The 71,171-nt window shown below is 36.2% G+C and overlaps 6 protein-coding genes and 1 pseudogene across 7 annotated transcripts; 4 read left to right on the plus strand and 3 right to left on the minus strand.

Annotated features, from left to right (window-relative positions):
* Positions 1-4,748: 4,748 nt before the first annotated feature.
* EMB2730 (Ribonuclease II/R family protein) lies at positions 4,749-11,602 on the plus strand. The gene is made up of 14 exons (XM_086670983.1): positions 4,749-5,359; positions 6,234-6,393; positions 6,537-6,650; positions 6,729-6,806; positions 6,878-7,009; positions 7,482-7,703; positions 7,909-8,091; positions 8,551-8,613; positions 8,747-8,853; positions 8,980-9,129; positions 9,255-9,414; positions 10,185-10,580; positions 10,711-10,935; positions 11,085-11,602. The coding sequence occupies exons 1-14, from the start codon at positions 5,079-5,081 to the stop codon at positions 11,211-11,213; spliced, it is 2,400 nt and encodes a 799-aa protein (XP_086527109.1). The 5' UTR covers positions 4,749-5,078; the 3' UTR covers positions 11,214-11,602.
* A 19,070-nt stretch (positions 11,603-30,672) lies between these two features.
* LOC147550330 (serine/arginine-rich SC35-like splicing factor SCL30) lies at positions 30,673-33,886 on the plus strand. The gene is made up of 8 exons (XM_086666729.1): positions 30,673-30,743; positions 31,270-31,449; positions 31,582-31,659; positions 32,511-32,675; positions 32,776-32,819; positions 33,077-33,155; positions 33,242-33,412; positions 33,549-33,886. Exons 2-8 carry the CDS (start codon positions 31,277-31,279, stop codon positions 33,667-33,669), a joined length of 831 nt encoding a protein of 276 aa, XP_086522855.1. The 5' UTR covers positions 30,673-30,743; positions 31,270-31,276; the 3' UTR covers positions 33,670-33,886.
* A 113-nt stretch (positions 33,887-33,999) lies between these two features.
* Positions 34,000-37,331, minus strand: LOC147550331 (receptor-like cytoplasmic kinase 176). Its single transcript, XM_086666728.1, has 6 exons — positions 36,751-37,331; positions 35,880-36,238; positions 35,361-35,496; positions 35,125-35,267; positions 34,918-35,041; positions 34,000-34,810 (listed from the first exon to the last, which is right to left on the minus strand). Exons 1-6 carry the CDS (start codon positions 36,800-36,802, stop codon positions 34,344-34,346), a joined length of 1,281 nt encoding a protein of 426 aa, XP_086522854.1. The 5' UTR covers positions 36,803-37,331; the 3' UTR covers positions 34,000-34,343.
* A 2,414-nt stretch (positions 37,332-39,745) lies between these two features.
* On the plus strand, positions 39,746-43,033 carry LOC147550332 (glucan endo-1,3-beta-glucosidase-like). The gene is made up of 3 exons (XM_086670984.1): positions 39,746-41,045; positions 42,081-42,567; positions 42,674-43,033. The coding sequence occupies exons 1-3, from the start codon at positions 40,002-40,004 to the stop codon at positions 42,700-42,702; spliced, it is 1,560 nt and encodes a 519-aa protein (XP_086527110.1). The 5' UTR covers positions 39,746-40,001; the 3' UTR covers positions 42,703-43,033.
* A 753-nt stretch (positions 43,034-43,786) lies between these two features.
* On the minus strand, positions 43,787-45,551 carry LOC147550333 (protein NUCLEAR FUSION DEFECTIVE 4-like; annotated as a pseudogene). The gene has a single exon (XR_015237444.1). The product of XR_015237444.1 is annotated as a protein NUCLEAR FUSION DEFECTIVE 4-like (transcript).
* Positions 45,552-47,110: 1,559 nt separating this feature from the next.
* LOC147550334 (uncharacterized) lies at positions 47,111-48,150 on the plus strand. The gene has a single exon (XM_086669441.1). The coding sequence runs from the start codon at positions 47,305-47,307 to the stop codon at positions 47,998-48,000; it is 696 nt and encodes a 231-aa protein (XP_086525567.1). The 5' UTR covers positions 47,111-47,304; the 3' UTR covers positions 48,001-48,150.
* A 4,002-nt stretch (positions 48,151-52,152) lies between these two features.
* Positions 52,153-54,269, minus strand: LOC147550335 (Tetratricopeptide repeat (TPR)-like superfamily protein). The gene is made up of 2 exons (XM_086665991.1): positions 53,555-54,269; positions 52,153-53,448 (listed from the first exon to the last, which is right to left on the minus strand). The coding sequence occupies exons 1-2, from the start codon at positions 53,897-53,899 to the stop codon at positions 52,198-52,200; spliced, it is 1,596 nt and encodes a 531-aa protein (XP_086522117.1). The 5' UTR covers positions 53,900-54,269; the 3' UTR covers positions 52,153-52,197.
* Positions 54,270-71,171: the final 16,902 nt, after the last annotated feature.

The following is a 71,171-nucleotide window of genomic DNA, read 5'->3' on the forward strand; positions in this document are numbered from 1 at the left end:
GTCAACTATAGGAAGATAGGAAATTCATCATTTAGAACCCTGAGAATAAGGCATGAAGCAAAGTGAATAGAATTTTACCCAAGGAAAGAATAATGTGAAGAAAGTATGTTATGTATCTTGAGTTTTATTACCAGAGTCAGTAGCAAAAAAAAAAAAATGAAAGAAAAAGGTGTTTATGTAGTTTTGTTTGAGTGTTTACCCCTTGAAGTAGTTCTTGAAGATTTGAAGACGTCGAGTTCTCAGGAGTTCTAGTCAGATCCTCATTAGTGTCTATCGACCTTTAGGAAGCATTGTTAGATAGTAGATCAGGTGAGAAGAGTTGGTTAGCTTCCCCATTCCATATTAGTGGTTGTTTCCTTCTTTAAGATCAGTCGTCCACAGAATTTTAGTCCGTCTTTTTCATGTGTTGAGTTTTCTTTCATATTCATACCAACACATAGAGTGAACCATTATTGAGTGACTTTGATTTTTGAGTGTATGACCGTGAGGCAGTAGTCGAGGCGAAATGTATTGAGACGGTAATCGAGGTCTTGTCTTTTCAAAACCGAAATGATACTTATATTGGCTGGTCACGTGCCCTTCGAGTCTTGATTACTAGTGAAAAGATTTTTAGCGTTTGTGTGGTTCGATTGATTTGGATTTCATGTCTATTAACTTTTGAAAATCTACCGGATGAATATTTTTAGTCCACATCATATTTAGACCCTTTTGCATTTTTGATCTTTGAATTTTGTGGGTATATTCACTGCAAACCCTCACGAGACAAAACTCGTCCTCTTGGGTAACCTAGAGGTTTAACGGCTTGTTGCACGTGCTAAGTGCAATCGTGGGTCCCTACGAAAGTGGTGAAATGGGTTTAGTTTTATTTTTCTGTTTTGCTCGAGGACTAGCAAAATCTAAGTTTGGGGATGTTTGATGAGACATGGAAATGTCCCATCTGAGTCTCTTAATTTAGACGAGTTAGTCTCTCTAGAGCAGTTACTCTCACGAATTACTCTCTTTTATGTTCAGGTACCTTTTTACAGAGTTACGCGTGCAAAACGGATAAAGTCAGAAAGAATACAATCTAGGGGCATTTTGGTCATTTGTTGATTCTGACTTCTTGGTCAAGATTAATGCTCGGATGAGAAGAGGGGTTCAATACGAATCTGTCGGCGAAAGCGAAAGTGAAATCGGAGTCCGGATGAGCAAGATAGAGCCGGTCAAAGTTTGGTTAAAATAAAACCCACTTTAGAGCTAGTCAAAGACACGTGGCGGCTAATCTGTTGGCGAGGGCTAATTTTCGGTACGTTGGTGGTACACATGGGATGGTTTCAGGATCCAGTTGAGGGTGCGATTCACTGCTCCGCGAGACACAATACCACGGTACTCCCCTCATGATCCAATGGCCTTTCTCGGACACGCGCGCGAACAGCTCCATCCAACGGCTATTGTTTAAGTTCCACATTAAGTGGAATCGTATTCTCTCTCTCTTATCTCTATTGATAAATCTTAGAGATTTGAGAGAGATTTCTCTCCTATAAAACAGAACAGAGAGACCCGAGAGAGGGGGATAAAAGGAGGAAAGAGAGAGACCCGAGAGAGAGATAGAGCTGGAAATCGAGAAGCCGAGATTGGAGGAAGATGCAACTGAATTGGTAGTCGGTTAGAGGAGATACTCGACTTGTCTTCAAGGCTATAAAAACAAAAGAAGAAACAGAGAGAAGGGGGACGGTTTTAAAGAAGAAAGTTAGAGAGAGAGACGGGAACATCTCGGCTGGGAGATCATCCTCCTCTCGAGCTCAACTACAAACAAAAAAAATCAGAGAGAGAGTGAGAGGAAAATGGACGGATTTTAGAGAGGAGAACAGTAGAGAGAGAAAGAGGGAGAACCGAGATCATCACCATCTTCATATTTCGATTTCTTTGTTTTTGTTTTATCTCTTTAATTGTAATTTCTTTATTTGTGAGAGATAGAGAGATTACAGAGAGATAGAGAGTTTTACAGAGAAAGAAAGAGAAAGAAATTGTAGAGAGAGAGAGAGAGAACAATAATGGAGAGATTCGGATTTCATTCATTTTCATCTTGTTTTTTATTTTACTCTTTGTTTTCTGTTTTCTTGGTGAGAGAGTAATAGAATACTTAAAGATAAAGAGAGAAACAGGAGGTTAGAGTGAGAAACAGAGTTGGAGAAGACGAGAAAATAGGTGAGAAAATTATTTCCCCAGAAGGAATCCATTTCCGGGAAGACGAGAAAATCGTTTTCCCAGAGGGTGCGTTTGGCAGATTTCCGGGAAAAACAGAAGGAAATCAATTCCTTAAGGTTCTGTTTGGCTGCAAAATCAGTAAGAAATTCAAATTTTTTTACTTTTCTCCCATCATTTATTTAGTTAAACTTCCATCTATCATCATGAGAAACTAAATTTTTATATCTAGGGTTTTAGATGAAGTCATAATAATTATTTTAACGATAAATTTATTAAAGTTTTTACCATTTTAACGATAAAATCTTCCGGGTTTTTAGACCGTTCATGGACTAAAACCTGAGTTATATAAAGAACTCTCTAATTAGATCAAAATTAAATTGTCGTTAGAATTATTAGAAAGACGGATTCGAAAACCCTAGGTTCCCTTTTTCTGAATACCGACTTATTTATTTATTTATTTTTGAGTTTTATATTTTATTTCTATTTTACCACCATCAAACCAATTTTAAATTTCAATAGTTTTAAGGTTAGAATTTAGTTTAACTTAGTCTCTGAGGAACGAACCGGTCTTACCGGAACTATTACTTGACGCCCGTATACTTGCGGGTGGAGACCTTTTAGGGTAACCTTTTAGGCCCATCAATTTTCGAAAAAAACGGTTAAAAAAATCATTTTAAAGATGCATTTAAAAAGAGTTGAAATAATTATGGTTTCTAGGATTCTTACTAGTTATCAAACAAACTAAGGAAAAACCATTTGGAATCATGAATACGTGGAATCATGAATCCGAAAGACTCATGAATCCATGGATTCATGATTCCTTCATCCAAACACACCATAATAGTAGGTTTTTCTCTATCTCTATAACTATAATACCTTACCAAAAGGGATTTACCGCACTTAGAGGCGGGAATCGGTCTGGTCGGTAGCACCTGGATATATCATTCACCTAGTGGGGCTTTGAAATTTCCTGTCTATTCGGATCAAAACAATCAGTTGTGGTAGTCTCCTGTGTGGTTGATTTGATTTGATTTGGATTGACAATCATGAATTAAACGGAGTTTCCTTCTCTAAATTGTGACCATGTGCAACTGACCGCAGTTAAGCACACTATCGTTTTTTTCGAAACTGATACATAAATAGAAAATCAAAACCAACATTGAAACAAAACGGAATAAAAATGCTCATTTTGAAGTCAACCTCGCTCTTCTTTTATCAATCTAAGCGAAGGTGATTGATTTATGTTTCGATATATTTTCGCATTTTTAAGTGGTTGTATCATTTTGTGTGGTAAATGAATTGTACGAATAGATATAATCTAAATAAGAATAACTTCTTCATCAAAAAAAAAAAAAAAAAGAATAACTTTTGTATAATATCTATGACTCATCTAATAAATTCGGTTGGTGTTATGGGAAACAAAAAAATTCTAGGTGCAAAGATTTGGGTGGAAACAAAGATAATTGTGAATTTTTGTTTCCTCCAAACACCCAAACGGCCAAACGGTTATATTTTTCAGCTTCTTCCCTCTTCTTCCTTTCTCACTGCCACCATCAACTCCGACGACCGCCACCACAAATTCTGGCGACACCGCCAACAACTAGTAGCCCATTTGGTTAGTGCATTACTCTGCAATGTAGAGATTTCAGGTTCAATCCACCGGAAGTGCAAATCCGGGGAATATTGAACTTGGGTTGTTATTAGTATAAATTATGTAATAGATTTGTCGGGCTTTAGGCATCTTTCATCTTGTTGGGTTTTAGGCATGTTTCATGGTTTAATTAAGGCGCTTATCGTGCTTATCAAATCTTCCTGATGTATCAGTGTCTTGTAACGACTAACTTAGAACGTAGTCGATTTCTTAAAAAAATATATTCGGCGACACCTCCACCATCTCCGTTGACACTTATTCTTCTCTCATCTTCCCTCTTTCGTATCTCCTCTCCTTGTCTCTCTCTCTCTCTCTCCTCTCTCTTCTCTCTTGTCTGTCTCTTCTCTCTATCTTCGGGCGGAGGGGAGGAGCCTCTTCGTCGGAGCTGAGATTTAGTCTCGTCTGGTTTTGAACCATATCTCGTTTTCTTTCAAAACCAGACGAGCTCTGACAAACGGACTCCTCTCCTTCGCCAAAGATAGAGATAGAAAAGACAGAGAGTAGAGAGAGAAGAGAGAGAAGATAAAGGGAAAAAAAGAGAAGATGAGATTCTGGCGAGTTTCTAAGGTCGACGACATAAAATAAAAGGTGTCTTTTGGGGAAGATTTTTAATTTTTTACCCTTTAATATTTTATTCTCCGAAATTTTTTTTATTTCCCAAAACATCGACCATAAAAAAGTTTCCATGTTGAAAATACTATTATTTGGTCTGAAAATGAAGCCAACCAGAGACATGAGAACCGGCTCGTTAGCTTTCCGCTTCTGGTGCCAAATAAGTAACATTTTTTTGTCCACCAGTCTTTAGTGCAGTGGTTAGACACCCCGCTTAAACCCATGAAGTCGTGGGATCGAGTGAAAGCAGTTTGCCATCAAGATTTAATCCAATGTAATTTAGGCTATAAATAATGTAAGGCCTCTTTCATTCTTGGTGTAATTAGGCGGTTATCGTGCTTATTACATTTTCTTGATGGATCACTGTTGTGTAACCACGGCCCTATATCGAATTCCTTTTCTCAAAAAAAAAACTAGTAACGTTTTGGGGTCATTCTTACAGCTTATCTCTGGGCAAACCAAACCAAAGGAAATAGACCTTGTTATCTCAATCCTTCTCACACCATTAGAACTCTGTATATAGGGTTTCTTCTTCTTCAAAAACAAAGCAAAAAGTGAATCTTTTTTCAAATTTCTTGTTATAATTTCTTCTCCATGAAACCTGTAATAATTTATTTGAGTAAATAGAATGAGTATGGCAGTTCGAGCAGTGAATAGCTGCTCAATCTCTCGTTCTACCTCTTCACCTTCTCTCTCTTCATTTCGTTGTCGTCTCTACCATTTATCTCCCTTTCAACTTCTTCAGAACCCTAAATTAGCTTTTCATTCTCGCTATTTGGTTTTCCGGTCTAAAGCACTGTTTATCAATCATGGCGGTTATCGAAACCGTTCTGTTCATAGCCTCATGGAAAGTGTTATGGAAGAGCTTGAAGAAATTCGAGCAAGGAAAAGGATTCGTGCTACCAGCAAGTAGGAAAATTCTTCCTCTCTATTAAAGCTTCATCTTTTCGTTTTCTTTTTCCTCTTTTAAAGTTTGGGTAGTTAGAATTCCACTTTAGTTAGTTCATACTTATACTAATTTAACTTTAGTTTAATATTTGTGATAGGAGTGTTCTATATATAGTTTTGAGCAAGTGAAAATCAAGTTTTTTAGCTTAATTGTGAGATTGAAGGAGGCTGTGAGCCTGAATTGCTTATCAATATTGAATGCTTATCAATCAATGTGAATGAAATAGGAGGGTGATGGAGCAATGTACCTATTGTTTCTAGATTTTGTTTGAGCAGCTTTTGTTTTTCGTCATCTCAATTTGGATTGTGTATATACTTCTCTTTGTCATTTGTATATTCATTTGCTGTTTTAGAGAAACATTATTTCAGTTTCGGGTCAAGTACTTCAATTTCCTCCCTCCTACATGCACGAGCTTAATTTCTTTTTGGTGTATTGGTTGCACGCTAATTTGTATCAGAGTCAACCGAAATGTAGTATTTGAGCCGGGGGGACAATACAAGATTAATATGACTTGGATTTTACGCGTAAAATAATGTCATGGCGTTACTATGGGTCATTAGATGAATGGACATGCATGTAAAGGGCTACCAGTGGGGCTGTCTTGATAGAGGTTTACCCCTGTAGATGAGCGTGGATTGTTTTAGGGTTTTACTCAGTTTCCGCTACTTCATAGCACGGGTTTTTGAGTTTTGAGGTGCATTGGGTTGGGCCTATTTAACAATAACCAACTCTTGAAAATCAATCTTCTTCAATCTGTCTTTTTGCAAGTAAACTTTAGTTAATCTATTGATACTATTACCCTCAACTTAAGCTATTCAGTATGTAACCCTGCAGACTAGGATTAATTAGCAGCGGAGAGCTTCTAGTAGCTAAACCTGAAAAGCGTGTATTGCAAAAAGGTTTACTTGTGGAGTTCCGTAAAGATTCGGATAGAGTATTGCTGGCAGTTGCTCAAAAACCGGATGGAAAAAAGAACTGGATGGTGACAGATCAGGTTCTCAATTTCTAATGTAAACACTTTTGTTGATTTCTGAATAGGTTTCTAGATGTTTAGATTCTTTGGTTGTTTTTGTTCTAAAGTAAGAGCAGTTTGTATACTATCCTAATTTTCTGTTATCTTTGAATGTCTTGGAGCAGAATGGGGTCACATCCTCTATTAAGCCTCAACAGGTTACGTATATTGTCCCTGGTGTTGAAAATTTTAACCACATGGAGATCACACATTTTATTCAAAAAGCTGAGGAAAACTTGGTAGGTTCTGTTCAACAGGTGAGCTATTAGGTTGTTCATTTGCGATTAAGTTGACATTTATGTATTTATTTGAAGTAGGATTTCACATTGCTCGAATATGCTTGGATGGAGCTTCTAGAAAAGAACAAGTCTGTGACACCTGAAGAGTTAGCGGAGGTACAATATTCTTATTACGGCTGTAATTTTGATCACTTGTGGGTTTAATGTTCTTGATGGTCAAATTACAGATTATTTTTGGAAGCAAGGAATCTTTAGAGAGTTATTCTGCGCATGCGCTGCTGTCGAAAGATGAAATTTATTTCAGCATTGTGGAGGCTAAGGGATTCCGATCTGTTTATGGTCCACGCTCTACTGAACAGGTAATTCTTGTAGAGATTAGAGCGGATGCGGTCATTGTGAGATAAGACTAGAAAACAAGAAAGCTCATTTAAGTGATCCATATCGTGATTATCGTCTTAAAGTAATAGTATATCTCTCTTGGATATTGAAGTCGATGTCATTAAAGTAGAACCAGATTCTAACTTCGGTAAAATTTTGAAACATGACGGGAGTTTGGGGATTTATAGCAGGAGATGACGGAACAGAACATACTGTGGATTGGAACTGTATGTTCGGTGTTTTACACATATTTATCACTATCGCAGGGTGCCAATATTACTTACTAGTTGGAATTGAACTATAAAAGATGGATTATGTGTTTATGTTATATATATATATATATATATATTATTTCTTTTTAGAAATTGGCTCGATGCTTTCAATGGTTGATTACTTTATTATGGTGTTTTAGGGGATTTTATGAATAAGTTGCTAATTGGTTTGGTAAAGTAGGTAGAAGAACTTCTACGTAAGAAGGAAGCTAAGGAGGCTGCAGAGAAAGAACTTCATGAGTTTGTGCAGTTACTTTATTCTGCAAAGGCAATGGGCCAGGGTTCTAAACCACCTAAATCATTGTGGACAGATGAAGAGAGAAATCGTCACAAAATTGAGTCTCTTGAGGCATATGCTCTTGATGCGTGCAAAAATGATGATCAGAAACGAACTGCTGGGGCGGTAACTTCAATGCTCTTGTACCTGAAATTAGCTTATTAAGAATAGTTACTTTCAGCAAGCCTAATTTGTGTGCCTATTTGCGAATTCCTTTGGGAAGTCGCTATTTGACAGAGTAAAGGAATTTGTACTGATTCTACTGGGAGACCCTCGTGTGTCTTTTAAGGTTGTAATCAACTGAATTGTTATACATGTTCTCTTTTGCTAGATCCTCAAGGCAATGGGACTGCCCAAGTTGTCATCATCTGCAATAAATCTCCTCATAGATGTCGGATATTTCCCCGTGCATGTCAATCTTGATGTCCTGAAGTTCAAAATTCATACTGACTATTCAGAGGAGATAATATCGTCTGCTGAAGATCTACTCTCAGTTTCTTCTGATCCTGATGAGGTTGGTCCTTCTCCATTTTGGTCATTACTGTTCAGAAGCCCACCTATCTCTGCTCTGTACTTGATAAATATTTATTAATTTCATCAAGAAAGTAGTAAGCTTTTGAAATGTAAGTTTGTACAAATTACAGCTGATAGGTTTTCTCATTAAAATTTGAAGTCACTATTATCAAGGTTTTTTAACCGGAAGATTATAATATTTGATCTTATAGATGAGTTGACCATAGCTTATGGAATAGTCGCACTGTAAAATATTCTGTTTTTAGTAGTTAATTTTCCCCTTCTCCACTTTTGTTTCCCTGAAATCCGTTATGGAGCCCAGAGAGGGGGAAAGTGTAAAATCCCCTTAAACCTTTTCGTTTCTCAATGCAATACAGTTATTCTAAGGTCTTGTTTTCTTGCATTGATTATATAGCTCTTGTTAGTTTTCTAATACATCTCTCTGGTGCTATTGTTACAGATGAACAGGAAAGATCTTACACACTTGAAAGTATATGCAATTGATGTTGATGAAGCTGACGAGGTAAAGATTCATTTTTCATTCTTAAACTATGCAAAGAATGAAACTGGAAGTATCTATGTTATCTTTTATCCTTTTAATCAAGCAAGTTACGAACTCTTACTGTAAAAATCGTAATGGCTGTGAACAAGTGCAGCTTGACGATGCTTTAAGTGTCACAAGGCTTCAAGATGACCGCATCAAAGTTTGGATACATGTTGCGGATGCAACTAGCTTAGTTAAGCCGGGAAGCAAAGTAGACAGGTAGTGCTTTGAATTCCTGTAGAATATTTGGGTAAACTGCCATTATTAAATTCTTTACCTTTTCCCCAAGAAAAAGGGAGTATCATTATTCTGCGTCTTCTTAATAAATATCTTTTTGGGGTGTAGAGAGGCACTGAGAAGAGGAACATCGATTTTCTTGCCCTCTTCCACTATTCCAATGTTCCCTGAGAAACTTGCTATGGAAGGGATGAGCTTGAAACAAGGAAACCTTTGCCGTGCAGTCACAGTATCAGTAATATTGCACCATGATGGAAGGTATAATGTACTCACTTGTCTCTTTTGAGAAAATAGATATTTATTAGGCATAATCTACACCTATCTTTTTGGGGTTTCTAGACGTTATTATCTTGCTAAGAAGACACCCTATGTTGGAATTATAGCATTGCAGAGTACAAGGTGGACAACTCGGTCATCAGGCCTACATATATGTTGACATATGAGAGTGCAACTGAGTTGCTTAACTTGAACCTTGAAGAAGAGGCCGAACTTAGGCTTCTGTCTGAAGCTGCTGCTCTCCGTTTACAATGGAGACGTGGACAGGTTTGGCTTGTCTAATTTTCATGTACTTCAATTTATTGATTTCATTATTTTTCTCAGTTTCCATGGTGTCTGCCTTCGGCAAGAATGTTTACGAAGTTTGATTTATTTATTTTTTTCATCATAAACTTTTTAGACTATTAAAGAAATTTAAAAAGAAAATAAAGAGAACCAATCAAAATGTCTATGTAACATGGGTACCTCCTTTAGTATTTTCGCCTTATTGACTAGAAACCGGATTTCCATGTCATTCAATGGGTATAATGTGAGGTGGTGTATGTACATGTTACATGTACTTGTAACTTGCACACGTATTAGGAGCTAAGACCACAACATACCAGATTATGTCTTTGTGCATAATGTAACAACGATTGATCTGCAAGTTAAAATCGTTAGGAAAAAAACAAGAAAAAGAAAAGGACCTAGTAACTAAGAATATTCACACCAGCAAATCCTTGTGTTGTCTTTTCCACTCGCGACAATGGACACCTTATACTGTTGTCAGATGCCAACCTATTTGTGTTGGTTCATACAGCAAATATACTTTTGATAATGGAAAACCTTCAGAAGATAAGAAACTCTCATATTATTAGAACTGTCCGGTCATAACCTATCAAAACTTGTATCGAGTAGCACAAGAATTTTTCTTTCAAGTATCAGTAGTATGCTTATACGCTTTATTTAGTTAGTGCATGAATTGGTTCCTTGCTTTCAACAGAACTTTATCTAAAATGATGTGTGCATGAGGTTGATTTTATTTGTTGACTTCTCAGGGTGCAATAGATACAAACACAATAGAACCACGAATCAAGGTGTCTAATCCAGATGACCCAGAACCTTCAATCAATCTCTATGTTGAAAATCAAGCAGAATCTGCAATGAGACTTGTCTCTGAGATGATGATACTCTGTGGGGAAGTTATGGCTACTTTTGGTTCCTCAAATAACATTCCTTTACCTTACAGAGGACAGCCTCAATCAAACATCGATACATCAGCATTTGATCATCTTCCAGAAGGACCTGTGAGAAGCTCCGCTTTAGTTAAAATAATGCGTGCTGCAGAAATGGATTTCAGGAAACCTATTCGTCATGGGATTTTGGGTATTCCTGGTTATGTGCAGTTTACTTCTCCCATTCGTAGATACTTGGATCTTCTCGCTCATTACCAGGTGAGTTTACTGTTGATAATGCCAATAATTTATGATTGTTCAATCTTCTTGTTAGCTCCTAATTTATTACAGATGCTTACTCTTGTATGATGGTCTTTCTAGGTTAAATACTTCAATGTAACATATGCAGGTTAAAGCCTTCCTGAGAGGAGATTCTCTTCCCTTTTCGGCTGGTCAGTTGGAAGGGATGGCATCACTGATTAACATGCATGTTCGAGTTGCAAAACGACTCCAGAATAGCAGCCTAAGGTATTGGTTATTGGAGTTCCTCAGAAGGCAACCCAAGGGAAAGAAGTTCCGTGCATTGATTCTAAGATTTATCAAAGACCGAATGGCAGGCTTACTTTTGGTTGAGGTAAATACTTTTGCATTCACTTTGGTGCACAATTTCGAATAGCAGAATTGTCATCTATGAAAACTATTCCAGTATTTGTAAGCAGCCACTTGATGAATGAAATTAACGATGTACAACAAAGTAATGGTTTGATTATTAAAACTTTACAGGTGGGAGTCCAAGCTTCCGCCTTTGTGTCTATCGGAAAACAGATAGGAGATGAAATAGAAGTTCGGGTAGAAGAATCTCATCCCCGTGATGATGTCCTCTCTCTCAAAGAAGTACTTCAAGATACTTGAATTATGTTGTTGAACCCATAACTTTCCAAGGCTTATTGAGATCGGCATATTCAGCTGTGAGACAACTCTTCTGATGAAAAGAATGTTCAGAAAATTTTCCAACCTTGAGCCAAATTTTAGGACCTGCTTGGGTTATCTGTCCTCTTCGCCATCTTGACTTCAGAGAATCAGCATTTGGAAGTTGGTTTGCCTGGAGAATTGAAGTTCCCTATTAGCATTTATGTGAAAGACAACAAATTGACTCGGCTACTGTCCAATTGCCACTCCTTTCATAACTGGCAAGGATTAGGGTTTTGACTGGAGTGATGTCCTCGAATTTTTGTTGTATATAACAGCGTAACAATTACTTCAAATTCGAGTTTAGTGCAACATTCTTTCTGTTCTGGTTTTATTGGACTTGTTCTCATGCTCTCTTTGTTCATGATGTAATTTTTGTGCATTTTAGTATGGAAAATCGGAAGAATCGTTATACACATCTAAAAAAAACTAAAGCATCTCTAATGGGACACTTAAATTCGAAAATTTAGAGGGTCATTTCAGACTTTTATAGTTCCTCTTAAAAATTTCCCCAATGGAAAACTCCCATGATGATGTTGAAGCATTTAGAGCATCTCTAATGCAAGATTCAAATTGAACACCTAAGTTTTTTGAAGTTTATACAAAAAACTCTCTAATGCAAAACTCAACTTGCGTCTTAATATGTGGCATCATTTAAGAAACATCTAAGATGTTTTGAAAAGAAACTTAATATTTGAGATTTCTTTTGAAGTCTTCAATTGTCTACTCAATATTAAATGCAAATTTTACAATCTAAGAAGTGACACCCAAGTAATTTTTAAGTTTTTAAAGTGTTGCATTGGAGATTTCTTTTACATCCAAGGTCTCCTTAGTGTTGTCATCTAAGAAAGAGATTCTCAATTGAGACCTGACACGTAAGACAATTTGAATTTTTTTTTTTTAGTTTTGTATTGGAGATACTCTTATCATAGAGATTCTTAAGAGAAACACTTTAACATTAACGTGTCTTCTTACGTTTTTCTAAGGTCCATGTCCGTTCGTTACGTGAGAAAAGTAACACTGGAAAATCAACTTTTTTTGTGGGAATGAAATTCAATTCTTTCACCTGTGAAATTAAACTTTTTAAGTGTTTGGTAGGGTTGTAAGAACGTCTTGGAGTGCTTTAAGAAAGTAATTTTGAACTTCTGGGGTGACTTCACTAGTTCACTCTCGTCACTTCATCTCTTAACAAAATCGATTGAGAAAGAAAGAGATAAAAAACTAGTCGTTCTTATCTTCTTCTACAAGTGATGGAGAAGGAAGTATTGCGTAGGGTGAATCAGAGTCACTCAAATTCATGCTCAAATCATCACTAAAAGCTTTTCATTTAAACCCCATCTAATTTTGCATCTCATTCGTTCATATATCTCTTGAGAACACCTCATGATCGCGCATGCCTTATTCTACATGTACCCATCTCAATTCCCATCCACTCTCTTGTGGAATTTTGGATCAAACTCATAGATTACCGGTCGAGTAAGTACTTGATTCATTTATAGATAAATCAAATGATAATGCTTTTGGGACGATATTTAATATCCACATGATCGGTAAAATCGATTTTTGGGTGTTTTGGGGTGTTTTTGGGTATGGAGCTAGTTAACTTTCCAGTTACTTCTCCCTTGCTTTCCCTTTGGGGTTGGATCTGGATGTTCATCTACTCCATCCATTAACTTTCCCCTTACTTCTCCCTTTCAGTTTTCCTTTTGAGCATGATTCGATATGGTATTCTTCTGGTTTTGATTTTGTGGATAAATGGATAAAGTTTGAGAGAATTCAGTGCAGGAGAAGCAACAGAAACAAGATAGTGATTTTTGCGTTTGATTTGAACTAGTTGATGAACAACCATTGTTGAAAAAGAGAGAAAGTCTTCTGCAATGTGGGCATCTAGATTGTCTTGAATTCTGAATTGGATTTTGAGTGAGAAAGAAGATGCAGAACAATGCGTTGCAAGAAAGAAAGAGATATTGTGAAAATAAATATTACAGAATTGTCATTATTGGAGGAGAGGAGCGCAAGATCTAGCAAAAATGATTAAGAAATGGGTTCTCCCATCTAAAGCTAATATTGACGCAACTTCTTCCCTTTTGAATCAGATAGATTCATATATGAAAGAAGTTGACAATAAGTTCTTTCAAAATTGACTATTTGTCCCTCTGTTAGAGGTGTTCCAAAAATATCTGGGATCAAGTAAATAGCTATAGGGACGAATGAATCGGATCGAATTGGAAAATGAAAAGATTTGTACAAGTTATACGTTTCGTCACCACTTTGTGGAAAATCGTTAGGGACTAATCCTAAGGCAAAGGGTCGAGAAACTCAACGCCACTATTCTTGAAAAACTTTGAACCAGGCCTTCTTTTCTTTTCGCACTATTACGGATACGAAAATAATGGGAAAAATTGGATTCAATTGTCAACTGCTCGTATCGGAAATAGCCCTACGGATTCGAGCCATAGCACATGGTTTCATAAAATTCGTACGATTTTCCCGATCTAAATCGAGCAGGTTTTACATGAAGAAGATTTTGCTCAGCATGTTCCTGAGCCACAGAAGATCAAAGATTTCTATATGAAAAATACGAATCGGAGTTTAAAGAAGGTGCCCTCTACCCGCAACAGATAGAGGATGAGTTATTCAATCACATAGTTTGGGCTCCTAGAATATGGCGCCCTTGTGGCAATCCATTTGATTGGATCGAAAGATCCAATGAATTGAGATTTCCCTATTGGGCCAGGTCATTTTGGGGCAAGCGGATCCTTTATCATAAAGAGGATGAGCTACTTCACACCTCGGAAAGCACCCTTATTATAGTTATAGATTATAGAGAGAAACGCGCTTTCACATCTTTTTAACCCGAAATGACTGAGGAGAGGAAAGGTTCTTTTTTTAGGGTACTCCCGAGAACAGATGCAGTGGAGACGGGTTGGGGCATGTAGCTCAGAGGATTAGATCACGTGGCTACGAACCACGATGTCAGGGGGTTCGAATCCCTCCTCGCCCACAACCAGCCCAAAAGGGAAGGACCTTTCCTTTACCTCTGGGGTAGGAAAATAATGATCGGGATATTGGACCCAAAGCTATGGAACTTGGATGTGGGTCTTTTGTCGAAATGGAATGGTCTTACTGTTTCTTTTTATCTATTCTCGCGAATGATTCCATCATGAAATATAGTATGCCCGGCCCGAACCAGTATATTTTTGTGTTTTGCTCCCCGCAACTCTTTCTCAGTCAGGTTTGGGTTGAATAGCGGAGCAAGTACAAGTATTAGTAGCAACTCTACTTCTTATAATTATCTTCTGTTTCATATTGTTTGCTTCTTTTATTTGGTAGAATAATTGATTTGATTCTTTCAACAAAGCCATGGATCTCTATTGAAAATGATAAGAAACCCAGTAATTATAACCGTAAAAGTAAGAGCAAGATTCGATTATTTCAGATTGATCGAAAGTAATACAAATAGATGGAGGGAAGAGGGAAGAACTAGGATTTGGGTTCTATTTAAATGTAAATTACATTTAAATATATGAAGATATATGTTGTAGATCAATCTATATTAAGCCTATATCTCTTTATAGAATACAATACAACTTTAGACAATACACTAATTATTGTGTGATAGAAAGGTTCATATATTTCTTTCTACCATACTATCAGATCTCATATACTGTTGATTCTAGTCCGCTTATTTCATTTAAGGCGCGGAATGCAAATCACTTTCATTTCTTCAATCATTGACTAAGAACTAGGAAGTCAAGCTTCATTCAAATTAATCATTTTGACTGACTGTTTTTACGTAGATAATAAGTAAAAAAAGCAGTAGGAACTACAATAAACAGTGCAGTGGCAATAAATGCGAGAATATTTACTTCCATAATCTCATCATTTTTTTTTACTTCACAATAACTCGGGATCTAATCCCATAGAGATGATAAATTTTCTCCTGTAAAATCAATGAGATGAATTGCATCCCGATGATATTTGATATTGAATCGGATCAATATCATGAGTAACAATGTCTGAGCTATCAAGTCGATTCATTGTCGATAATTGAATAGTATAACCTAAGAAGATCTTTTATCCATAACAAATGAAAAATTGGATTTCTGATACAATTAATAATCCCGCTGAATTTTTCACTCTTTCTTTTCTATAATCTACCGTCTTTGTATACAATCATCTGATGAGGTATCATCTGACCAGTCTTCCACTTCTATTGGTCACAAACCCAAACAGTAGAAGTAAGAAGTAAAATGGAAAAAAAAAAGTGCAGTTCTAAACTAACTAAGTTTTTTTTCAAGAAATCGGTTAGTAGTACAATAAGATTAATAGATAGTATTCAATGAAAGAAAACAAACAATAGTTGGAACAATCAGTATACGTGATGCAACCGTTGCTGCATTACATCCAAAGGTTCCTTCTTGACTAGCCCCAAGATAGGACTCCCTAATATGGAAAGACGGCATGTAGAACCTAAAACCAAAAGATAATAGAACTACTAGTCTTAAAATTGAGTTGTACCAAATTAAGGGTTTTATTTCTTCGAGCGATCGTGCGACACTTTTTTCTTAGCAGTCGAGATATTATGTATATTTAATGAGCCTACATGCTTAATCTAATGGGGTAACCACTGAATCTAATGGGGTAACCACTGAATCTAATGAGGTAAAGCAAAAGGTATTCTAAGGTCCTTTGTTCCAAAATAGAAACTGGATACTATACAATTGAAAAAGAAAAAAAAATCAATTTGATTTAATTCCATAGTGAATCAAAGAGAGTTTCCTTTATAAATGGAATTCCACTACAAGGTTCTTTTCCTATTACTTTACCCACGAGTTGCTTAATGAATCTGTTGAGTCGAAATCACGGCATGGGTAGATGTCACAGATGATGAATCAATCTTTTTTTCTACTTCTCTCACTCTTTTTTGGGTTTTTTAGAGAATGGCCCCCATTTATTTAGCTATATTAGGGGGACACCCCTAAAAACATTTTCGTTTAGGCGTTAACTCCCAAAGTTTGTTTTTCGTTTAAATAGCCGTGAAGTAGTGGTCGTGCGAATCACATGCTCGATCTCTGACCAAAATACCCCCGTCCTGATTTTTAGTATATGGCCCCCATTTATTTAGCTATATTAGGACTACACCCCCCAACCAAAATACTTTGTCCATTTGAATAGTTTATCCCGAGCCAATACCTTTCCATCTCACGATCGGTTGAATCACCCTAGTTACATGTCGAACCACTAACTCCGAGGTTCGCCCATAGGATGGGTCATGCACCCTAGCCAGATGCCAGAGCCAGATCCAATCTACGAGTGACTCTGATTGGCTCACCCTTGTTACGTTCTTTGTCTCATAAGTCTGAGGTTCGACTATAGATTGGGTCATACTCTCCCCGAGCTAGAGCCAATCAGCAAGTGACTCTGGCCGAGGTGTTACTTGTACTCCGATGATAGGGTGGATCGTGTCTTTACTAGTCCGAGGTAGTTGTAACCAAAAATTACTTGTATGGGTCCAGTTCAAGTTATAATATCCACCAAACAGAACCCAACAAAGAATGGAAGAACAACTAGTAGTAGTTGTACCCAAAAATGATGTAATTGGTTTCAAAAGTCTTTGTTTATAATTTTTTCTCACAAATTAAAATATGATTTTATGATTTTGAATCTTTTAGTCATGTTTTAAGGAGTTGGTATCCATTTCTTAGACATGGGTTTCGAAGAAAAGATGAAATCTTAGAAGATTTTGCTAGAGAATAATTGAAATCTAGAATAGAAGTAGAAGAAATTAAAGAAGAAGAAGAAGAAGAAGGAGAAGCAATCAAAAAAAAAGAAACCGAGGAACAAATTCATCCATGTTAATCGGTTTTCAGATTGTCTTTCAACAACTAACCAAGATTCAGAGCAAAAAACAGAATCCAAGTTGACCATGAAGAAGAGCAAAAACAAGAAATTGGTGAACTTCAAATTGAAACCACAACCCATTTGCTTAGATTCAACATATCCACAAACTGAAGAAAATTCTTTATTTTCTAGTAAAAATTTTAATATTGGAAGCATCACTTATTCCAAAAGAAGAAGAAGATACTATAGGTTGTGAAGTTGATGGTTGAGAGGAAGAAGATACTTGAGAAATAGGTGGTTGTGAAGCTCCAAGTGGTAATTTGGTCGGGGGTGTAGTCCTAATATAGCTAAATAAATGGGGGTCATATACTAAAAATCAGGACGGGGGTCTTCTGGTCAGTAGGCGAGCATGTGATTCGCACGACCACTACTTCACGGCGATTTGAACGGAAAATGAGCTTTGGGGGTTAACGCCTAAACGAAAATGTTTTTAGGAGTGTCTCCCTAATATAGCTAAATAAATGGGGGACTTGGCCTAAAAAACCCCTTTTTTTTCTAGCGCAGCTCGGCCATCCTGGACTCGAACCACATTTTCTAAGTAGGAGTGAAATCTTGATATAATTCAAAAAAACAAGTGGCAAATTCAAGACAATAAAATAAGAAAAAACTGTCAAATTTCTAGGATTAAACAGAAGGATTCGCAAATAAAAGTGTTAATGCCACGACCAACCCATAAATTGTTAAAGCTTGTCCCGCCGCAGTACCTTGACCAACTCTGAGTCCAATAGAAGCAAGCCCTACGGCCAATCCAACAGCAATAACGGAAGCGGCAGAAATCAGTGGATTCAGTAAGCTCCTCGCACCAAAATAAAGAAATGGTTTTAATGATACAATCAAGAAATCAATTTGTGAAAAAATGGTGTAAAAATTGATTTTCCTATGAACATCAGTTTTCAAACCCAATTTTACTATCAAAGTGACACTTTAAGGTTGTGTTTGATATCACATATTTCCATGGAAATAAAAGAATTTACATGGAAATAGGTATTTCCGCCATTTGATACGATCATACGAAGTATGTTTCCGTTGACTTTATTATCCTAGAGAATATATTTTCATGAAATACTTTATTTCTAATTCCTTGCCCCCCCTTGTGAATTAGCTTCCATGGAGTCAGCAATAAAAAAAATTATTTTAATATATTTGGATACTTGAAACCTTATATTTATCTTTATATATGTTCAAGATGATGTTTGCACTCATTAATATTAACAAAATAAACTTTGACTTACATATTGGCAAATTAAATTTTGCCCTTCTATAATATCAAAATGACATGTTTACCTCGTAAAAATGATATTTAATCTTTGTCGAAATTACATTTTTACCCTTTTATAATATCAAACTGACATTTTATCCTTATGTTTTTAAAATGAAATTGTTAGTCTCTATTAATATCAAAATGACAAAGGATAAAAATGTCATTTTAGAAACATGGATAAATATATCATTTTGACAGCATAAGAGTACAAATGCCATTTCAGTGGCATAAAGATAAAAATGTCATTTTCACAACAGTAAAAATGTCATTTTGATGAAATTTGGGTAAAACTAAAATTTTGGCAATACAAAGAAAAAAAATGTCATTTTAACTACATAAAGGGTAAATAAAAAAAATTAATTGAATATTATATTCATAAAAGTTAGTTTTTAACCAAATAACAAAAATTGTAATTCTACTGAAAAATAAATGACATGAAAGAACTCTTATTTTCACGAAATATATTTCATGGAATACTTTCCATAAAAATCTTTTATTTCAATGAAATTATTTTTCTGATATCAAACACAACCTAAGATTTAAAAAGTAATCTCCCTTTTAAAATCTCATCTAGATTATCGCAGATTTGTGAGACCCTCAAGTCCGTCGGCAATAATTATCCAACTGATGAAGGAGAAATCCATCTTTAATCTCCTATCTTCTCTATCATACGATTATACATGTCAAAGGATTGGGATTTGGCCGGAAAACCTGGTCCGCCCGCGGGCACCCCACGACTGACAATGACTGCGAGCGCCCTGTCACACCCATAAAGATTTGGCTAGCCAACGGCCTAGGGTACGGACATAGGGGACGCCCCTTCCTTGGTAGGAGCTTTCGAATGTGCTTAGAGAATTGAATAGTATAACATAAGAAGATCTTTTATTCATAACAAATGAAAAATTGGATTTCTGATACAATCAATAATCCCGCTGAATGAAAAATTCTTTCTTTTCTATAATCTACCGTCTTCCGTATACAATCATCTGATGAGGTATCATCTGACCCGTCTTCCACTTCTATTGGTCACAAACCCAAACAGTAGAATTAATAAGTAAAATGGAAAAAATAGTGCAGTTCTAAACTAACTAAGTTTTTTTTCAAGAAATCGGTTAGTAGTACAATAAGATTAATAGATAGTATTCAATGAAAGAAAACAAACAATAGTTGGAACAATCAATATACGTGATGCAACTGTTGGCCAATGCTACATTACATCCAAATGTTCCTTCTTGACTAGCTCCAAGGATAGGACTCCCTACTATGGAAAGACAACACGTAGAACCTAAAACCAAAAGATAATAGAATTACTAGTCTTAAAATTGAGTTGTACCGAATTAAGGGTTTTATTTCTTCGAGCGATCGTGCCACACTTTTTTTTAGCAATCGAGATATTATGTATAATTAATGAGCCTACATGCTTAATCTAATGGGGTAACCACTGAATCTAATGAGGTAAAGCAAAAGGTATTATAAGGTCCTTTGTTCCAAAATAGAAATTGGATACTATACAATTAAAAAAGAAAAAAAAATCAATTTGATTTAATTCCATAGTGACTCAACGAGAGTTTCATTTATAAATGGAATTCCAGTACAAGGTTTTTTTCCTATTACTTTACCCACGAGTTGCTTAATGAATCTGTTGAGTCGAAATCACGGCATGGGTAGTTGTCACAGATGATGAATCAATCTTTTTTTCTACTTCTGTCACTTTTTTTTCTAGCGCAACTGGGCCATCCTGGACTCAAACCACATTTTCTAAGTAGGAGTGAAATTTTGATATAATTCAAAAAAACAAGTGGAAAATTCAAGACAATAAAATAAGAAAAAACTGTCAAATTTCTAGGATTAAACAAAAGGATTCGCAAATAAAAGTGTTAATGCCACGACCAACCCATAAATTGTTAAAGCTTTCCATAAAAGCCAGTCTAAGCAACAAAGTACCTTGTATTTTACCCTCTGCCTGTGGTTGTCTTGCGATACCCTCTACGGCTTGTCCCGCCGCAGTACTTTGACCAACTCTGAGTCCAATAGAAACAAGCCCTACGGCCAATCCAACAGCAATAACGGAAGCGACAGAAATCAGTGGATTCATGGTAAGCTCGTGGCACCAAAATAAAGAAATGGTTAATGATACAATCAACCAATGAATTTGTGAAAAAAAATGGTGTAAAAATTGATTTTCCTATGAAAATCAGTTTTCAAACCCAATTTTCACACTTATCAAAGTGACACTTTAAGGTTGTGTTTAATATCACCTATTTCCAAGGAAATAAAAGAATTTACGTGGAAATAGGTATTTTCGCCATTTGATACGATCATACGAAGTATGTTTTCGTTGACTTTATATATTTTCCTAAAGAATATATTTTCATGAAATACTTTATTTCTAATTCCTTGCCCCCCTATGAATTAGCTTCCATGGAGTCAGGAATCAAAAAAGAAATTATTTTAATATATTTGGATACTTGAAACCTAATATTTATCTTTATATGTGTTCAAAATGATGTTTGCACTCATTAATATTAACAAAATAAACTTTGACTTACATATTGGCAAAATTTTACCCTTTTATAATATCAAAATGACATGTTTACCTCGTAAAAATGATATTGAACCTTTTTTCGAAATTACATTTTTACTCTCTTATAATATCAAACTTGTTATAAAGCAATCCCACATTGGTGGGAGACAGGAGTGTGGTGCTCCTCTTGAGAGGCCTTTTAAAACCGTGAGACCTAGGTGTGCCAAAGCGGACAGTATCACTAGCAGCCCGGAAGGCTGGTCCGCACCATCCTATAACATGTTATCAGCACGATTCGCTCTACTATGATGTGATCTTGGGAGGATTTGTTGTAAAGCAATCCCACATTGGTGGGAGACAGGAGTGTGGTGCTCCTCTTAAGATGCCTTTTAAAACCGTGAGGCCCAGGTGTGCCAAAGCGGACAGTATCACTAGTAGCCCGGAAGGCTGGTCCGCACCATCCTATAACAAAACTGACATTTCATCCTTGTGTTTTTAAAATGAAATTGTTACTCTCTATTAATATCAAAATGACAAAGTTTAAAAATGTTACTTTAGAAACATGGAAAGATATATCATTTTGACAGCATAAGAGTAAAAATGTCATTTCAGTGGCATAAAGATAAAAATGTCATTTTCACAACAGTAAAAATATCGTTTTGATAAAATTTGGGTAAAACTAAAATTGTGGCAATACAAGGATAAAAGAAATGTCATTTTAACTAAATAAGGGGTAAATAAAAAAATTTAATTGAATATTATATTCGTAAAAGTTAGTTGTCAACCAAATAACAGAAATTGTAATTCTACTGAAAAATAAATGACATGAAAGAACTCTTATTTTCACGAAATATATTTCATGGAATACTTTCCATAAAAATCTTTTATTTCAAAGAAATTATTTTTCTGATATCAAACACAACCTAAGATATAAACAGTAATCTCCCTTCTAAAATCTCATCTAGATTATCGCAGATTTGTGAGACCCTCAAGTCCGTCGACAATAATTATCCAACTGATGAAGGAGAAATCCATCTTTAATCTCCTATCTTTTCTGTCATACGATTATACATGTCAAAGGATTGGGATTTGGCCGAAAAACCTTTTCCGCTCGCGGGCACCCTGCGACTGACAATGACCGCGAGCGCCCTGTCACACCCATAAAGATTTGGCTAGCCAACGGCCTAGGGTACGGGCATAGGGGAAGCCCCTTCCTTGGTAGGAGCTTTCGAATTAGCCTAGAGAACTCAAGAGGACATCATATTGGGGCAAGATATGAACTTCGGTTAGGTTTGGCACATAAATGGGTTGTCTTGGAGAAGATATATCTAGAGTTTCATGGAGCATCAAGAGCACTCTGGAAGGCTCCTATAGATTTCTATGGAAACCTATACACACTTCTTACCCATTGGATCGTTGACATGTGTTATAATCTCGTATATCCATTGCAAGGGTGGTGTAGTATAAGTAGGGGTAACCCCATATTTTGCAAACCATTAAGAAGTGATCCAAGCAAGTGAAAGTCCAGAGGGAGTGACTTGGGAAACGTACTAGCGTAAGTTTGTACTTGAGAGTTTTTTTTAAGACAACTGTAAACATTGTGTTATTTATAGTAGCAGAGTCTACAGAAGAGAAACACAGTTACAACAATGGAGTTCAAAATCGAAAAATACAAGTTGAAGCTTATGCTCCTAATTGTAACCTTCATGGCTTTATCGTAAGCCGTCGGACAGGCTGTTTCTAATCTAGCAGTTGTCAGACCATCGTTCAAATGTGGCACAATGGCAACGGAATCTAACAAACAAGAGTGTAGCAAAGCCATAGTCCACTGCAACCAATCCAGACTCCAGCATGGGATCCCTATAAACCAATACAACTTCATGTGCCTTACAAACAGATTCGTCCATACTTGTACCAAAAACACAACAAAACATAACTCCCAGGGTGGACGAAACAAGAACTTAACATCTTCAAAAAAGATATATAAATTCCGGAAGTATGGAATCGACAGACTCCAGGATTAGCCTCCAGACTTCTCTCGATAGAGAAATAATATCCAACTTCATACCAAAGGAAGAAAAATTGAAGAGTTCTTAAAGAAATAAAAGAGTTCATTCCACCAAAGTGTTAGTGTGGTTTTGTTGAGCTCTCTTGCTAGTTCTCTTGAGTACTTTAGTAGCTTAGATCTCTTGTGTGATTCCACCACTAAGAGATATTGTTTGGTAATAGTCAAAGTTACTCGGTTAACGTGAGAAAAGACTAACTTGTGCTCGATGTATGACATACTTGAAGCATAAGTGTCGCACGGGTAATACGTGGCAGTGCCTAGTCATACTTTACTCCGCGACAACCCGGTGTTCGAGTTGGGCAAGACTCGTCCGACCGATAAGGTTCTATCGGAGGGTCACGGATAAAAGTGTCTACCCAAAGGTCCGCCCGTGACCGTCCACATTAGATAAGGCCTGCCCGACCGTTCAGATACCCGTTCATTTCGGACTAGTCCGTCTAACCCGCTCCATAACCGAAAGATTGTCGAAGGTTAGATTTCCTAGGGGTACATTACGATCGTTGGATTTTTCTGAGACATAGTATAAAAGTAAAAGAAACCCTACAATCGTTTTATTTTTATCCTTATGTTCTGCTCTCTGCGACTGAGCGACTCTGCCTCTCCCAAATCCCTATTCTTTGTTCGTTTTTGTTAGTTTTTGGTTTGTTTCTGTTTCATGAAGTAGTTATGATCTTCAACCTTTCACGACAACGAATAGATTCAAGTTCCAACCCTCTTCAGTCTCATATTCAGATTTGGTGATTTGTTCATTTTGGTTCGATCAAAGGTAAGATACTAAGATCTATAAATTTTTATTTTTTATTATTTTCAATTTCTGATTTTCCTCACTGTTTAAACTTTAAACATTTCTTATCTTTTTTTCTTATATTTATCTTCTTCTTCTTCATCTTTCATGTATTTTACTGTAATGCAACAACATGGTAACTTCTCATCTTCAGATTAATCTCAGTAAGACACTAAGCTTCGTCTTCGTATTTTCTTACATGATAACTTCTTGTTCGTTTCCTTCTCTGAATCTTTGTTTTCTTACATTCATCTTCATAATTTGTTTTTTGTTATTTTTTTTTTAAATATTTTAGGGTTCGAAAATATATATTCATTTTTTCTTGCCTTTTGTTTGTTATTTTTCAAAGGTTTTTCCTTCTCTATTTTCTTATATTGATCTTTGTTTGTTCCTTCTTTGTATTTTATTTATTGATTTTATAGTTTTTAGGGTTCAAAATCTTCACTAGTTGTTTGTCTGCTATTGCTCATAATTTATTTCCTTGTCTTTTTTCTTACTATATTCATCTTCGTCTTTCATTTTCAGTGTCTCTGGTTGTGATAAAAAATCATATAATCATCCCCGTCGAGCATCAACAACTTTTCATCATCTACTCGAGCAAAAATTAATGTTGGTTAAACCTGCTGCCAACAAGCTTACAATGCAAATCGGAGTCTCATGCGTCTCCATAGTATATTTTAATTTAAGCTTAAAATTGAACTTCGCTAATGAATGAGCGACATTATTTGTTTCTCGAGGACAATACTTGAATTCCACTTTTTGAAGTTCCGCTGAATCATCTTAAATATCAATAACAATAGCTTGAATTCTCCATGGTGCGTTATCTGGGTGACCTGAACAAGCTTTTATAATAGTTAAGGCATCCATACTCAAAAATTTGTTTACCATATACACAGCCAACTATGTTCCCCTAGCTTCAGCCTCCATTGTCAAGCTACATAACTTTTCAAAACTACAATTACAAACTCTCTTTCGCTAATCCGATATATAGCTTTCAACGCTTGCTTCTTCATTCTCAAAAGCTCTTGAGAACCTCACACAGAAAATTCTAATCCACTCTATCACATGCCTTTGGCCATGGAAGATTCCCTGAATGGAAACTAATTTAATCTGATTTGTAACATCATCACTATTAATACATCAACATCTTTTGTAGAAAATGGTATCTTTAATTATCTGTCATATCCCTTCCTTCAGTGTTACCCTACTCAACATTTGGTTTTCAGTAGGAAATATATATTTGTCCAACAAAATGACATGATCTATAAATTCTGTAACATGCTCTGCTAGAGTTGACCTGTAAAAGCGATTCAAAAAGAGGTTCGGAATAATATTTGGGTTCAAAGACCAACTCTAGTCATCTGTAGTGATGTTAATTTCTATCATTCTCTGATGCCCAGAAACTCTCTTCCACTTCTCAATTCTTCCAGTTTGCAAACCCGTATTCCATGTGTTCTCATGGTGATAAAATCATTGCTATTATTTTGTTGTTCTTATATTTTTATTATCATTTTCATCTTTTAGCATAACAGTTATTTCAGGACTCAACAACAAAAACATTATTTCAAGCCTGATGCCTAGTTGTTTGTCAAAATTTGCTTGGAAACATAATGATGTGGTCAAAATTTTGAATCTAAACATCAACACTTATGCCATACTCAAATACTGAAGTCTTTGTCAAATGATATTATGCTTTGCATTAAGTTGGTATCAACCCATTCTGCAAGTGTAAATTTGTAACCCCACACGCATGTCCTTGCCCACAATTTCATTGTGTTTTTCTTCTAAAGCTTGTCCAATGCTCAAAATGTTAACGAAGTAATGAAATTAATAGTACCATATGAAGATATGATTATTTATGTTAGTTACATATGCAATGTTTTCTGCACAAATAGTCATATATCATATCCCATGCTACTTTTAATTTTCCTACTACAGCCATTTTTCAAGCACAACCTCTCAAATCGTTATCCATTTTTTTTTGGTTGGTGAAAGCCGAATTATCTTTGTTAGAAGTTTCCTTCAAGGATCATATTTTCTTCAGAAAACTCAAATTTAGAAATCTCAAATTCAGTTGGTATAGTTTTCAATTCGTCAATCGATCTCAATAACAAAATTTCAATCCAACTAAAAAACAAAACCTAACTCCCAGAAAATCAAACAAAGACAACTCATTGAATTACTCATTAAACTAACGATAGAATTAAAGATTAATGAAATATGAGATGGAGTTAGTAGACAAAACGGGACTAAATTAAACCCGCCGTCTGTGGATACCACATCTCTACGGTTGTCTGGCCGCTGCCAATCAATCCAAGAAAAAGATTTACCCTTTCTCAAATCAACTGACTTTCTCTGTATGCATCGTTGGTATATACAAGAAAAGGGAATATATGCCTTTCTCTCGCTAAAACCCAACAAATGCTTTAAACAAAAAGAAAAAAAAAAAACCCTAGATTAAGAAGATGAGGCTCATATCAAGTGTAATTTTTTTGGAACTCTATCATCGCGGTGAACACAATCGAAAGAAGAAAAAGAACAACTTTCAATCGATGATACCATAAACCTCTATTGTAAATTGTACTAAAGAGGCGGCACCTTCTAGATTATTCTTTTTCCTCCATTGAGATCGATAGGTTCATTAGATCCCGCTAGAGCCCTCTCTCTTTCTAATCACTGCCTAATTTAATCTAGTTGTTTTGGGAAGTTTAGGGTTACTACCTCAAGCAGAGAAGAAACCTAGATGGATCCACGGTTGAAGGTTGTAGAATACTTATTAGAGATGGACAAGGGAATTTATAGTACTGACTAGCAAATTAGGGTTTAGAGGGAAAATAAAATGGGCTTTCTATAACCGTACACTAACATTCCGACGAATTTTATGGGCGCATCTAAACGTGGGGCGCCTACTATTAAGTTGAAATTTTGGGGTTTAGAAGGTCGCCCGAGGGGCGTAACTGCAACTCCCAAGGGAACTTTCCACCGCCCTTTGGTCCAGTGGTTGGACACTACCCTCTTAAGTCCATCAAATTTTGAGATCAATTTTAGTAGAAGTTTTCCATCGAAAATCATCTGATGAAATAAAGATAATAAGTAAAGTAAAGGTATGAATAGATGAGTTTCCAGACCCTCCCTCAGGGTCTTCATATGGCCTTTAGGACTAAAGACGTCTTGATTATGTCAGTTATTATGCAATTTTGATACATGGTGTTATTCCATATTGTATTCATAAGATATTAATCTCATGTAAATATAATGACTTTTGGAGTGCGACATTAAAAAAAACATGGGGAATGAACTGAGGTGGGTGCTTTTAGAATGCCAGAGGTTGTTGAGAAAAGACTTTTGAAAGAAAACTAGTCAATTTAATTTGACTCAATTGACTTAAAAAAGTCGGAGGCACGCAACCCTAATAGCATCTTTAATGTAACACTAAATCTTAGAAATTTAGAGTGCCACATATGATTTTTAGAATGTTATTTAACTATCACAGCTTCTCAATGTAACACTAATCATAGAAACTTAGAGTGTCAACTATGATTTTTAGAGTTATTAACAAAAAATTCCCTTATGCAAAACTTTTTCCCGGTCTTAGGATAATGTGACACCATTATCAAAAAAAAAAAATAATAATGTGACAACATTTTATTTAGGGGTGAAATCGATCTAGGTGGGCCGGTTTTTTGACATATTTGAATGGATACCTATTTTAGAAACCTGACCAAAAGCCCGTACAAAATAAAATAAACCACCCATTTAGAAACCGGTCTTTGTTCGATTTTTCGGTTTAAACTTTATTTAACCAAATATCAACAATCAAAAGATTAGTCTGAGACTAATATTGGGCGTAAGAGATCAAATGAATATGATCTAATAATAGTAGCAATCTATGCAAATGTTTCTTCGCTCAACAATGTATCAAGATAAAAAATGAGAACAAGAACCATGGATTTCAATAAACAATAATGTCTAACTTGATTGGTTATTCAAAAATAAAAAAAATTTCAATTGGAATGACTTCAAAGATTGAGCATTTCAATTGATTTTTTTTCTAACTTGATTGTATAGATTATATATCTAACATTTAATTCAGTCCGGTTCGGGGCTCGCGGGCTTGTCATAAAAAGGACCGGACCGGACCGGACCTAAAACCAATTCAATCAAAACAATACTGACCATTCTAAACCGAGTTTTTCTGGTTTTGAGTTATTTTGGTTCGGTCTTCGAGGTCTTTAGTTTCACCCCTAACTTCATTCTAAGATGTATCAAGAAGAAACTCAATATTTGAGATTCTTCTTAAGGATCTTTATTGTCTACTCGACATTAAAAGCAAAACTACCCGTATAAAAAATGAAACTTAAGTAATTTTTAAGTCTTCATAGTGTTTGTTAGTGGTATTTGTTCAACTGATTATTGTTACTAGTGTAAATTGTAGAAGATTAGTTGAATGATATGTTTTGAAATTTGAGAAAGCTAATACCAATTATAAAGAAGGTTTTTTTTTTGTTGAAAGGAAATATAGAGAAGCTTGTTCATCAAAAAACAAAAATATAGAAAAGGTTGGATTTTGCTAAACCAACTTGGTGCATGATAATTAAACCAAAAAAAATTGGTGCATGATGTTGCAACAAAATAATACTTGGTGCATGATATATTTACCTATTATTTACTTTTTTTTTTTTTTTAAGGGGTACCTGTTAGTTACTAGTTGATAAAGTTTGTGGTAACGATATTATAAACAAAACTGATAAGGAACTCTCTATCTCTTTGTCAATTATTTGTTGGTCGGTTCCTCTCCAGAGAGAAAATAGGATCTCCATAACTGTTTTCTTCAAGAGAGTTTTCACGTAAATATTTGATTTTGTCCGGCGAAAGGTTATCTTTTCGTTGGAATCCCTCTTTCTTTTCATGAAATAGTTGGTTGTTTTGTTTCTTGATTTTGTTTTTAAATCTCTTACCATCAAATTAGAGGAGAGAGAGACGATTCTTCATGGAAGAAGAAACTGTTTTTTCTTTTCAAGAGGGGAAAATTATCAACCAAATCGATTAAATAATGACAACACCACAACAAGAAGAAGAAGATCATATACCAGTTGTTCTTACCATTTTCTCATACCCAATCAATCCCGATTTCAAAGATCAATTCTCTCAGAAATTCAAAACTCTCATTCAAACAGATGTTGTTGACAGTTAGTGATGTCATCCATTCAAACTCGAAACCCTAAATTGTTTACCATCACTTGGTTGTGTTTTGACAGTTAATGATGTTTTTGATCATATTGATTTTGATTGATTGTTATTATCGAGGAATTGTGGTTGGAGACACAGGTTGTATACATTCTGATGTTGTTGCTGATTTTGCTATTATTTATTAATTGATCTTCTCAGAAGAATTGTGATGTTGGTGGTATTTTCCTTATTATTTGTATTATCAGTTATTTTGTTGACCTTTAGGGTCCTTTAATGTTTGATCTTTAGAATATTTTCATCTTTTTTTCTTTGTTCTTTTCGTCAGTATCTAGTCAATTTCTCTCACTTCATGAAGCACTTTACATTCGAAGTTCTGAGAATTTACTTATGTAACTCTCGTGTTGCTGAACCGAGAAAAATAAGAATTATATCCATGTAATTTGTAATTTAATCACTTATGAATTAAAAATGGTTTCAATGGTTTTTTTTTTTTTTAAAAAAACTGATAAGGAACTTGACTGATGTTTACTCGGTTTGTGAATTGCGATTGTCTCGTATTAATTAAGACAATAAAACCGTCCTTACAAGAACTCCATTGGACATTTAACGGAAATAAAAAAAATCATTATCTTTATGGGTTTCAACTTCTTAAATTGTAGAAGGTTACAGAGAAACTCCCACACATTCATTGGCATGATATAAGATTCAAACATATATGTACTATTCTTACAAGAAACTGAGGTCTTACAAATAATAATGATTGTGTCATAATATACAAGAAATGAATAGAAAGAAATCGTTCTCCTAAAAATAATTTATGTTTAAAGAACAAATTTCTCATTTAATAGTCAATTTTCAACATAACAAAGACACAAAGTTATATCTGAATACTGGTATGTGTTATTTCGACAATGTTAAAGTGAACAAGTTACTCTTAGTCAAAACATGGGTCACTGAAGGCCCGGTAACCCCCACCCTTTTAAAGGTCGAGGCATACATAACCCTTCTTTATGGGTTATGTCTATAAGTCATCCCAAAATTGCACATAGAGCCTTCATTTTCAGGTGCCTCTCTTACGAACCCAAAATTGCACTTGGAGCCTTCGAGTGCACCCGTTTGGCTCTTCTTCTTTTGTTTTTCGTTTGTTCTTTTTTCTCTTTCTTCATATATCTTGCAAGAAAAACCTTAGGATTTAGAGTTTGAATAACCGAGTTTGCTGATGGATATGAGACCTAAATTTGTTGCCCTTATTTCGTTTGTTATTCTTCGCCTGTTCTTATTTTCTAAAGCAAAACTGGTTGATGCCCTAAATTTCTGCAGCAAAATGGTTCTTCTTCTTCTTCTTCTTCTTCTTCTTTACCTACTTATATTTACTTTATGCCCTAAATTTTAACCTAGTAAGAGAGAACTTGAAAGACCCGAGGCCCTCGGGCTAGCCTAGTTTGAGAACTTAAGCATGGTTTCGGCCTGACCAGTCCGAGACTTTAAGCACCTTCTCGAGGCCCAAAACATTGTCTCAGACGGGTCAGTCTGAGAGCGCTTGTAGATGTCATGAGTCAATGGAGATGGACCATGGTCGATCTCTCATCAGAGGCCCCTAGAGCAATTTTGGGGTGTGCTTATAGTTGCACCCCTTCTTTATATACAATTCCCATTCCCACCACTATTCTAGGGTTTACCGTAAAATCGAAGCTTTGGGCGAGCTTCTCGTCAGACATCAGTACTTCGGATTCGATCTACAGGTTTACTTCTTGCTTTTACTCTCTCCTCCTGTTTCTCTCTCTACTTACTTATTTACGGATTTTGTTATAATGTTTCTTTTAAATCTAGTTTCGAACTTCTGATTGTTGATCTCTTTCTAGGTTGACGATTTTTCTAAAGCAGAAACCCTAACCTTGACCATCTTTTCTTTTTCAATTTACTGCAAACCGCCAGTTAAAAATTCGTGATTGCAGTGATTATTATTTTTGGTTTCCTGTTAATTTGTTTTTACCCATCTCGTCTTTTAATGGCACAATTAGATTGATTTAGGGTTCATGTTAACGGTTGAGTATTTGGGCTCTAAGTAAGAAAAAAAATCAAAAACCCTCTAAGTATTGGGTAGCCCTATTAAGAAAGGACCCAGATATCATTCACCCATTAAAAAAATCGAAACTTTTGTTGATATGTTCTGATATATTAATCAATATTTTGTGATTAACTTCAAAATAATATCAAATCTCTTGTTCTTTTGAGAATTTATGTGACAATTTTATCGGTTGATGCCAGTTTGATTATGCGGAGATACAGTCCACCGTATTACAGTCCTCCGAGGAGAGGGTATGGAGGTAGGGGAAGAAGTCCTCCTCCGAGAAGGGGACGTGGTGGTGGTGGTGGAGGAGGATATGGGGGAAGGAGGGAACAGAACAATGGGAGTCTCTTGGTCCGGAATGTTCCTATGAGTTGCAGGTATCGTCTTTGAAAATATCTATTTTTATTTATTTAAGGATCAATTTGGCTAGTTATTAAAATCAGAAAATATATTTTTTTCATTGTTTTGATGATTGGGTTGCTTCAATTATGTTTCTTTGATATTGGCAGGCCAGATGACCTCCGAGCTCCATTCGAGAGATTTGGACCAGTTAGAGATGTGTATTTGCCCAAAGACTTTTACTCAGGGTGAGGTTTCCTGTGTGACTTTGATACAAAAAATTCTGTACTCATATTCTGTTGCACTGTTTCTATTGCTTCACTTGTCAAAGTTCAAGGTGCTACACTATTTCAACGATTTGGTTGTTGTATACATTTATTTCCTTGATTCAATAGTCTTTTGATGCATATTTTCTAAGCGGTTAACTACTGAAGGTGTAGACTATATTTACCTATTTCATGGATTTTTCGAAAATTGTTTTCAACAAGAATTTCTGGTTTTGCAATCAAGGTCCAGTTTTATGTGGCTTTTGTGGAGTTAAATTTTCTTAACTGGTTTGTCAGGGGGTATCTTGGTTTGAAGTTAAAACAAGCCCAAGCCCCGTTTATGATGAAGATACAATTTATCATTGCCTAACATTGAAGTATCCCGAAGGATGTTAAAAGAATAAATGTTGAAATGAAGAAAGTTCCTGTATGAAGAAAAATTATATAATTGACACATCAATATGGGAGGAAGTTGCACTTTGACTAACTAAATTGGGGGATTACATGAGAAGAGTTAAGTTTGGAGCAACATTATTTTGAAGTGCTTCATGTATATACAAGAATGTGAAGAATTTTCAAGTCTTGCATTTTTTGAAGTTGCCTACATACTTGACTGTAAAACAAAAGGTCAGCCACTAAGCGCTTTTATATTAACACTGTACCTGAACTATTTTGGGGAGTAATCAAAGATAAGTTACACATAGGTAGAGAATGCATACTAAGTGATGATAATTCAACAACTATGTATGATGGGGTTGTCCTTCTTTAGTAGGTCTCCTAGCAAGTATGGTCCTTGTGTCAAGCATTCACATACTCTGATGCCATTCGTGCAGGGAACCTCGGGGATTTGCTTTCGTTCAGTTTGTGGATCCTTTTGATGCTGCAGAGGCCCAGTATCACATGAATGGACAACTTTTCTGTGGAAGGGAGCTAACTGTTGTGGTTGCTGCAGAGACGAGGAAGAGGCCTGAGGAGATGCGTCATAGGGGTGGGCCTAGGTAAGTAGAATATCTCTTGATTATGTCATAGTTTTAAAGGCGATTAAATTCTATTTAGTTCTTACCTTTATTTCTTATTTCGATGTGTTTTTGTTTACAGTCATAGAGGGCCTCCACGACATGGCGGACGACAACCTTATTATGGTAAAAAATTAATAAAAGCATTTTTTTTGTGATTACTTTCAGAGCATTACGTGAAGTCGACTGAGATTTTGGGATGGAGAAAATTTGGATATTCATTTGAACTCTTACCTGGACTAGACTAAAAACATAATTCAGCAGTACTGGCTTGCATTACCTTCTCCGGATTTTTAACTACCCTATAAACATTCTTCAGTAGTTATGTGTTTCAGCTAATGAACTTTCTTCTGAGGTGTTTTCAATGAATGGGATGTTTTCAGGACGTTCCCGTTCTCGCTCTGTATCTCGTTCTCGTTCTCCCCGTTATCCATCTACTTCAAGAGGCAGATATCGATCAAGGTAATCGTTTGTCTCTGTCTGCCTGTTTCTAAGCATGTAAGATGCAGCTGAATGAAAGGGGTGATCATGTTTTTCTTGGTTGTCAGATCTAACTCTCCGGCCCCAAGGCGGCAAGCTGACTATTCTGTTTCCCCCAGAAGGCCAGTGGAGACCTCCAGGTCACCGAGGGACGTTCCACATGAGCGAGCCAATAGTCACAGCCGCAGAAGGTCTTACTCTCCTGGCTATGACAATGCTGTTAGGAGAGAATCTAACGAGTGAGTTTTAAAAGTTGAACTTTTCTACTTTGCTATTTAACTTCTTTTTTTTTTTTTTTTGATGAAGGACGCTATTTAACTTCTTGATATTCCAAGTTATCATTCCCTTATTTGGAAAGCTCTGTATTATGTGCAGAAAGCCTGCATATAGGGGTGAGGAGGGAAGGCAGGACTGGAGATCGCCAGTTCGTGCTTCGAGATCACCATCAGGATCACGATCAAGGTCTGCAGATTTGTCACCTCCTGGTAGCAGGTAAATGGATGCAAGCTAATGGAATATCGGTTTGGCGTCAGAAACAGTGGATAATGTTTTTTTTTTTTTTTTTTTTTTTTTTTTATAGTCAAGACTCTTGAGATCACGGTTGTTCGACTTCCATTCTAAACCTGATTGTTAAGATTGTCTTCCAGACATTGAACTCTTTTCTGACTTGTCTAGGGGTACTCTGTCCACTTACAATTTGATTCTAGTTTGTTTTGTTATTCTGTTGTTCCTCTCTCTCTCTCTCTCTCTCTCTCTCTCTCTCTCTATATATATATATATATATATATATATCCCCTTTCAAGTACTTCAGTTGATGAGGTCAAAGTTGAAACAGAGTAATTTCATCAGCAATAAAAGGCAAAATCAGTTGGAAGGGTTTGATTTCACTCGTGTCACTAATAACAATCCAACAAATTACATAAACATCAAGAAGATTAAAAGTGAGAAAATATATACACCCAATAATCGCATGTCCTTGTGTTGTGGTAAAAACATTCTGGATTTTATATGCTGGTAATCCAGGATTTCCGGGCAAAAAGCTTGAACAAACAGCAGGAACTGTACATGAATTGAACGAATTCAGGTACAAAGAGGGAAGTTTCTCAATTTCTTAATACAATCTTCGATTTTGATATGAGAAACGGAGGTCATGTTTACTCCTCTGTTCATCTACTTGTAGAGGGAGTTTGCAGATGGTCTAGGATAAGAAGAAGCTAGTTTTCCGTTGGAAACTTTATCCATTCCTCTTCTTTGATGGTTCCTGCTTCCATCGCTCGAATGAGATCTATGATTTGGGTTTTGATCATTTTGGTTGCTTCTTCTGCTGTCTTTTGATTCTTGAAGCTGTTCGAGTGTAGTTTCAACCTCGTCCATGGTTGGTCTGAACCTAGGATCCACAGACAAACATTGTACTGCTAGGTTTACTGCCTTCAGTGCTACTTCCTGTGTGTATTGTCCTTCAAGTCGGGTATCTATTACATGTAAAATTTTACGTTTGCTGGACAGGTAAGGCTTTGCCCATTCGATAAGTTTGTGTTCTCCAGTAGGCTGGTTCTTGTCTATTGCTCGTCGGCCAGACAGCATCTCTAAGAAAACTATCCCAAAGCTGTATATGTCGCTCCTCGCAGTAAGATGACCTTCACATAGGTAGAGAGAGAGTTTAGCAGAAGTCATAAGTCCACAATATTTTCATGCCCCACGTTTTCGTAGAATTATGAAATCAAAATTCAGTTTCGTAGTGTACCTGTGGCTAGATACTCCGGAGCGGCATATCCATAGGTTCCCATGACCCTGGTAGAGACATGGCTCTTGTCACCAGATGGGCCATCTTTTGCTAAACCGAAATCAGAAAGCTTAGCATTGTAGTCCTGTGAAAGTTAACAACAATATTTCAGAAGAGTCGAAGTAGAAGAACAGTCTTATATATATATATGTTCGAGGAGTTGCGTACCGAATCAAGCAGGATATTAGATGTTTTAAAGTCCCGATATATAACTGGTGTTTCGGCACTGTGAAGATACGCAAGGCCTTTTGCTGCCCCAAGGGCGACCTTCATCCGGAGGTTCCATGAAAGTGTCTGGAAATGGGATCCTCCTGAACAAAAAAATAGTCCCATCAGTCAGAAAGATCAGGAGTCTTCGAGAAACTTGTCACTGAACTTGGGGAAGGTAAGCAGAAGGAACTTACTCCTGAATAGATGATTATCCAAACTTCCACGTGACAAGAACTCATAAACTAGAAGTCGATGTTCATCCTCTGAACAATATCCGATCAGCTTAACAAGATTTGGATGGTGTAGTTGGCCTAGATAATTGACTTCTGCCTATAAGGTTCCACAAAATAAAAAAAATGTCGAGCAAGTTTAGATTCCTACTTCATTGCAAAGTTGTAAAAATATGACACCAGTGAATAACAAAAGAAAGTAATAATAGAAACAAAAATTAAAGGTGTTTTTTCTCATTTTCTGAAGTCTGAATCTGACTTGTCAACTCAATGCAACTCAGTCATTCACAAGAAAAAGACATCACATGTCAGACATTCTGAAATCTGACTCTAGTCAATTGACTCAATTCAGACTCCAAGCCTGAACTCTAAAGTCAGTACCTTCGAGATTGCACAATTCAGAACTCTAACATTACTCCAATGATAATCTAACAAGTAGAGTTAACAAATCACAAAGATTGAATAATTTCTTTTGGAACTCACCAACCATTCTCTGTGACCTTGGTCACTATCTTGATTGAGTCTTTTAACAGCAATGTTAATACCGATACCAGGCTTCGTCGCCACAAAACTGTTCTCGTCGACCCATCCCTTAAAGACAGACCCAAACCCACCTTGCCCCAACACACTATCGGGGCGAAAATTCCTCGTGGCATTTTTAAGATGAATGAAGCTGAAACTCTTTAAGTTTGAAGCTTGTAAAATCTCGTCTTCTGTTCGAGGTGTTGGAGGAATGGAAGTAAAGGAGGTCTTGCTACTTGAACTACTCAAATTAGGTTTTCTTGAACTACTTGAACTACTCAAGTCAGTTTTATCTGAGCTTACATATTTTGAGTTCACCCCTGTATAAACAAACACACAATCAAATATTGATCTTTTAGTGAATAACCCTAACCAATAACAATCTTGAGAAAAAAAAAAACTTAGAACCAGAATCCCAAATTAAACCTAAACCAACAAAATTAAGAACATCAATGAACAATTAACTTATAGAATCAAAAGTTTTATATAGAAAAACAATCAAACACTGAAAATTGTCCAAAAGTTTCACAAAATCAGATTGGTTTATTAAGAACTTAAAAATACATGACAAACATAAATCACCTTATAAATTCAGGAATCAAATTGGATCATATCCTAAAGAAAAACCATACCCAAATCTAGAAATGATTCATATAACTAGAATCAATCAAAATAGACTACAGAATTGTATAAAGCCAGGCTCAAAACAACAGAGTTTTATTCAGTCAAAGACCAGAACTAGTAACTAATAAAACTCAGTTTCCAAATTTAGCTAGTCAAAATCAAAATTTCCAAATTGAGCATGACAGAAGGTAACTAAACTTGAATTTACCTGTATGAGATGGACTAAAAGCCCTAATTTGAATACTAAAACAACTACCCATGGAAGAAGAATCTCTGAAAACCCTTATTTTCAAATTCTGTATTATGAACTTAGTCTTCTTCCTCCCTTTAGATCAAAGAAAACCCAAGATTTCTAGAGATAGAAAGCTTCAATTTGTGAAACCAAAAATGAAAATCAGGTGTAAAACTCCCTTTATCTTTCAAAGTTAGGCTGTCATCCACAAAGGAAAGTAATTTTTTGACTTGTTAATTCGAAATTGATTATTTCGACTCCTTTATAAGATTAATAACTAATACCCATTTTGAAGAAAAATAAAGAAACAAAGAAAGATTCAACAAATTTTAAGTTTGTTAATTGAATTGAGATAAGTTGATGAAGAAAATATAATAAAAATAAGTAAAAAAGAATATTGAGAAGTTCTTGTTGTTCTAGAAGGTCTGCTAATTAGTTTCTTCTTGGAAACTCAATAGATACTGAAATTTGTGGAGTATGAGATGGTTTGATTATCAATAATGATTGTGAAAATCTGAAGACTTTAGGACGACTATTCTGTATGTTCATCCTCACACGTTATAGACTTGGAGGTCCTTCAACAACAACCCACATTCAATTGGGCCTAATTTATTGGGCTTTTGGTTTTTTTTCTTGTTTGAAATTTCATGGGCTTGTTGGGCCCAATGAAATTCCAATGGGTAAAAGTTTAATGGCATCACGACATGACACTTTTATTGGAACGGTACGCTGGGAGAAAGGCCGGACCATATTAAATTTAATCCAACATCTATAAGAGTATAACTGATGGATTTTCACTTCCAGTGAGAACCAAACCCAAGTACTCCAGGTAACAGAGTGGGTATCCAACCGCTACGCCAAGTAGTTTTGGACATGGGTACTACGACTTCCACTAAACCCTTACCCAAACAAGATACGCACATTTACTATTTCACACCTGTGATGCGGAGGTTTCTCCTTTGACAACGAAAGGAAAGTTCGTCTTTTCTCTTCACCTTGTTCGAGTTTCAGTTTTTTTGTCAGTTTAACAAATGACTTGGACTTAAAAAAATAAAAGACTTGGTCAAGTAAATGGGCCAACTTAAAAAGGGAAATTTTTATATACATTTACCATTTTTACTTGACATAATAATGGTTATTTGCAAGCAGTCTTGACTAATTTCTATTCTTGTACACTCACTTTTTCCTATACACACCTTTGGGAAAATAAGTTTTTACCAAACTTTTACCTTTGGTATCTTAACAACAACAAAAAAAAAACTTTACAGTTGGTAAGAAGAGTATGGATATATTATTTTATGGACGGCAGAGATGCCACTGATATGTAATATATGGCCATCACTAACCATCCCACTGAAGGATGATCGAGAGGTATATAATAATTTGAACTTTCTTCCTTTTCCATGATTTACACCATCAAATCACTAATGCGAAGCTTCAGCAAGTTGAATATGATCTTGTGTGGGAGATAACAGTGGATTTCGGAATGTTCCCAATGACAATGAAGGTTCAAGTGGTGGGGCACAAAGTCCGGTTAATGGAGGAAGATAATGGTTTGATTTTGTTGGGTTGACCCTTCGTGTAGATTACTTCATATGTTTTGTCTCCGTTGGTGATCTCCAAAATGAATTATGTAGTTTTTATTTTCGATTTTGTAGAGAAGACCCACTGCATAGATCTTATCAATCATAGGCCTCTGTAGGTGGGCTTCAAATTTTGAACAATAAATATTTTTGTTCTTATTTATTGAGTTCCTTCATTGTGTACATCTTTAATGATCTTCCCATGTTGACGAGCTCCAAATTGTATCTCTGATTTGTTGAATTTGCTCTTTGTGTGGATCTATTATGGCTAGCATTTGTTGTGCCAAATGGACATCTTTGGCCAAATCAAGATGCCAAGAGATTGACCAGAATACATGCGAGGTGATCCTCGCCAAGCTATCAAAGAAGTGGATCCGACTGAACTTTGTCATTCGAGCTTTGATATGGAGGTCGTTATGAGTCTCGCAGGCACCTTGAACCCTGCGCCGGTCAAGAGGCAAGAGAAAAGGTTGATTCAAGCTAAGATTTCCCCAACGTGAACCCTCATATGTCTAGAGCCTTGAAATAAAGAGTTCCACTAGAACAAACTTGGTCCTTCCAAGCTTATATCAACCCAAACAAAGCAATGTGATGTTGAGGTCCATAAAATGTCGACAATCCACTTTTCATACACGAACTGTTATATGTTAGAGAACCTGTTAATTTCAGAAAATACACACTGATCAAATATTATCATTTGAAGGACCATAAACACGTGCCTATCATCGGGACCGGTGTGTTACCACCACATCATCTTAGCCGTGTTTTGTTGCGGTGATCGAAACCTATATAAGTAGAACAGGTTTGCCTAAAAAAACAGACATTCTAAACTTAGATTTCCCAAGTGATGATTGAACTTTGGTGATTGATTGTGGTTGGTGGTTGAGGCCTGAGGGTGTATGACATTGGTGGAGGAATTTGGAGATGAAGAATAAAAATATTCTCTCAATCTATAAAACCAAGGTATCAGTTATTATCAATTTAGTTCCTTAAATATTTTTATTTCAGCAGAGATGATATGCCTGGTTGCCACTCTCCTGGGTGAATTACTGACGCGGTAGTGGAAAATTTAGGAAGAAGAAGTGAAAATAGAAAAAGAAAATTATTTTGTAAATAACTTTCAACTAAAAAAACTTCAGTTACAAAACAATGTAATAAACATAATAACTGTCAAAATATTATTTGTCGTGACGAAATTAAATGGTATAAAATTAACATAAACAACTTTATTTATATCCAAGTTCAATATTTCTAGATATACACTTTTACGAGATGGAACGTGATACCTTTGCATTGGAGATGCATTGACGAGCGGGACATCAAGTTGTTGGCTTAAAAAAATACTCCTTCAAATGTACCTTTCGTTAGTTCAACAAAAAAAAAAAAAAAAAAAAAAAAAATGTACCTTTTGTTTGTAACGTTAGTTTTTAATAAATTAATTGAGTCTCATTTGGAATATCCACACAAGTGTCGCTACACAAAGTGAGCTTAAAAAGGCAACTCTTTTGCATTTCATCTGCAAAAACCCCCACCCCCCACTTTCCTAATCCTTCCTTCTTCCATAATCCCCTCTCACTCTCTCTCTCTCTCTCTCTATATATATATATATATATAGATTTCTCCATTCTCTTTTGAAATCACAAAATGGGTAAACCTCCAAAGTACTTTCTCCCTCATCTCTTTATCTTCCTCCATCTTCTCCGTCTCTCAACATCTCACTACTCCATCGGTGTCAACTATGGTATGGTCGCCGATAACCTCCCTCCTCCATCCCAAGTTGCTACTTTCCTCAAAGACAAAACCACCATTGACAGAATCAAACTCTTTGACTCTAACCCAGATGTTCTTCTAGCTTTTGCCAACACTGGAATCTCCATTACTGTTAGTGTCATTAACAGTCAGATCCCTTCACTTTATAAACTTGAATCCGCACAAGACTGGATTAAATCCAATATCCAACCATTTTACCCTCAAACTAAAATCATTCGAATCGCAGTGGGTAATGAAGTTATGGCAACATCAGATAAAACCCTAATTGTTCGTCTTCTTCCTGCCATGAAAAATCTTTATAAAGCTCTTGAAATTGCAGGAATAACTGATATTCAAGTTTCTACTCCTCATTCACTCGGTATTCTCTCTGCTTCTGAACCACCGAGTTCTGGACGATTCCGCCGAGTTTATGACCGAGTCATCTACGCTCCGATTCTCAAATTCCATAACGATACTAAATCCCCGTTCATGATTAACCCGTATACCTATTTCGGGTTCACTAATAAAACGTTAAATTACGCTTTATTCAAACCTAACTCTGGTATTTTTGACAAAGGTACCGGAAAAATGTATACAAATATGTTTGATGCTCAACTCGACGCGGTTTACTCAGCGATGAATCGGTTGGGATTCGGTGGTGTTGATATAGTGGTGGCGGAAACTGGGTGGCCGTCGTTTGGTGATCCAAATCAACCTGATGTGAATCTCGAGAATGCAGTTTCTTATAATGGGAATCTTGTGAGACACGTTAACTCAGGTGTGGGTACGCCATTAATGCCGAATCGGACGTTTGAAACGTATATTTTCTCATTGTTTAATGAGAACTTAAAACCCTTGAATACTGCTGAAAGGAATTTTGGTTTGTTCAGACCTGATTTTACTCCGGTTTATGATGTTGGTATTTTACGCGACGGAGAGGTAAGTGTTTTATTAAATACCAGTATTTTACTTGGTTATCAGTGGTTTTGGCCGTCGGAAAACCGTTTTTTGAATTAATTCATGGTTTTTATAGCTCTTTACCAGTTTTTTTTTTTTTGATGAAATAGCTCTTTACCAGTTAAGTACTTGAGTTTGACTGTTTTGACGTTTTGTTTCTTTCCTAGTATGAAGTTGAAATATTTGAAGAGATCCGTACGTACATAAATTATGTTTATACTCCATAATTACAAAATCAGTGCAAAAGAATGGGAGTATTCCGAAATGACCCCTGGATGTTAACAATTCACCTTTTTGCCCCCTAGATTGGCTCTTCACTTTTCTTTTTGGCGTTGATGTGGCTACACATACATTGTTTTTGAACTATTTTGTACACTGTTACCATTTATTGGAAATTATTTTGTTTACTTATTCTTGATTTGGATCTCATAGATCATGCTAAAAAAATATTTTCTAAAAAAATTTTGGTAGATATCAAGTTGTAGCTTGGTGGATATGAGTTTGATTTGTTGTTAGAAGTCGAGGGGTTCAAATCCTACGTACAGGAAGCCGCTTGTGTTGTTTCTTCTTATGGTCTCTCTTTCCCGAGGAAGGGGATCCAAGGGGAATTGATTCTGTCTTGCAATGACAATGAAGAAAACTTCCATGGAGATATTCTTTTGCGAGACCTATATTTCTTAGGATACGTTCACGGATAGGTCGGATAGTGATTCCAAGGAAGAAAAATTTAGTTGAAGGAATAAAAATGTGGTATAGATAATCTCAGAGGCCATTTCCAAATTATTTCTGAAAATGGTAGTCCTTTGGTAATATTAAAATGATTCATAGGGTTCTGTTTATTAGGGGAAAGTTCTGCTTTCCAGCTAATCCACATTATAATTTCGAGAACCCTAAAAGGAGATAAATTTCTTAAATTGTGTGTTTCAAATTTCTATGCTTTTTGATAATAGTACTACAAATGTTATTACATTATTAGTTTTGATACATCCAAAATGAATTCAAATTTTATGTTTTCAGACTGGAAGTCCTCCTATCCCAACACCAAGTACACCAGCACCATCAGGGTCCCCAGCATCACCGCCACCATCCGACTCTCCAGCTACACCGCCACCTTCTGACTCGCCCACAACACCATCCCCATCTGATTCTCCGGCAACACCAGCACCCTCCGAATCTCCTGCGATTCCACCACCCTCAGACACTCCAGCAACACCACCACCCTCAAATTCTCCTGCGACACAACCACCACCATCTGATTCAGGAACGGGAGAATGGTGTATACCAAAACCAGATGCAAGTGATGAAGCACTTCAGAGCAACATAGATTACGTGTGCAAATTAGGAATAGATTGTGAGCCAATACAAGACAATGGAGCCTGCTACAATCCAAACACAGTCAGATCTCATGCCGCATTTGCCATGAACGCTTATTACCAAACTTATGGTCACACTGATTTAAACTGTGATTTCGCCTCCACTGGATTAATCACCTCTAATGATCCCAGTAAGTAGTATACTAATTATTAAATTAAAGGTGAATCTCGATATTGAAAATACGGTTTTCAATTGCGGAATTAACTTGATCCAAACTTTGTTTTTCTTTGGTGCAGGTTACGATACATGTAAATATGTATCTTGAAATGGGTGTTCAAACTTTTGAGGCATCAGAGAGTCGGTGACACGGGGGCGTGGGGATTCACCCTCGTGAACAAAACAAAAAAAGTATTTGGTTAATCCTACCCATACTTTAGTTATTATATAAATTTTGTTATTTAAACCATATTTTTGGTGGTCTTAAGCCCCCTTGGGAAGAGGGAAAGATAATGCATCTTTTTGAGACATTTTTGTAAGAGAATCCAAAGTGAAGAATGTTTCAACGGCTAGTTTTACTGGTTCTTGAAAATGAAAAGTGTGTGTAGGATCAATGGGTAGGCTACTTTTTTATGTTATCAAGTCGGGGGAATTTTTCATATTAGTATTACAATTCATTACATGTATGGGTACCTCGCTGCAGTTGTCGTTACGCTGTGATATTTCCAGTACCATACATTGTGGTGACTCACTGAGTCAGACCTAGTTCGAGTCGTCTCACTGAGCTCCTCTGGTAGTTGATGTCATCGGTTATATTCAGACTGTCGCTGCTGGTAACTGTCGTCTCATTATTGGTTGTTAGGCTTGTGAGAAACTTTGTTTGAATTGGCTTAAGCTAAGCACCACAGGGTTGCTTCTAGGTTCTGTTATGAGCACTTAAAGAACATTTTTTTGGAGCACTCAAATGAGTTGGGGCTACACATCCAACTAAAAAACTCACTCAAATAAAAAAAAATCCTCCAGATCTTTAGGGTTTGCAAATTCAATTCATTCCTATTTCTTCTTTCATCATTGTTTGAATTCTCTTCTTGAATTCAATCTTTCTATTTAAAACCTTTCCTTGATTTAAAATTACTTGGCCTTCTGGACAAGCTTTCTATATAAGTTGAAGAAATACTTGCTTCATTTTCTTGCTTACAACTTCATCAAGTTAATATTTGTCATGAAACTCATAAATGGTATTGTTCAGTAAAGAAAGCATCTGGTCTTGTACCAAATATGGTCTTGTTTCAGTACAGTAGCCACTGAGTCAATACAAATTATTAGCATTTTCGTTCTTACTATGTCAAAAAGTGTTAACCTTTAAGTGTTTACAAATTTCAGTCCCACAAAGAATTGCAGAACAAATCACACTAATGAGCAGGCTGTTTATCTTCTGTAGCCGGGACTATCTCATTTTCTTTTCTCTCAATTTTGATATTCGTTTGCTCTCTGAATTTCTTGTATATATCTCCACGGTAGAATTCGCGAGTCCTCATAACCAAAATAAGCGAACTAATAAGACCAACGAATGAAGCAATCGCCATTATAATAAATGAGAGTCTATAACATTGCTTTCCAATACAAGTCAACTCCACTGCAGAACTTCTGCTAAGTCCATTAAGCTTTAGTTGCTTTAATGCCTCCTTATCATAAAGCTTTCCTGCAACCCTTACATTAAAAATGAAAGAACCAAGCGGGATCACCAATAAACCTAAATTGTATATTATCGCGTATCGTTTCAGGCCAAAAAGTTCAGATAAGATAGTATTGAACAGTGTGACAAGCGATCCGTAAAAGAAGCCAATAAAAACCGAGGCGATGTATAGAGAGCCGGGGAAGGGGAAAGCTATGATCAAGTTGCCTATACAAATGAATACAAGGGAAATTGAGATCACGAGTGTTCTCGGAAATCCCCACTTGGAAAGAAGAATTTCGGAAATGAAACCTGTTAAAACTCTTCCGAAGAAGTTCCAAATACTTACGAGCGATATAAAGGTGCTTATTGTAAGAGATGGGTAGCCTAAAGATTCGCCAATCTGACCAAAGTTATCAACCGCTGTGAGACAACTGCCTTGTCCAGTTAAAGTTGCAATCAACATCAACAACATGTCAATGCTTAGAAAAGCCTGGAGTATGGTATAGTTTTCGCCCCTTTCGGGAGCCTTTATAAGAGAACAACAATAAGAAACGTCGTTAGGCTTATCTTCTAGAACAGGCTGGGTTGTGGGTGGACGAATTGGATGTACAATTTCTGGGATACTACTCTCAACGGTTACGGATTCAAGGGCTTGCCTTTTACGATTCGAGAATACTAAAAGCTCTTCTTTGATTGTGATACCCAGAGGGAGAAAGAGCAATATACAAACGACAGTAGCACCCGCAACATAACCCACATGAGAGAATGTCTTTAGTTTCTGAGCTATGGTTATCACCATCATGAAAATAGCTAAGGCGAACGATATGAACAGATAGTTATAATACACACGTTTTGGCTGAGGACCGACCTTCATTGGTCGGATTGTGAAGAGAAATATGATAGTTATAACAGTAGGAAACAAAGCAATAAGGAGGATCAAAGATTTAGGGTTATTACCATAAATGGCAAGGTATAGTTGGGTTATCACAGCTCCACTAAGGCCAATGAATCCCTTTAGAAGACCCACTATCATTCCTCTGTTCTCAGGGAAGTTCTTCAAACAGGTGATTAACACGCTTGTGTGAAAAACTAAGAGAATTAGCGCCAACGAAAATGTACAAGCACATCTGCCAGACACGGGGACTGGGAACACGGGCCGAGACAGAAAGCCATAACATGAAGTACCCGGTGAAGTTCATGGAAGCTCCGATAAGAAGCACCAACCAAGCTGGGGCTATCTCTGTCAGGACACCTGCGAAAACTCCAACTGTACTTCCGAGATCCTTAAAAAAAGCAAGTAAATTGAGAGTTGTTTGATCATAACCGAGCGATTTTTTAATCTCTTTGGAGTAAATCCCAAACATGTATGTTACACCAACACAAGACATGATAAAGAAAGAGGAGAACAACACGAAGAATCTACCTCGAACTACTTGCAATGTGCACTGAATTGACTCTTGCAAACCACCACTAGCACCACCACCATCACCAACAACCATTGTTCCTGTTCTTAGTTTAGAAAAATAGCAGAACAATGATCTAACTTTGTTGGAGATGGTGGCGGAGAACGGAATTGAGATATAAAGGCAATTATGGAAGTTTTCTGAAGTCAACTGTTTTCCTTTTTTATGAGTAATCTGGTATATTATAATAACAATCCTTAAGAAAATTCATAATAGATGTTGATGCCACACCAACAGCTAGTTCTAATGAATGGAATTGACCTAATTATGAATGACTAAGATGTAGTATCTAATATGTAGCTAGATTACTTAATGGGATACTAAAATAAGAAGCTTGAGAAGTCAATGAAAAACAAATTAAGGCTCTCATGTGTGAAATACCTATTTGAATTATTAATAATATGATAATTAGTTAAGCATCAATTAATCAAGAACTTAACAACTTCACAAGATTAAGTTAACATTAATCGTTTCGGCCTCAGACTGTTGCGCCTTTAATAAAGCCAACGGACAAATGAATCTGTCAACTCTCCTCCGGAACCATACTAATATACTACAACTGGGGAGAATGTAAAGAGGTCAGACACGAGTCTCCTCGACACCTTTAAGACACCTTTAAGTTTCTGTAATGGCACAAAGGCAACTGGAGAGGAACCACTAAACTCTGATCTGACCAGAGAGACCGAACAGGGAAGTCTGCAAAAGTAAGTTCGACACCTTGAGCTCTACTCTGTCCGAGTGAATGGTGGTTGCGCAAAATACTAGATAACGTCCTAATTGGAGTCGTTACTGACAAAAGATATGATAAGTGATTCTTTCCACGCACGACAATCCCATGTGGCTACCCCTTGACGACCACGACTTCACAAACCTATAAGCATCACACAAATTTGTCCTCAAAAGAGATCTGATCCAATTGTATAATTCAATCTTTAACTTAACTGATTTCTAAAACATTACATAACATTAGTAATAATATTCAAGATAGCAGTTCACATGTGACATGTAATTTTATAAGACCACAAAAACTAGTGTGATAGGGCACAAGGGCCAGAAGCATATGAACATAAAAAAAAAGGAATTGAGAAATATGGTTTCAATGATGCAAGTACCATAGTGATGTCTCCTATAATCATAACGGTAGTATTCAACAACTGTCAATGACTCAATCTAATGCCCCTACTTTATATAAAGGGCAAACAATTATGAAAAGCTTTCATCCTGTCCAAAGTTAATTGGTCTCTCTCTAGCTCTTTTTATACTAATTACTCGTTCAAATTAACTGATTTGTATTATTTATGTCTGTATTGATATCGCCATTTTAATTTGTGAATATTTTCAATGTCGAATCTCTTGGTATAATGTTAGATTTTATTTTATAGATTTCACAACATCTAAGAAACATGACAGTTGGAGATATTGAGATCTAGAACTTTGTACGACTACATATATAAATATCATCAATCAGTCAGGTATTGAAATTGATAATACCCATTAAGAAAATTGTACGATATGTCAGTAATTAATATTTTAAATCATCTCATTATCGTGCAACTCCCCCCACTAAAATCTAAATACATAAACAAACTTTATTATATCCAAACCCAAAATAAGTAAATAAAATTTAAAATATAACCACTGACCTACCTCCCATATGAAAACCATAAATTAAACTTCATTATATCCAACAAAAGCTTATTTTACAAAACCAAAACCCATCTTCACCTCCACCAACCCCTAGAGAAAGAAAAGAGAAACAAAAAAAAAATCTAACAACTTGGAATTCAGAATGGGAGAGAAAGAGAAGAAGAAGAAGAAGAAACAAGACCATCAAAATCCAAATGATAAATCAATATCATCATCAGATCTATCATTCAAGCTTAGTTCCGACGTCAAAGGACTTCGTTTCGGGGGTCAATTTATCGTAAAGTCATTCACGGTTCGACGGGCAACTTCTATTGAACTCTTGCACCTTCTTGATTTCTCATCTCAAGATCACTTCAATAATCAAGAACCAAATAAATCCAATCGTCCATTGCTATTTCCTTCAACCACAGCCTTCTTACCAACCAATTTCACAATATTAGCTCACCATGCATGGCACACATTAACACTTGGTCTTGGAACCAAAAAATCAAAAGTGGTACTATTTGTATTTGAATCTCAGCATATGAAATACGAAATCGATACGAAATGGCCTCAAGTGATTTCTCTTGGTGAAGTAAATCGAAAGCTAATTCGGGGTCTAACCAAATGTGAGATGGCTCGGTTCAAGTTTCGTAAAGGGTGCATCACTTTTTATATTTATGCGGTTCGACGAGTCGGCGGTGGTTCGAGTGGGTTTTCTTGTGCTGGTGATCTTAGAATGATTCTTGAGTCAGTAGTTGAACTCAAAGATTTCTTAGATCATACTGCTATGCTTGCTTTGCCTACTCAAAGGAGTATCAATTACTCTTCCCCAAAGGTCACCAACATTGCTCCTTGATTTTTCATGTTTTTTTCCTAAAAGAAAATAAAATAGATTTGGGCGAATTGTTTAATTTTCGGTTCTTTTTGGTGTTTACCATATTATTTTTCTTGTAAATGTACTACCGGTAGATTTAATCTATAATAATATTTTAAAGGTTTGAATCTAGATCGGGTTATTTCTTCTATTTTTCTTGCTAAAAGAATTAGTTACAAGTAGTGCTTCATAAATAAACTACTGACTCATAATCTCAACCGTTGAGTTTTTAGTTCTCTGTGTTTTATATAACAAATTTTGGGTTTTCAGTCCAAAAATCTACCCCTAAACACACATTTAGTCCACCATAATATTAATATAGGATTTTAAGCCAAAATAATAATTATAATGGATATTTAATCCAACTTAGTTAAAGTATGTTTATATGTCAATGTTATAGTGTTTTTCTGTTTATCGATTCTTGTTTTGTTTCATAAATTACCTGTTATTTATTGTTAAAGTTTCATACTTTATTTCATTTTTTCATACTTTATTTCATTTTTCTTTATATGTGTCATACATAACACATTATGTATCAACAATGTTACTTCAAAACGGAAAAGGACTAAAAATCCATTTTCTGAAAAAATTGGACCTTAAACCCTTTTTGAACTTTATTTTAGACTTAAAACTCACAGACCCTTTTATATATTTTTTGAAAAGTTATAATTTCTCTAACTACGAATCAAAGTCTCGGTTATGCACTTAAATAACAAACAAAGCAGTGAAACAGCTCACAAGATTTGTTAATTATAAATGACTCTCGTGATGGAATTTTATTCGTTTGAAGTTTAGGTACGTGTGTCTTGCTGTACCCGTGACCCGAGCTGACCATAATGTGCATGACACCAGGGCGACACGGTTCACGTTGAAACACACGCACTCCCACCGATCTGGTACACGTTAAAAGTTTCAATTCGGATGAATGCCATCTAACTTGTATTGCGTGCGTCAAGTATCCCGTGTCCACCACCATGTGCCTTTCGGTAAAAGTGATGGATTTATTATCTTCACCAATTTTGATTGGTGCCACAGACTGGACCAATGGCTTCACTAAGAAAAAAAACAAATGGCAATTTTTGGTGGGAGTTTTCTGATAACATAAGATGATCAACCCTGATACACATCCCGGCACGAAACCCGACCGAAATCTGGCGGGGTGACGGAAAAAAAAAAAAAATTAGATGAATCCATTGCAACAGAAAAAAAAAAAAAAAAAATTAGATGATACCATTTTTCGTAAGTAAAATAGTAGATCAATATATGTACTTTACATTACTAATTTTTGTTTTATTTTAGATAAAAAGTGAGTGAACATAATAATTACCCATGTATTTGGAGTTTCAAAGTGTTTACAAAAAAATTATCTTATTAAGTACATATTTAGGGCTTCAAGTACTTAAAAAAAATATGTAAAATAGTAAATTACATATTTTTGTTATAATTTAGATAAATTCCAATGAGCATAATAGTTAACTAAGTATTTGATGCTTCAAAGTACTTAAGAAAATACAACTTTTTTTTTTGTTAAAAATAAGAAAATACAACTTTTTTTTTTTGATGAAGAAAAAAATACAACTTACTAACCCTAATATATTCTTTCACGAAATGAATATTATATTGTGCTTCTGTATAAATACATTTAGGAATCGTTATATAAAAAAAGAATGAAATAATGATTACTAAATTCCAAAGAACATTAGCCTAGAAACACCTATTTTTTTTTTGAGATTAAACTCCAAGAGTCACTACATTTGAATGACATTGAAACATCGTGATCATAATATGCAATACATCATGAATTTGGATGAACACTATATCTTGGGGACTCAAAGATCATATAAACACCCTTAAAGCTATCCTAGGGGGTCTGAAAACCCATCTATTTCTAAATCTATTTTATTTGTTGTCTAAATTACATGGGATCAGTCTCGATGATAAACTACGTTCATCAAGACTTGATCTCATGATCACACGGGCACTGTACCAAAAGGTGGTGGACGCTTGTATTTGGCTATTTTTTTTTTTTTTTTGTATTTGGCTACTTAAAAGAATAAACAAAAGGAGAGAGTATTTAACTCATGTCCTCTAGCTTGTAAATAAGGTGTTTCCCAGCTAGTGTTGCTTATCGGTTTGATCCAGCCCGGATCTGATTCATTAGCGCGACCTGCCTCAACCTGGCCTGTACGGATGACGAGCCAAACCGACCTAGGTTTTATCTCAACCCAATAGTGAAACCAGGTTGGTCAAACCCCGACCCATCCGACCCGTTTTTTAACTATTAAGGAGTAATTAATGTAGTTTATATCTCATAAGATCTTAGATTTCTTATAAAACTCCACGGGAATAAGAAATGTAATTTATTTGTAAGTTCGTAATTTTATAACACAATCTTTTCTTTCCCATAAAATCTTTCTTTTCCCACAAAATTCTAACACTATGTTTCGCGCACGAGAATAGAGTAGGAATGGCCTGTGATTCATGAAAATCATAATCTAGATTATTGTACTTTTCGCGGTGGGATTCCCCTCAGAAGTGTAATAGCAATTTCAAGAAAGTGGCGGGTTTGTGATTCCCACTCTTGAGAATGATTATGTTAATATTCATCGACAAAATTACCCTTAACAAAATATAAGAATGACTAATATTTAATTTGCCTTTGGTACTAATATCACAACTAGAGAAAAAAAAGCAGAGGATTTTAGCCACTACAATAGCAAATTCTCTCTATGGCTCAAAGCTAACTCTTTCAAGTTCTTATCTCCTTCTCTCTCTCTCTCGCTTGTTCTATGTCATTCCAATAGATATCACGCGGGTCAAAAAGACTTTTTTTAAGCTTAGAGCTTTAGTGCGGGAAGATGAGGTTAATTTCTATAGATTTAATTTTAATACCTCGCGGACATAGGGGGATTTTGATGGAATGAGGAGAGAGATAGAGCTTTGTCCTTTTTCTTTTGAATTGTTCAGCGTGTGTCTCGAACCCCTGACTTCTAAGGTGAAAGATGATACCTCTTACCACTCCAACCAAGGGTTGTTGGCAGGGCTTTGTTCTTTGTTCATCCCAATTTTTATTGATTTTGATGCCGAGATTTATCGTACGCGTACCATCAAAATCGATTCATGTTTTATTTCTACATAACTTTTACAAATATTTCCATTCCTATTCTTGTATGGACCCAACACCATGTTACGAATCTGTCACGAGTCGAATTCTCTTCCTGATCAAAGCAAACATGAAATTAAAATAATCTGATTCTCAGGATTTACGTTATGGGAATGTGATTCTCAGGAATCACAATTCATTCCCGCGCGTAGCAAACATGGCCCAAGGGTTGCGTGCATCTTTTTTTTTTATTAAGATAGGTTGCGTGCATCTTAGCCAAAGCATCAGGAGAACTTTTATCTCAATCTATCTCTTCTTGTACTCCTAGGAAGGTCGTTCCCATTATAGTCGAGGAACCCGCACCCCATTTCTTTTCCTCTTTCAAATGGGCAACTTCTTGTACTAAATCTCAATCTCAGGACATGGTGATGATGGATTCGAGATCCAATATTCTGAAGATTGTTGGATTTGTTGTAACGATGGATTCTCCGTCTTAGGTGGAAGAGTGTACTCATGTCAACGTCTCTGTTTGCTTTCATATCATCACAGAGTTCCAGTTGCCTAGGAGAATTGTGTCGGCATCCCAACAATCTCTATGGTTAGAATCTGGCTCAGGTGGTAGAGCTCTTTGAGGTCCACCTCTGATGATGATGATGATGAAAGAGGTATGAAGTAAAGGAGACTTGAGGCTTCGATGAGAATGATAAACGTGAACTCCAGTTATAGAAAGAGTAAGAATCAAAAGATAAGTCACCGAGTTTCAAATGATGATTTCAATATGTCTGAAAAGACAACTACGTGTCGTGAGAGAAGGGCTACGAAGCCATTATCGAGCTCTGGTTTTGACGCTAGCGACTTAGATGATTCACACATTGGTCAGCCTAAAAGAAAGTCCGGAAATAAGACAAGAAAACATTGTCACCGGGAAGCAGCCTAACTTTCGTAATTCTATATGTTACTTACTTTGTAATCCAATGCTTTTAAATTATTATAGTATTTTGGAATGTATAAAAGAATCAAGTCATGTATGGCTTCAAATAAATATATAATTGCAAATTCATGGTTACAATCTGCTATCAAGTCTGAAACTGCTCTAAAAGTTTCACAAGACTGTAAGTCTCGGCATCTGGTCTAGCCCCTCCAAGAATCATTCTCTTCAGAAGATCTGGATCATAAACCTTCGCCTTCACATATGCCCTAAACAGCGTATTATACACGAACGTATACTTACTATATCTGGCTTCTTTCAGCTCCCCAAACAGCTTCTTTGAGTTCTCCAAATCACCCATATCTGCAAAAATCTCAAGCATTGACAGAGTTGTCTCTAACCACGGAGTAGACCTCCGAACAATTGAGCTTGTTGTCTGATTAGTTCCTACCTCCAGAGTCTTCATGGCTTCCTCTACTAACCCTGATTTCAAACAACCCAATGCTAGATGCCGATATGTTATTGCATTTGGTATATTCCCATTCCTCTCCATTTCCTTGAATAGTTCCGATGCTTTATCAATAAACCCATGTCTGCAATAAACAGATATAATTGAATTGAACTGCTCAGGCGACTTTAGTTCTTTCATGGACTTCATTTCTAACCATAGTTCTTCAGCTCGATTCACCTTCCCGATCCTTCCAAATGCTTCGATAGCCAACACATAACTTTTATACCTGACATGAGGAAGATCTTTCACTACATCCCAAACGCGTTCGAGTTCCTTCTCCTTCCCCAAATAACCATACAATATGAGTAGAACATCCAACGTCGACCAATTATTTCCTGTCTTGGACTTCTCAATTGCTTCAACATAAACCTCGCAAGCAGCATATAATCTTGCCACAGCATGGGCTGTTGCTAAAATGCAATAAGTTATCTCATTCGGCTCGATTTCTGTGCGCTTCATCTCGCCAAAAACCTTCGTTAACCTTTCTATATTGTGTTGATTAGCTTCAATTTTCAAGAGAATATTGTAAGTAGAGACATGGGGTGATACTTTATCAGCTTTCATTTGTGTTAGAATTCTCGGAATGGCTTTCCTTCTTCCAGGGGAAGAGTGAAGGATTATGAGACGATTGTAAACGAGAGGAGAAATGGGGTGACCTAATTCTCTCATTCTTTTCATGTATGCTAAAGAAAGTCTAATCTTGCCTTTGTCTAAACAAGCAATGACAAGATTGTTAAAAAGCAAATCGTTTTGGTACTCGGAAGGAACTCGAGAGAATAAGGTTTCTCCTTGAGGTATACCATGAATTCTAGTAGTGAACTCTAGCAAGTAAGAATAGTCTAGCTCTTTTGGTTTGTAAGGTCTTTCTCTAATTACCCATTCCATAACCTGTATAATTTCAAAGATCAAAAGTTAGATTTATTAAGAAAATATACTCTAAAAAGTTCGTTCAGGCATTTAAGCAAATAGGTTGACTGCATCCAATGATGATCACCTCTAATGCGCGTTTGTTCATCTTGAGCTTTCTCAATCGATTGATGGCATGAAAGATATCGCCTCTTTGAATGGGGAATCCATCACCCATCCAGCTTTGAAATGCAGAGAAGACTGGTTTTCCTTTGGAAAGACTCTCCACCCTTGAAGATAAGGACTTACTGGGTTCTTCTTCATCTTGTTCTGATTCGGAGGATTTTTGTTCTGAAGTTAAATCTTCATCGGCTGATTTCTCAGTAGAGAAGAGGGAAAATTGTGAAGTCTGAGTGAGAGATAGAGAAGAGAGAATAGAAGTGGGTTGGAAGGATCTTCTGTTCTGAAACAGGGCTTTTCTTATTACTTGCATGAGAGAGAGAGAGAAAGAGAGATTTGAACTTGTGACGGATTAGACGCTTGAGTAGCAGAGAGCCAGCTTGGCTAAGCTAGGCTTGTGGTTGGAGTTAATAATTTGGGAATGAGAGATTTTATAGGCGACGCGCCGACGTCCAAAGTTGTTATAGGCAATATAATTTGTAAGCTTGACTTGTTCAATTTCAGAAAACCCAATGAAATACTGGAATATCAACATCAAAACCCTAACACCGATTTCTAGATATTAACAATTTCCAACTCCATGAATTCAGATAAAAACATAAGATCCCAAAACATCAAAAACATACCCTGGATGTCGATTACGGCATCAATAAACTAATGAATTAAGAAATTAGATCAAAACCCTAATGAAGAAGGAAGGAAAAAAAAGAAGGAAGAAAGGAAGAAGAAGAGAAAAAGAAAAAAATTGGATCAAACGTCGGATGAGGCATTTTCTCTTTAAAACACATTGCCTTTAACCAAACTAGAGATTGCTTTGATCGAGATTGCTTATAACAACTCTGGATTTCTCTTATAAAATCTCCCTTTGGGAATTATCTCGGCCAGGTTTCGTGGTCGGGGTATTTGGGCGGGTTTCTACATGGTTGGGACTTAGAGAATAGTTGTATAATTTAAGACCTTATATTTTTTCTTGAGAAATCGACTACGATCTACGTCACCCGTTACAAGGCTTTTATACTCTTGTATAGGCCTAGATGTTGCCCATTGCTAGTTTTTTTTTTGTTGAAAGCCCATTGCTAGTTCTGCCCCCTCCAAGAACTCTCCAACCAATCTTAGCAATCTTGTCACCTTATTTATGTTCTTGCATTTCTTTTATTGCCGAATAATAATTGTAGAACACGATCAACAAATCGTGCTTCTTATCAGGTGGGATGACCAAACTGGATTTACTCAGGCTTGAATATTGGGTTCGGGTGGGATTACGTATAGGTAGAAATCGTGCTTCTTATCAGGTGGGTTGACCAATCTGGATTCACTCGACCTTGAGTATTGGGTTCGGTTGGGATTACAGATAGGTCTTACTACCTGAATCCACCTACTAAAATCTAGCAGACTCGGACTAGATTGAGTTGGATTTGGTATAGAGCTCCATGTCTTCTATTTTAGAATCTTTTTTGTACTAATCCAACCTTAGATTATGACCGCGGTTTTGGGGAATAAAGAAAAATCTCTAGGACATAAAGACTTAGTCAATCTTGATTGACCTAGAGAGCATATTTATTTTTTAATCCAAAAATCCACATAATTGAACTTTGCCCCTTACTTTCCATCCTCTCTCTTAGGTGCTGTTTGTTTTTTTTATTTTTCAGATCTGAAATCTGAATTGGAGCCAATTCAGATTTCAGACGTTTGTTTTTTTTATATAAGAAAATCTGAAATCTTGTCTGAATTAGGTTAGTATCTGAAATGGCTGAATACAAGCCCTCTTATTTCAGACTTTACAACAAGTCTGAAATAAGAGCCTAACATCTGAAACAAAGCAAATGACCATCAATGCCCCTGTAAAATTGGATTTTTTTTATCCTTTTTATCCCACGGCCGCAACCACCACCGGGACTAACAACCAGAACTACAGCCACCACCGGCTAGCACCACCACCGGCTAGCACCACCACCGACCAGCACCAACACCACCACCGGCCAGCACCACCACCGGCTAGCACAAACAACTAGAACCACCATCTTCATTCTCCCTCACTGGATTCTGTCTATGTCCTCCATTAACCCAAGTCTCCTGAAACCTAAGTTTATCCAAAGAGTTGGGTATTTTAAATCATAATACAACCTAAATCCTAAGGCAAACACAATCAAAGATTTGGGTATTTGAAATCAAAATACAACCTAAATCTTAGGGCAACACACAATCAAAGATTTGGGTATCTTAGGTCAGTAAATTTATTCAAGATTTGGGTATTCGAAAATTAGGGCAAACACAACCCAAATCTTCGAAAAATCAGAAGTATTGTGAACCCTTGAGGAATCTCTGATCTTCGAGTTCTGGGTATAAAGAGGGGTAATGAGGAAGAGAGAGAGAGAATGAGAGAGGGAGAGAGGGAGAGAGAGAGAATGAGAGAGGGTGAGAGAGGAAGAGAAAGAGAATGAGTTAGAGAGAGATGAGTCTCTACCTGGCATCCATGGGAGAGAGGCAGGTACGGCCGTAAGGGAAAGAGGAGAAAAAATAGGGTTTTCACTTTTATAGATGGAGAAAGATACTTAGGGTTTCTTTTGTCAAAAAGACCAATAAGGTTATAAAGGTCAAAATTTCCATTCAGACCCTATTATTCAGATTACAAAAACAAACATCAAATTTTTTAAAAAAATCAGCCAATTCAGATTCAGCCAATTCAGTTCAGCCAGTTCAGATTCAGCCAGTTCAGATTCAGACATAAATAAAAAAACAAACAGCACCTTATTCTCTCTCATGCTCGTCCTCTCTCTCTCTCTCGTTCATGCCCTCTCTTTTCTCTCTAAGAAAAATAGAAAGATGAGAAAAGAAAAATTATACCAAATCATAATTAAAAGAATATGTGAGTGTGGTTCAACATCAAACCCCTATTATGATTTGATAAACACTAACAATAGTTGTTTTTCTCTATTATATAGATCATTCAAGGGTTTTTCATTTTTCCCCAACCCTAAAGTCAGTTGTTTAGTGCTTAGGTTTTAGTTTTTCCATGATATATATAAATCCCCACATCAAATTCTTCCTGAGGTCATATATCGTATCAGCAATTATTAGGATTTGGAGGCAGGTGAAACTAAAACCTATGAAAATCCCCATATCAAACTACATGCGTTTGTTTCCATAATATATAAAACCTTTGAGGCAATGACAAACTGAAATTTCAGTGATAACTCTTCATGATGTTTTCATATGAATCCCCACATCAAACCAGTGAACCACATGTGCTTGATTAGTTGCAACATTTGAAATTTTTTGTTAATCTTTTCACTGTTTTGAGGCAGTTCGTTTTGAACTATGAAGATGAAGCGGAGAACCCTAATTGCTTGGTCAGATTTGGTTAGTAAATTAATTGATTTAAATCCTAAAGATTAAGTATCTAATTATATAATGAGTTTTTTTTTAGTTAAAAATGAGTGAGAGATATAGAGATAGATAGAGAGAGACAGGGAGAAAACGAGTAGAAGAGATAGAGAAAATGAGCGAGAAGAAGATAGGATAGAAGAGATGACGATTAGGAAGCAAATTTTAATCATGTGAATTTTTGGGTTAAAAAATAAATAAGCCTCCTTAGTCAATCTTGACTAACTAAGAGGGTGTTTGATTTTTTAGCACTTCTAAGTGCTACCACTTACTAAGTGATAATCACTTAGTAAGTGATATCACTTGTAAGTGATATGGCGTTTGTTTTCTATCACTTCTAAGTGCTTGATTTTTGTTTTTATATTAATTCTAAACGTCATAAAAATGAGAAATTGTCTATTTTGACCTTAAAGTATTCACATATTAGCATTTCATACTGATTCATTATCCTCGCGAGTTTGGATACAAGTGAATTACGATTTATGAATGCTTTATGTCGAAAATATTAACCTCAAGTAATTAAAAATTATGACGGAGAAATAACTTACGTTGCATCATGGAGTTTGGGTGGTTCCGTGATTAATGAAGGAAGAGATGTGAAAAATTTTTAAGAGAAAAGCTTAGGTGAAGGATGAGTGAAGAAGGAAAAGGGTCATTGATAAAGTCATAAAAAGTTTTTTTTTACTTATCAATTGTTTAAGATTTTCTTTTTTTTTTTTTTTTGAACCCAAATATCATTAATAAATTGAAAGTTACAAAGTTAGGACCAAACGCAAATTTAAATTACAGTACAGGATTCTAACTAGTAACGACTTTTAACTTCCAGGGGTTAAATAGAAATTAATCAATTTCGGGAGGGTAAAGCCGAGATAGCTAGGTCATGCGCGTCCTTATTATACATACGTGGACAGTATGCAAGAGCCAGCTGTCGTCCGTTAATTCTCTCCCGAATACTGTCTATCTGCGCCGTTAATCTCCACGGAGGAACAGCATCAATGGACAGGATTAAATCAATCAGAACCTTCGCATCTCCCTCGACTATATAAGAGGGGGACGAAATCTCATCAGCTAGGGTTAGGGCTTCTTGAAGTGCGGCGATTTCACTATGAATCGGAGAGACCGGATCCAATCTTCGCTTTCTAACACCGACTGTTTCTCCATTAGAGTTTCGTGCTATAGCTGCACAAGAAGCCTCGTTATCCTTGAAAGAACCATCAAAATTGATCTTAAGAACTCCCTCTTCCGGCGGACTCCAGTTCATCTGAAAAGTATGGTTAGACATCGGTAAAGTATGAGTAAAAGTTACATACCTGAGTGCTTCTTTAGTTAGCCACCAACATCGAGCAAGATCCGGAGTTTTATTCTGGAAATGAAGTTCGTTTCTTGATTTCCACCACTCCCAATACAGATAAGTTACTTGGTACCATTTTTCATCTGTAATATTTTTATTTTTGAGGATAGTGGCTAGGGTTTTAATTGGGTCCTCTTTAATATATTGCAGCTCGTCTAATCCAGCAATATGAACTAAATTGTGAAATACCCGACAGCTTCCAAAAAGGTGTTTGGTTGTTTCTGGTTCTCCCGTGAAGCAGATCAGACACTCTTGATCAATGTAAGGGATTCTATCTCCTATTTGTTTAAGAAGGGGTAATCCTTCATGGACTAATTTCCATATAAAATTTTGAATCTTGGGTAACATCTGATTTTTCTTCCAAAACATCTTCCATGGGAATTCACTTGCTTGGTCTGTAAGAATAGGGTTTTGTTTTATTTCGTGATAAAAAGACTTGGTAGAGAACTTACCCTGTTCTGTAGGACACCATATTAGTACATCTTTATCCCTATTATGATAAATAGGTATGTTTACAATAGCCTCTGCATCTTCATGATTAAAGTATGTGTAGATGAGTTGATGATTCCAATTACCTGTATCCTGTAGAAGTAAGTCACTAACCTTCACATAATGATCAGGAAGTGTGTTAGTATAAGTGAGGAAATGGTTGGAGGTATAGGGAATCCATGGATCTGTTCTAATATCAATCTCAGTACCATTACCAATTTGCCAAATTATATTATCCTTCATGATAGGTTTAATTTTATTGATAGCTATCCAAATGTGAGAGTTTCCACTAGTATAATTATGGTTCCAGAAGGCAGATGATTTGAGATATTTAGATTTCAATAACTGAACCCACATACTATCTGGGTTAGTAAGGAAGCTCCAAACCAATTTAGCTATTAGAGACATGTTAATTTCTCTAATAGATCTAATCCCTAATCCACCTTTATCTTTAGGGGAACAGATAATATCCCAATTTATAAAATGTAGTTTCCTGTCCTCCAAATTATGACCCCACCAAAAGCATCTCTCAATTTTTTCTAGCATGTTAATAGTGCCAATGGGCAATAATTGAAAGCTGCTAGTGTAAGTACAAAAAGAAGATAATATGGATTTGATTAATATAGTTCTACCTGCCTGAGTAATGAATTTTTGTTTCCAGTTGGAAAGAGATTGATGAAATTTGTCCACTAACCAGTTATAACTATCAATCCTGTTTTCCTTTTTGAGTATGAGGGCGCCGAGATGTTTCTCTCTATCAGTCATCAAGGGGGCATTCAACTTGAAAGTAAATTCCTGAATAATCTGGTGAGGGACGCCCTTGCTAAAGTAAAGAGAAGATTTAGAATAGTTCACCTGCTGGCCCGAGAATCTGCTATACTGTTCCATTAGTTTTATAACTGTATTAAGATTGTCTTGATTAGCATTACCAAATATGATAAGATCATCAGCAAATAGTAAATGTGTAATGCTAGGTGCTGCTGAGTTGATCTTGTAACCTGTAAATGTACCTTGATTCTCATAATGATTAAAAAGGAGAGAGAGTGATTGGGAGGTTAGGATAAAAAGATAGGGCGATAACGGACAGCCCTGTCTCAGGCCTCTAGAGGCCTTAAAGTCACCTACCGTCAAGCCATTAATCTGAATGTTAAATCTAGGAGTGGTAATACAAGACAAAATTAACTGCAAAATGGTCCCATTAAGACCAGTTGCTATGAGGACCGATTCAAGGAATTTCCAGTTGACCCTATCATAGGCTTTGGCCATGTCCATCTTGAGGGAGAAATTCCCTTTCTTAGCCTTTGATTTATGCATGGAATGTAATAGTTCTTTAGTAATGATGATGTTATCAATTATTTGACGAGAAGGCACGAAAGCATTTTGGGTCCACATAATGCCTTCTTCAAGATAAGGTCTGATTCTATTGGCAACCAATTTGGTGATGAATTTATAAACCGAATTACATAAGGAAATCGGTCTGTACTCCGAGGCTGAACTCGGATTCCTTACCTTAGGAATTAGGGCGATAGTAGTATGATTCAAGAGAGGGTCGATTTTACCTGTGGAAAAAGCTTGTTGGATGTAAGAAATTAACTCGTTACCTATTGTGTCCCAATTGTGTTGGAAGAAATAGCAAGGTAAACCATCTGGCCCAGGACTTTTAATCGAACCCATTTCCATGACTACAGCCTTAATTTCCTCTGACGTAGGAATCCTAGAGATATCGGTCAGTTGTTCAGCTGTAAAAACCTTATAATTATTCAAAACTTCGGTAGGAGGATCGCAAACCGGTTCCTCCCTAAATAAATTCTGAAAATGGTTTATAAATTCTTCTGCAATAATTTTTGGATCCTTGGTTGACTCTCCATTTGCTTGTGTTATTTGATGGATTCTGTTCTTTTGTCTTCTTGTTGACATTGCTAAATGAAAAGCTTTAGTATTACGGTCCCCATTAAGGACCCACTTTGATCTCGCCCTTTGCTCTGCCCTTGTTCTCATGATTTCCTCCAAGAACAAAAGTTCTTCTTGTATTCTGCTTTCTATGGTGAGATTATCTTCAGAAGGGGTCAGTGATTGAATATCATGGAGTCTCTTTTGAAGAATGGATAAACGATTGTTCAAAATTCCAAAAGCCCTTTTACTCCATTTTTTCAAAGATTCTTTTACTTGGCATATTTTGTCTATAAAATCCCCCGTCGACCTTTCCCATTTCTCAGTAAATGTGTTCCGGTAATCTTCATGACGGGTCCAAAATATTTCAAATTTCGCTATCGTTTGAACCGGTTGACCTTCGACTTTGAGTTTGAGTAATATTGGGGCGTGGTCGCTGTTGTACCTAGGAAGATGAAATACACCCGATTCTGGGAAACGCATCAACCAATCTGGATTGCATAAGACTCTATCCAGTCTCTCCTTAGTAAGATGATGGATGGACTTGTTATTCGTCCACGTGAATGCTGGTCCGTTGAATCCCAAATCAATTAGATTAGCATTTTGAATAAATTGCTGAAAATGAGACATAAACGGGATATTAGGAGAGCCACCCAATTTTTCATTATTATTTGTCAAGGCATTTAAATCTCCTATACAACAAAAGGAGTTGGTAACAGTCCTAATTCTATTCAGAAGATTAGTCCAAAAATTAAGTTTATATTGGACATTCGGAGGACCGTAGATGCAGAAAATATCGAAAGGATCTTCATAGGGTTTTTGTACTGTGGCATGAATAACATTGTGGGAGTAGTAGTGAATATCCAAATCTATTTCATTAGACCAATGGAGGATAAGGCCCCCACTCCTACCAATAGAGGGAACATACATATAGTTAGGTAAATTATTACTATGAAAACAAGAAAGAGGCACATAATTAATTAACTTAGTTTCAGATAAAAAGACCAAAGACGGATTAATAGAACCGAGGAACTGTTTTAATGTTTCCTTTGTCGGGGTGTTCCCGAGCCCCCGACAATTCCACGCAAAGATCTTCATTGGTTATGCGGCATTCCGGCTGCCGCTGCCCTTTCACCGTCCAGAACTAACTGATGAGATGACCGTTTGAAATATTTTAACGATCGTTCTTCTGATTGTGGCATTTCTTCGTCCGTTTGATCGTCCGATTGATGAGATCCGCTGGTATTTCCGGGACCAGAGTTGTTGCCCTGATAGAGCATATTGGAGTACATCCCCGTGCCTGCATAAGAAATTTCGAAACCTCTTTTCCTGGATTTACACAAGTTGGATAACAATTCTCCAAAATTAGTAGAAATAGAGTAAAGAGTATTAGATCCAGATTCTTTTTCTTCTAAAATTTCTTGCCCGAACGAGTCTACCTCCTTTAGTTTGTTTTTAGTATTATAAGGGACCTTAAAATCATCAGGATAATTAGGAGTCATAGCCTTAAGAACTTTGACTCTCTGTTCATCCGTTAAATTCTGTTTGAGGAGATCATTAAAGGCTAACATGGTAGGACAAAATTTAATAGTATGTCCCAAATACCCACATGAGGTACAAAAACGAGGGAGTTTCTCCACTCTAATGGTGATGGCTAGAATCTTATATTCAGACAGTTTTAAATAGACATTAGGAGGAATTTTACTGGTCAGATTAAGTTCAATTCGAACTCGACCAAATAGGCACCACTTCTTCGCCTCTTCCGCAGTAGTGGGAATAAAATTCCCAATAGAAGCAGCCAGACGATTAACTGTCTCCGACGTTAGCCGATTAGGAGGTATTCCGTGAAATTGAACCCAAAACCAAGCAGTATCAAATTTATGATCATTGGGTGTCACATCCGGTTTACATCTTTGAAGAACAATGAGTTCTTCCTGAATAACCCACGAGGAACTATCCATAGCAATATCTAATTCCGTGCCGGTTGCGAACTTAATTAAGAACACATTATCTTTAACTTCCGAGAGATGAAATTGATGGGGGCCATGGATAACCCTAGAAACCCGAGATAATGCCTGAAGAAGTTCCACTTTTTTGGAACTTTGAAACCATATTTCTCCCTGCTTAATGATATCTCCCGATTGGTAGACTAAATCTTCTCCTTCTACCGTGATCGGGACAGTATCCTCTGTTGTTAGTGCCGCAAATTGTTGGATAAATTGATTGTTGGGTTCTCCCATGATAATAGAAAGATATTGAAAAGAAAGAAAACCAAACTAATAACACAAAACCAAGAACAGATTCTCCTTAAGAGCGACTAGATTGGAATTATAGGTTGTAAAACCTAAATTCGAGAATAAAAGAACCCTAAACCAGGGTCGTAACTGCCAGTAACCGTCGCAGAATTCAAAAAATAACCGTGAATTCACCTGTAACCACCCTAGAAAACTAACTCTCCACCGGAACTGGTGGTCCTAGATGCCACTAACTGTTTTCTCCACCCGAGAGCAAAAAAAATTTTGATGTCACTTCCCATTTGATACCAAGATTTTTTTTTTAGTTATAATTACATTGGTAATTATTACATTCGGTAGGGATAGAAATGTCTTTTTTAACACTTAGAAAGTAAGTGCAAAAAAATAAGCTCCAAGTTGGAGCTTACTTTTTTGCACTTACTTTGACCCCACTTACAAGTGATATTCACTTATTAAGTGAAAAAACAAACGGCCTAAAATTGCCGGCCCGCACTTATTAAGTGAAAATCACTTAATAAGTGCAAAAATCAAACACCCTCTAAGTTTTTATAACCCTGAGATTTTTCTTTATTTCCGAAAGCCGCGGCCTAGATTATTGGGAAATGATAAGTGTACAAAGTTTTTACAAAATCCTTATCTTGATAAGTCACACCGGTAAAAAAAAAAAAACCACCGCTTTGGGGAAAGCTAAAAAGTTTCTGGAGAAGACGGTAAAAAATAAAAAAAACTCGATCCAAACGCACCTTATCTCTCTTCTAGGGCTCTCTCTCTCCTCTCTTTATCTCTCTTATCTTCTCTCTCCTCTCCTCTCTATCTTCTCTCTCTCTTCTCGGTATCTTTCTCTTCTCACTCTAAGTTCCAGCGAATGGACGCCGGAATCCTTCGTCTGGATCTAGAGTCCAGATCCAGACGAGGGTTTGAAAAAAAAAAAGAGGAAAGATAGAGGAAAGAGAAGAATGAGAGAGAAAATAGAGGAAAAAAGAGAGAAGATAGAGGAAAGGGAGGGATGAAGAGAGAGAGAGAGGGAGATGGATGACCGGAGTTATTATAGCCGGAAATAATGACCATCGAAATTGATGTTGGAGAGAAGGAAGATGGTGGAAGAAGAAATGGGTAAGTGTTCGGAAAAAACAAAAAAAGATTTGTTTTCATTCAAAAACTTATTGCCCCGACATTTTGCTTATTTCTCAAAACACTGGCCCGCCAAAAAAAAGACTATCTACATCAAAGTTAAACTTTAAAAAAATATTGCTCTTTTAGTCAAGACGAGTCGTCAAGTCATGTAGCACTCAGCCTAGGGGTGGGAATCGGTCCGGACCGGTCGGTATCGGACTCTAACTTCATCGAACCGGTCGACTCGGACATAAACTGTTGGCGACCACTTATTTACTCGGGCGGACTCGGACGGTCACTCTCAAGAATTCTTTGTCCATTGACCGTCCAAGACCGTTTATTTTACCGGTCCAGTCGGACACCGGACGGTCTCGGTCCGGACTTTCCAACAAATTTACTTAATTCAGAACTTTATTTTTATTACCATAAACAAAATTACTTACACATGAGATGTTTAGCCCAAGAAATCAAAAGTAAATATAAAAAAGAAAAAACACAGTTGATCATCATTTGACAAGATATAATTAAGCCGTGCACTAATGTTTGGTCTTCCAGAGGACTATATGACTATAGCCAACGATCATCATATATTCATATGTCTATAAAATTCAACGGTCAACTTCTAAAAATGAGGACAGTTTAGTCGGTCAACTTATTCGGTCACTCGTACCGGTCGGTCCTTCGACATAGAATTTTGACCGTGACCGTCCGCCAATTCTTTCGGGCCGGTCGGACACTGACCGTTATGACCATCGGGTGTCCATGGACACTTTTTATCTCGGTCGAACGGGTCGGATAGTGGTCTTCCGGATCTTTTTCCCACCCCTAACTCAGCCTGGATTATTAACCTCTCACTGTCAAAGTATACTTACTTTACTTTTTCATAATTTATTTTATGAAAGCTCAATAATTTTTTCTTTTTCATGAAAACAATTTTCTTAATTTCACATAGATAAAGCCATGTCTATTTTATTTCATAATCATACCAAACCTAGAGAGATCAAGAAGAGAGATAATCTCTTCCAATTCCATACAACATAACCACAACTTATATAAAATCGAAATCCATGTCTATCTCCTCATTTGCCACACTTGCAAGGATCACAGGTACAGTTGCTTCCACACTTGCAATCATGCTCTGCTCCTGCACCCATCTCGCTCGATCCCTCAAAGAATCTGCCATTATCAATCAAAACCCACCAATTTAAGCAAAATGGGTATAAGAATTCATCTTATTTTCATATTTGTGTGGGAATTAATCTTACAATTTTTCAGATGCAAGCCCCATGATAAGGGTTTCTTCAGAGTAGCTCAAGTCTGGGTACATGCCGCATCTACAATTTAATCCACCCAAAATTGATAAATTTAACATGAATTGGAACACAAAATATCAAAGATTTTTTAAAAAATAAACAGAAATTTAGAAAGACAAATTGAGTTTTTCAGATAAGAAATGATTGTAAAGAAATGAAGTAGAAAGAGAGGAAATTAGTCGATTACCCTTTGCAGCCACTACCGCAAGTGCAGCCAGCACCACAACCACACTTTCCATTACAACAAGACATATTTGTTGGAGCTGAAATTGAGAACTGAAATTAGGGTTTTGAGAAAAAAGATGAGCTTGGAGAATTTGGTTCTGAAGATGGGATGGATTATAATGGGAGGTAGCAGTTCCTATTTATAGCGGAGGGGAGAATAGATAAGCATGACTATCCACCGTCCACTTGTCAAAATTTTACATCCTTTTTCATACATGACATAGATATCAGAGAAAATATCTAGATATACAGTACATTTAGATGCAATCATAGGTGGCGTCACCCTAGTAGTTTGATTTGTTAATGAGCTAATGGCCACCGTTAAGCCACAAGGCAGGGGTGCGGCTAAATGCCCCGCCCAAAATGTTGTAGGCTGCCGGAATACACATGAGATATCTCACAATTTGCGCTTAGAGCAACTCCAGTGTGGGATCGGGTTGAGGTTAAAATTTTAAAATTTTGGCCTCAGCACTTCGCTCCAGTCACAGTCAACCGACTGCTTCAGTCGCCCCAAACATTAAGGGCGACTTAAGCGTCCCCAATATGACCGTTAGGGACCCCTCCCCAGTCGTTGGATTTGTTCCAACGGCTAGATCTGGCCGTTGGAGCAAATCCAACGGTTGGAAATGGGTTCAATCCTTATAAATAGGGGTTGAACACATTCTCACTTCATCTCCCACTTGTTTCTCTCCATTTCTGTCTCTACTCTATTTCTGTCTTTCAATTTCTTTCTCTCCTTAATCCCTTTCAAATTTTTTCCATCTTTTCATTTGTTCTCCTCTGGATCCACTAGATACTAACGAATTCGACGATCAAAGTTATATGGAAATGTTGTCCCCTAATTCTACTTATCCGTCGGTTCAATTAAGGCTTGATGATTATGAAGTATTTGAGGATTCTTCTGTGCACGAAGGGATGACTTCAACAAAAATAACTAAACGGGAACCATATAAGCAGGATGAAGATATTTTACTTGATAATTGTTATTTGAAAATCACATTTGATGCGGTTGTCGGAAATTGTCAAAGATATAAAGTATTTTGGCAAAAAAAATATCGGATGAATATAATGCGAGTGCAAAGTTTCAACGCACACCTAGAAGTTGTAAATTTCGTTTCAGTATAAAGTTCGGAACGTCAAAGTTTTATATCTATTTTGAGGCTAATAAATAAAGTTTCAAAAAGCGGGGAAAACGATTATGACCGAGTAATTGTTTCAAACTTTTTAATTTCTTTTTTCTATCTTTTCACTTCACAATATATACTTAAAATATATTTTGTTTATTTCAGTTACAAAGAGCACTTGACATGTATAAGAAAATCACCAAGGAAAAGGCTTAGGTTCCAACATGTTTACAAATTTTGATGACACACACCAAGTGGATGGCAGACATGCCAGGAGAGTCAACATCCGGCAAAAGAGATTCTAATACCAATCGATCGGAGGAAATACCAATTGACCGTAAACAAGCGAAAGCAAATGCAAGAGTTGGAGAACCATCCACACGTTCTACTGCTTCAAAAACTCAGAATGAGGGATATTGGGAAAAAAGAGATGAAGAATCCCAACAGAGAGTACAACTTTGACGGAAGTTGTACGGGTTCAATAAGAGACCCTACGGGTTCAACAAGAGATCTTACGGGTTCAACAAGAGACCTTACGGGTTCAACAAGAGACCCTACGGGTTCAACAAGAGTATCTACAAGCAGATAAAGAACACACGAACCGACACTATAGGATAGACTTATTGAGGATTGATGCTAGGTCTCTCGACGAACATGGTGCACAAATGCTTATAGCAACGTGAGAAGCTTGGTTCAACGGTCAACCACGAGAGCCAAGAAACCCCTTCTAGTTATCTTTAATTTTTTTTATTATTGTTTAGTCGTATTTAAGTAGTTTTAAAATTTTAATTAATTATTAGTTGTAATCAATGCTTTTTTAATTGAACTTTATTAAGTAAATTGAGAAATTTTATTTTCAAATGTCCGTCCTCAAGAGAGGCTGAGGCTAGAGCTGAATTTTTTAGGCTGAAAATTTTGGGTGAAAAAGTAGTTTTTTCCGGCCTAAGACAGGTTGGGATTGGAAATGCTCTTAATCCGGGGGGCAACAACATTTTGGGTGGGGGCCTTTAGCCCCTCCCTGTTTGAAATCAAATTAAACTGAGGCATTGAGCTACATTCCAACTTTTAATTGGATTACATTTAGTTCATTAGATCTGACCAAAATGACTCGAGTTAAATTTTAGACCGTTTGTTTTTAGGGCCGGTAATTATAAGGCCCAAAATGGGGAAGTTAAAGAGAATCAGGCCCAATACTAAATAATAATGAGGAAAAAACCCAGTAGGTAAAAATACAATTTTACCCTCCAAAATGAAATTTTCCGCTCAAATCAGCGTTCTGAACAATTCTTGGTTTGCTCTCGACAATTTTGTAAATTTCTGAACAAATCTTAGTTTGTCTCAACTATTTGTAAATTTTTGAACAAATTCGTTTTTGCTTAGACATTGTTTTGCCAAAATATTTCGCATTTTTTTCTTTTGCATTTTACATAGACAAACAAACACAAACATTTTGGCTACAACATTTTTCGATTTGTCTTGTGAAAAAATAAATGGTTTTCGCATTTTCTGTTTTGCTTTCGACATAAATATAAAGACTAAAGCATTTTTTATTTGTCCTTTACAAAAATTAAAATGTTATGCATATTATCCTTTGTATTTAACAAATCCGTTAACGAACAAATAATATTTTGACTAATACATTATATATGTTGTTAAGAACATAATTATATATGACGCCAACATTTTATAATAAGTCGGGACATTATTATAGATATTGTCAACATTTTATAACAACACAATGATATATGTTGTCAACATATAAGGGTAAAAATGGAATTATGAAAAAAATATGTTGCCTTGTTAACAACATAATTACATATGTTGTGAACATTTTGAAAAATGTTAAAAAAATGGGTTTTTTTGACATTATTATTTTTGAGTGGGTTTTTTTTTTATTAGGGTATAGATTTTTGGGTTTTTCACTCATTTGATCTTGGTTTTATCTGACTTGTTGTGTCTGGCTCATTTGAATGGTTAATTTTAGTTTGTAACTATTTGTTTAGATTCAAACAACTCAGATTATCAAGTAAAATTACTCCACTAAAACCACTCTTTAGATTTAACTCAATTAGGAAAGGTCGCCACTAAAATCATGTCTTTGTCAGAAAATATGTCACATAGTCACTACATTAAACCACTAAAACTGATACAGAGAGATACAGAGAGAGTAAAAAAAGGGGGAGCAGAAAGAAAGGAAAAAGATAAAGAGAGAGAAGGGGAGATGATGGTGAAGGTGGTCCACTGCAGTTATGGAAGGAGGAAGAAGAAAGACTTTTTTTTTTTTTTTTTTTTTTTTTTTTTCTGAAAGGTCGCTGGGATTGGGAATGGTCATCTGCTGACAACCTTCCATGGGAAGAAAGTGAGAAGACTAAATCTTGTGTGCTCATTAGTCAAACTTTGATCGACCGAGTGTTTTTGTTGGTGGTTTTTTCACTCTCAAATTCACTAGTCCCCATTGGTGCACCCTTTGGAAATGCTCTCAACTCTAATAGAAATTCTACTAGCTAGGTAATATAGACCTCAAGACCAAATGATGAAATGACCCTAAACTAACCCAGGAGTCATATGGCTAGAAAGAGAGCACAAACTTGGATTCCCCACTTTCAACATGCCCTCTCACCATCTCATGGCCCACCACACACTTTATCACACATATTAAGATTTATTTGTGAGGACTGATTTCATTTCATGTGCCTGTTTGGTAAAAAGCTAATTTCAACTCTCCATCCAAAACTTTGTTATCTTGTCCTGCCAAAGATTCTCTTGTTATTTCTTTCATTATCTTCAAAACAACCCATCACAATCATCAATAGATATTTATAAAAGGGTTAATTCCATTTTGGCCTCCTAAAGATGACCAACTGACTAAAATGGCCCCGTAAAGATGACCAGCTTCTAATTTGGCCTCCTTTTTCATTTTTACGTCTATTGCTCCGTTAGAGGTTAGAGACATGTTACTTTCTGGTGAACTTTACCCTTCTAACCATTTCTTCTTTGTCAGGTTAAACTTTTTAGGTCCCAACTCCCAAAGCTAATTAATACTTGTCAAAAAATCACCTAGACTACCATTTTTCTTATATTTTATCTCTCTAACTTCACTCCAGTCTTCCATGACTCTTAACTCACGAAAAAAGGAATATCTTACTTTCTCTCTCTAACTTCTCTATCTCTAACTTTAGATAAGAAATTCTGGGAGGTCAAGTTAATTTTCCATCATTTATGGTTCCCATAGGCCATAGCACTTGCAGGATCTTAAAGTTGATGATTCAATTAAGGTATAAATTTGAAAACTGGGGTAGTGGATTTCAGATGGATGATTTTGAATTCAACTCTCTCAATAATTTAACTAGGACTCAGAGACTCATTCGTGTTTAATTCTATAAGGACTTTATGTTGTCGTAGCTAAAAAGAAGAACTCGGCCACTAACGTTCATAAGTTAACAGATTAAGGAATGACTAAAGAGGAATGTATTACAGAACTTCCACTCAATATTCATATATAAGCGAAAATATGATTAGCTTAACAGTTAATTATAAAATCATCATGAATCACGATGCCTATCTGAAGATTAACTTTGGTACTTGTATGCTAGCATTATTATGTATCCGTTTAGTGATTAAGCTTGAAATCTGTAGCAAAAAAAAAAGAAGATCATGATCTGGTCCAAGTTGCACTCTCAATTCAAAGATTTAGAGAGAAAGTGAAAGTTTATTGCTCTTTGATTTTCATTATCAAATAATAAGTGCACACACCTTCAACACCGAATATGCAATCTTAATCCATAATATCATCTTCTTATGGTTCGAATTTAAGATGTCGACCAACCGCAACCGCTTATGCTCCTTGGTCTGCTCAAAGTCCACTATAAGTCTAATTTTTTTTTAGACTTCATAGTCAAATCCATCTCCTAAATGACCTTACACATTCTCTCTCTTGAAATCCAATTTAGGATTATCCAAGGTAAACAAATGTAATATATATTTCTCATGTTCTTACAATTTCACCAAAATGAGTAAAGGGAAAATGAGAGAGGATAAAAGAAAGAGAGCACTAAGAGTGAAGGCAGGCCAAAATTAACAACAAAAAAAATCTAAATGCAAGATGTAAAGAACCATTCTAAAGCTTTTGGTGGTTTTAATGGAGGTTTTGGAGTTTTAATGGAAATTGGTTGAAATGAAGAGAGATAAAGGTTTAGTAGAAATTTAAATAGTTGATGTGAAGCTGGAGAGAGAGAAGAAAAAAAATGAAAATTGAAAAAAGCAAATTGATTTGACATGTTATAAAGAGTCTTGAGATTCCAAATATTTTGAGCTGACACAGTAGGGGTATTAATGGAAAGAAAATGCCCCTCACTGACGTCTAACGGTGCAATAGACGGAAAAACGAAAAAGAGAGTCAAATTAGAAGCTGGTCATCTTTAGGGGGTCATTTTGGTGAGTT

This window comes from Eschscholzia californica, unplaced genomic scaffold (assembly GCF_041429995.1).
Source record: "Eschscholzia californica isolate CP2 unplaced genomic scaffold, dmEscCali1.0.p SCAF_3, whole genome shotgun sequence".
NCBI lineage: Eukaryota > Viridiplantae > Streptophyta > Magnoliopsida > Ranunculales > Papaveraceae > Eschscholzia > Eschscholzia californica.

Excerpts from the sequence above, each read along its gene's own strand:
- EMB2730 (XM_086670983.1), top strand. The coding sequence starts at position 5,079 with ATGAGTATGGCAGTTCGAGCAGTGAATAGCTGCTCAATCTCTCGTTCT. Across the intron at positions 9,130-9,254 it reads ATATTGCACCATGATGGAAG|CATTGCAGAGTACAAGGTGG; the intron begins GTATAATGTACT and ends TTGGAATTATAG. Across the intron at positions 10,936-11,084 it reads CAGGCTTACTTTTGGTTGAG|GTGGGAGTCCAAGCTTCCGC; the intron begins GTAAATACTTTT and ends AAAACTTTACAG.
- LOC147550330 (XM_086666729.1), top strand. The coding sequence starts at position 31,277 with ATGCGGAGATACAGTCCACCGTATTACAGTCCTCCGAGGAGAGGGTAT. Across the intron at positions 31,660-32,510 it reads CCCAAAGACTTTTACTCAGG|GGAACCTCGGGGATTTGCTT; the intron begins GTGAGGTTTCCT and ends CCATTCGTGCAG. Across the intron at positions 33,413-33,548 it reads GTTAGGAGAGAATCTAACGA|AAAGCCTGCATATAGGGGTG; the intron begins GTGAGTTTTAAA and ends TATTATGTGCAG.
- LOC147550331 (XM_086666728.1), bottom strand. The coding sequence starts at position 36,802 with ATGGGTAGTTGTTTTAGTATTCAAATTAGGGCTTTTAGTCCATCTCAT. Across the intron at positions 35,268-35,360 it reads GGATAATCATCTATTCAGGA|GAGGATCCCATTTCCAGACA; the intron begins GTAAGTTCCTTC and ends TTTTTTGTTCAG. Across the intron at positions 35,042-35,124 it reads CTAATATCCTGCTTGATTCG|GACTACAATGCTAAGCTTTC; the intron begins GTACGCAACTCC and ends TAACTTTCACAG.
- LOC147550332 (XM_086670984.1), top strand. The coding sequence starts at position 40,002 with ATGGGTAAACCTCCAAAGTACTTTCTCCCTCATCTCTTTATCTTCCTC. Across the intron at positions 41,046-42,080 it reads GTATTTTACGCGACGGAGAG|ACTGGAAGTCCTCCTATCCC; the intron begins GTAAGTGTTTTA and ends TTATGTTTTCAG. Across the intron at positions 42,568-42,673 it reads AATCACCTCTAATGATCCCA|GTTACGATACATGTAAATAT; the intron begins GTAAGTAGTATA and ends TCTTTGGTGCAG.
- LOC147550334 (XM_086669441.1), top strand. The coding sequence starts at position 47,305 with ATGGGAGAGAAAGAGAAGAAGAAGAAGAAGAAACAAGACCATCAAAAT.
- LOC147550335 (XM_086665991.1), bottom strand. The coding sequence starts at position 53,899 with ATGCAAGTAATAAGAAAAGCCCTGTTTCAGAACAGAAGATCCTTCCAA. Across the intron at positions 53,449-53,554 it reads TGAACAAACGCGCATTAGAG|GTTATGGAATGGGTAATTAG; the intron begins GTGATCATCATT and ends GAAATTATACAG.